Raw genomic sequence first — 72089 nt, forward strand, 5'->3', positions numbered from 1 at the left:
TTCCTCCTCTTCTTCTTCTTGTCCTTGTTATTCTTCTTCCTCTTCTTTTGCTTCTTCTTCTTCTCCTTCTTATTCTCCTTCCTCCTCTTCTTCTTCTTCTTGTCCCTCTTATTCTTCTTCCTCTTCTTTTGTTCTTCTCCTTCTCCTTCTCCTTCTTATTCTCCTTCCTCTTCTTCTGCTTCGTCTCCTTTTCCTTCTTATTATCCTTGCTCTTCTTTTGCTTCTTCTCCTTCTCCTTCTCCTTCTCCTTCTTATTCTCCTTCCTCTTCTTCTGCTTCTTCTCCTTTTCCTTCTTATTATCCTTGCTCTTCTTTTGCTTCTTCTCCTTCTTATTCTCCTTCCTCTTTTTTGGCTTCTTCTCCCTCTCTCTTCTCATATCCCCCTCCTCTCCTCCTTCTCCTTCTCCTCATTCTTTTGCTCCTTTTCCTTCTTCTTCTTCTTCTTCTTCTCGTCCTCATTATTTTTTTCCTTCTTCTCCTTGTCCTTCTTCATCTTCTCCTCCTACTACTCATCCATAATTGCATTCTCCTCCTCCCATTCCTTTCTCTTCTTCCTCCTTTATCCTCTCCTTCTCCTTGCCTTTCTCCTTTTTCATATTATAATTTTCCTTATTCTCCTTCTCCTTCCTCTTGTCCTCTGCCTCTTCCTCCTTTTTTATTCCTCTTCTTATGCTTCTCTATATTCTCCTTATTCCCCTTTTTCTTCTCCTCCTCCATCTTCTCATTCTGGTTGTTCTTCCTCTCCTCCTCCTCCTTATCCTCTTTCTTCTCCTCCTCCTTTTCTCCTCCCCCTCCATATTTTCCTCCTCCCCATTCCCCTACTTCTTCTCCGCTGCCTTCTCACTCTCCTTCTCCTTCTTCTTCTTCTTCTCCTCATCCCTCTTCTTCTCCTTATTATCCTCCTCGTTCTTTCTAATCTTCTTCTTCATCTTCTTTTTCTCCTTGTCCTTCTCATCCTTCCCTTTCTAATGAGAAATAAACTTTGAATTTTTTAGTTCATATTTGATTGTTTTAATTTATATCAGTAAACGGACAGCTATAATTTTTTTCCTCCAGTCAGAATTATTTTTATCCTTCACTATTATTTTAGAATTTGACTTATTTTGTTGACCATGTCAGCAAGATAAAGCCTTTGTACATATGTGATGTGATATTCTTCATTGTAGGTCTCCAAAAGTATGCCAAGAATGTGGTAAATTTTTTTCAAGAGGGAAGAATTTTCTCATGAGTGAAATGTTTGAATGAAGAAGATCAGTTGAATATGGTCCTTGCATGCATGGAAATGCAATATATGATGCTGCAATATGCAAGACATCTTTATGGACAAATGAATCCATCGCTACAATGAAATTAATGAACCCCTTCCATAAAGATTTAATGCTTGATAAGAGGTTTAAAGTGGTAACAAATCATCTTTATCTGATCTTTCTTGCCCCGAGACTCATCAGTGCATGTTATGCACCATTCTATCGAGACTAGAAATTCCCAAACAAGCGAGTTGGACTGTTGGATGTGGATCAATATGAAAAAAGCCCCTTGTCTCCTGAGTTTTGCGATGTCATCTATGGATGAGTTCAATGCATACATTGGCATAAGTTGTGGGTAAGGAAAGAGTTTTTATGTCCCTCTCTTGGCCAACCAACACATGGGAAAAATGATTCCCCTTACTTCTAGCACCTACAAGAGAAACATTTATCTATTTTGTGATAAGTGCTTTGGCGGAACAATTGTCCTCAGCAAGGTGCGATATTGTCATGTATGAGGGAGAATGTCTATCACCAATAAGCATTGAAACACACATCATGATGAAATGCTAGCTTTATGTGGGCAATATGCAGTGGCACAATAATGTTGAAGTGGACTCAGGTGGTGAGGTTGGCGAAGATGTGGCCGTACTTAATTGCATAGGTGATGACCAGGGACCATGTCAGTGCAAACATGTAATGTACTCATCTAGGATTCATTCAGAAAACTGCATTGGCAATGGAGTGGTAGAAGTAGGCACTTGGAATGTGGAACAACCAATATTTTTGCTGAAGAAGGTACACCAAATTTCATGATTTTGATGAATATTTATACTTTAGTTTTCACCTCTTTATCATTTGCATGTAATACTAGTATATGACCTTATCTTAATATGAAGCGTGATTATAAGATCATGTTTTGGGCTATATATATAATCAATAAGAATAAAATAAACAAATGACACAGACAAACCCATTATAAGAAAATAAAAATTTTCACACACTTTATAGTTTGACAAATTATATAATTTTATTAATAGAAAATTCAGCTTACATTCATCGGCAAAATGGTGGCAATGCCAAGGTGAGTCAACTACAGTCCGAGTCAACAGGGGACTTGGCAGTCCAACATTGACTTAGTTCATAGTTATTCAACTGTTTTTATACATGTTTAATACTTAATCAACTGTTTGTATATGACAAATCTTTTATACATTTTTTTTTCTTTTTTTCTTCTATAGGATGACATCGCCTTCTAAAACACCCCAACATCCGAAAAGCTGAATCCGATATCAGGAGATCAATATCTAGTGGGGTATTGGATTCAGATATTTGGTACCAGCATCCGCGATGTCCTGACCGTTACGGTATCCAACCTGATATCCAACATCAGGCGAGTATTCAATACCCGTCATTTAAAATCGTCTCTATTCCTGTGGATATCCAACATCAAACATCAGTCAAACACACACAAACACACACACACACACTCTCTCTCTCTCTCTCTCTCTCTCTCTCATTTCTAGTCTCCCTCAAGTGGTTATGAAAGGTGGGTGGTGACAAAGGATGACGGAACGGAACGGACGACGGAAAAAATTCGTCATCCGTCCTTTAGCCTTGGGTATAAATACGCTTGAAGAGGGCAAGACTCATTGTAATTAAATTTCCAAACAGGAGAGAGGAAGAGAAGAGAAGAGAAGAGGAGAAGAGAAGAGAGCGAGAGAGAAGCCATGAATTCCGACGAAGAACGCGACAGAGGAACGAGAGAAGGAGAAGAGGACGAAGAAGAGGAAGAAGAAAGCCGTGGAAATTCCTCTGGCGGGTCTTCCTCGCCGGCATCTTCTTCCTCGGGCAGCAGTAGTAGCAGCAGCAGCGGAGGGAGCAGTGCAAACGGGAGCAGCAGAAGCAGTGGCGGGGACGGAGAGGACGATCAGGAGGAGGAGGACTCCGCTGTGGCGGCCGCCGCGGCTGCCGCGAGGGCGAGAGATGGCCTTGAGAGCAGTGATGAGGACGAAGAAGAGAGTGATCTCTTCGGCCGGGACAATGAGGCGTACTCCAAGACCCCGTCTTCCAGCAATTTCCAGATTCCTGGTATGGGCGAGATGGTTAAGTTAGAAAGATTTTTTCTTTTTAGATTCTGGTCCTTCGGCACAATTCATACGGTTGCCTTCAGAAAGTAAGTTTTTTTCAGACAGTAGAGAGTCAAAATTTAGAATGGGTAGAGAGGTTATCCACCCTGTTCTTTCTGCGCTTCTACCTTTTATATGTTTTTTTTTTAATTCATCGGCTTGTCTTGGGGATAGAGTGGAAAGTTTGTTTTTTTTTCCGCCAGTTCAGAAGCAATATCTGGTAATGGGAAGAGAGGTTTTAGACCCTGCTCTTTATACCCTTTAATCTGTTGAATACTTCAGAATTGCTCCGATTCTCATAAGGATAATACAGAAAGGCAGTTTCTTTCGAGAGAGTAGAGAATTAAATCTGGAATGGGAAAAGAGTTTGTTGATTTAGACACTTTTCTTCTGGATCTTTATCGTGTTCAATACTTCCTAATTAGTCCGCTTGCCTAATTAGGGAGGTTGTTTCTTTCTAGAGTAGAGATTGAAATCTGGAATGAGAAGAGAGGTTGTCGGCCCTGCTCTTTCTGCACTTTTACCTGTTCAATACTTCATAATTAGTCTGCTTGTCTAAAGATAAAATGAAAGGTAATTTATTTTCAGAAAGTGTATAATTGAAGTCGGGAACGGGAAAGAGGTTATCAACCCTGCTCTTTCGGCGCTTTTAACCTTTTCAATGCTTCACAATTCATCGTCTGGCCTTCCCGCTTAGCATTCGTTCAAGGTATTCAAAAGATAGAAGAAAAAATGGACCGTAAAATGGGGTTGAGATCTCTGCACTTAAAATAGTGCTGATTCTCATTGAAGATTTTCTTCGGGTATTGACATTTTCAATGATTTTTACATCATCTGTTTCCAGCTCTGACTATCTCTTGCAAATGTGTAAATACTTGAATAAAAGATTTTTCTTTTTTGCCCTTCGGTGCAGAGGCTTTAAACTGAACGCAGAATCCCAGCTGACATCTGTAGTTTGATGATAGATCACTCTTCGATGGAAAATCTGCAGAATATCTCTCCATACATTGATCTCAGTTCCACGCGTGTACGTAGCTTTGATTACCATACTTTTGGACCCATCTTCTAACGAAGTTTAGCTTCTTTAGAAAGTTGTATTATCTTTGACCTTACCCTGAGAAGTGGAGAACTTTCTTCTCCACCCAACTGCCACGACATTCCTCAAAAAGAACAATCCGTAGCTCAAACATTCTTCTGGTTTTGAAAAAAAAATGTACCATTCTTCACAGAGTTCCAATTCCTAGCTCACACTGAGCTGTTCCTTCTAATTTCTGGCTTCTGCTGCTGCATTGGTTGGCTTTCGTATGCATCTCGACTGAAATGGGAGATCCCTGACCTTTTCGCTTCCGAAACACTGATATTTCTTTGACGCTTTCTATTGTGGAAGTCATGGGCGTTTATTGTATTTGATGCCTATTTTCTAAACTATTTAAAGTAAATAGCTCTTGTCATAGGTTTAGCTTAAATGAAGGATTATATAAAGTATATCACTGTCTGTGGACGTTGTTATATGAGAATGGATCAGTATCCTTAAGAGTCCATCACTTTCCAGGAATGTGACCTGGTTTCTTCTTTGTTTGATTCCCTTTTCTGATGTGCACCCAAATTTCTTTGGTATCACCCACATTTTCTGATGTGATATCCTTGACAGTGCTACCACAGGTTCGGAGTTCTAGCAATCATACAAGGGGAGGTTATGGGCGGGGTAGATGGCAGCAGTCTGGCTATTCAAATGATAGGGGCCCACCTCTTCTTCCGCGTCCTGGATCCTATCATCAAAGACAAGGATTCGGGTACGGATCAAAGTTCTCAAATGGACGCAATGATGAACGATTTGTCTCAGAGATGAAGCTCAACAAGAGTGAAGAGACTCTGTCAAGGAAATCTATTCAAATTCAAGAGGTTTTGTTTTGTGAAACTTTAGTTCAGTCTATTCACTTTTGACTTTTATCATTGATTTGGGCAATGTCATCGGTTGATAATTTCTTCCTTTTTCCTTGGGGTTTGATTTGAAGCCATGCGAGATTGGCTGCTACAGTCGTCTTGAGGGTGGAGATGTTTATTTTGATGATCGAAGCTTGGTAAGAATCTCTATTCAATGTGGGCATAAATTTCTGTGCTAATGAACGTTTAATACCATGGGAATTATGTTTTGCCTTCACATTTTTTGTATTCATATCTGTTCATTCATTGATATTGCATGCAGGATTAGTAGATGTTCTTATTAAATCTTTGTTTAATGACTCTGTGCTGCCAGAGGCTTTTCAAGCGCACCGTTTGTGATGATATTGGGGCAGACCTGAATATAGGTTTTGAGACTTTCATTGAAAAGAGAGGTATGAAATTTACCTTTTATTTTCCTTGAGAATAATGTGCTCACAATTTTTCTTAACATTTGCCTAAGAAACTACCTGAGTGGAGGTACAGCTCTATCCGATTATTGATTGGATGCATTAACATTTTTCAATCATTTGGTTAGTGAGTTCTCCCTCATTATTTTATTGATAAAAGAAGAGTTCTTAAGCCTTGAACACTGTCATTGGTGCATTGGCTAGGTTTTCATTCTTCCAGCTTTATTGAATGGTAACTCTTATGCTCCCGGTAGCGGGTGGATCCAAAGGACAGGATTCCGGCAGATCGAAGAATAAACTCCAAGATCGATCGTCCAATATTCAAGAATTCCAGAATTCAAGAGGAATAGAGAGATAGAGACATTCGCGGAAGAACAATGAGAAACAGAACTAGAAAAGAATAGGGAGATCTGTGACGATTCTCCCTCCCTCTGGATCCGGGAACTCTCCCGCTCTCCAGCCCGATCTTTAGCAACTCAAATCTTCAAGATCCCCGTTTCCCCCTTTGACGCTATATTCATAACCCCTTTATGTTGACCATCCCTACTTAGTTGACTGGCGGCGCTTTGACTACGTACGTGGCAGAGTCGTATCAGTAACATGTTTTAGAGGGTAGCTGGGTTTTAGTGTGAGAATAAGTACAATGATTTCAAGGCACCTTGGAATCCAACTGTCGTATGTGTCAGACAGATAGTACAAAGGCTGAAGGGAGTTTTACTGGATCTGCATTCTGCATGCCTCTAAATCGCCATTCCCTTTAAGTGATGGATCTGCTTCAAACCGTGATTTTTTTGCGGAGGAGCAAAAGATTTAGGCTACTCTAGGGTTCCAAAGGAAAAAGTGGGAAATGGATGCAAAGACAATCTCCCATTCACTGTGAGAAAATAATCCCTATAAGAAAGCGTCAAGATCCCTGAAGAGAATCTCTTTGACTCCCAATCATCTCTGCTTTAGTTTGGGCCTCCAATTCACAGACCCCTCAGTGGATATCCTGCAGCTTAACTCCAAATTTGTCTTCCCACTTTCATTTTCATAATTGCCTTTTATATCATTCCTTATGAAGACTGAGGTCTTGTAATCATGCCTGAGTGGTTGGGCTCCTCCAGCCCATTTCTCTTTTCAAAGTTTCCTTTTTAGTTGCCAAGCCTTTTTGACCCGAAGCTTTTAAAAGCTTGCCTCTTCCAGAGTGGGTTGGGTGTCCCAAGGCCAGAGACAGGTCATCACGATTCCTTTCACTCTTAAAGAAAATTTAGACGCTCACTGGAAGACTCTTGTGATGACATTATCAAAGATAAAAGACGAATACACACTCCTTATGTCACGTACTCAAGTTGCAACACATGTCAAGTGTCTTCAAATAAAAAGAAACGGGAGATCCATGACAATCTTCTATCGAAGACTCTTTTCTTGAGTGTTGCTGCAGTGACAGGACTGGAACAGGGGGATCATTGCAAGCCAGAGTATTGTCTACCTTCTATCTTCCTTGCCAACTATTATTCTCCTCTCTCTCTCTCGATTCCTCTTCTGAATGATTAATTGTGTGATCGTTCCTTAAAGGTTCAATCAACTTGTGATCAGCTCATCGATACAATGACCAGTGTGTATCATGCTTCTTACTGATTCACATTGATTCTGCATATCTCAGGCTACTCGGGCCAGAGCATTAAATCTTCTGATTAATCTGGGTATTTTTTTGTTATAGTAGAAATGAGATTCAATGTAAGGAATTTCTCGATAGATCTAATTGAGTGGGCTGAATATTGGTCAGTTGTCCTAATGTCACCTCTTTCATTTATCAGTGAGAAAGCATCTGAGAACACCTTTTGAGGATTTGTGCTTATACCTGCAATCCAGCACTTTAGAAATGTCTTTATTGAACCCTTAAATATTACTGAAGTTAATATTGATAACTTCTTTTTACGTATATCCACTGAGGGCAACTACAGATTTGTTCTCTCGCTTGACCTTGCCTGTGAGTGTATGGTCTTCTTTCTAAAAATATGTTAAATGCACCTTCCTCAGTAAAAGAATCAATGCAAATCTTTGTCTTGAGTCCACAGAGCATTGAGTTGGGATCCACAACCTCAATCAGGGTATTTCAGTCTTTAATCCTTAGTCATTTTTTTGAAAGAAGTCTTTAATCCTTAGACTACTTCCCTTTAAATACATGTAGCCCTTCCCTAAGGAGAGAAGACAAGAAGCCAGTTCGGGAATTTTCCGGGAGATCCTCCCAAGGGGGCAAAGGTGCTGATCTGGGCCTGTTGTCATTTGGTATCTTCTATCTTCTTCCCTATCTCTCTCTACCTTTCATTCCAAGAACCCATCTACTTCATTGCTTTCCCGGAAGGAATATGGTTTGAGTCCGCTGAAGCATTATGCCAATTTTGAATCGATAAGGGCACATGCTCACTCCAAAAGCTCAAAGACACAACCTTGAGTCTGTAAAAAAGAGGCTTGTCTATCGTTTGATAAGCCACTTTAATAATGAAACAAAACTCAATGCAAGGCTCTTAAACAAGGAACTATTAGAACATGTCTTTTAGGTACACTAGATGCTGCTTTATTAGCCAGGAAAGAAAGAAGACATTGAAATGTACATGTTAGAAAATGGCGAGAAGTCTCCTCGTTTTGGAAGCTAGCAAGTTTAAAACTAACTCTGGGTTGATGTTTCAGGAGTCTGGCATCTGTCATTCTCATTGAAATAAGAAGGGGGTCCAAATTCTGGGTGGACTAAGGCGACACTTCTTTTTTCATTCTGAAGACAAGAAGAAAGAACAATTCTTGATTATCAAACAAAGAGATTACAAGGGGTTTTATAGGGAGCCCTAATGGGCTAATAATAGAAAGGGCCCTTAATGGGCTAATAATAGAAAGGAGCTAATAATAGAAAGAAGAAAAGAAAAAGGAAAGGAGACAATAATGTCAACACTCCCCCTCAAGCTGGAGCGTGGATGTTTTCCACACCCAGCTTGGAACAGAGCTCCTCAAACCGAGGGGCATGAAGCCCTTTGGTGAAGATGTCTGCAAGCTGTTCAGCTGACGGAACATATGGCGTGCAGAAATTTCCCGACTCAAGCTTCTCTTTAATGAAATGTCGATCGATCTCAATGTGTTTTGTACGATCATGCTGGACGGGATCATGAGCAATGCTGATAGCCGATTTGTTGTCACAGAACAGCTGAACAGGGGAAGAAACCGGACACCTTAGTTCACGAAGTAGTTGGGTAATCCAAAGTGCTTCACAAAGACCATGCGCAGAACGGAACTCCGCTTCAGCACTTGATCGAGAGACCACTTTCTGTTTCTTACTCCTCCAAGTAATAAGATTGCCTCCCAAGAAGGTGCAGTACCCAGAGGTCGACCGACGATCAACCACAGATCCTACATAATCGGCATCAGTGTAGACTTCTAGACGCAGACCACTGTGACGCATTTAAACATTAATCCACGGCCAATGGTGCCCTTCAAGAAAGCGGAGGGGGCGATGGGCCGCATGAAGATGACTCATACGAGGATTCTGCATAAACTGACTTAGAACACCCACTGTATTTGCAATGTCGGGACGGGTGTGGGTGAGATAGAGCAGTTTGCCCACAAGTCTTCGATATTGTCCGGGCTCAGCCGGATCTTCATTCTCATCCGCATCAAGTCGATGACTCACATCAATCGGTGTCGAAATAGGCTTGGAGTCTTCCTTTCCCAGCTCGCAAAGAAGATCCACTGTATATTTCCGCTGACAGATGAAAATCCCACTCGAAGAATAAGCCACCTCAATACCAAGAAAATATCATAATGGGCCAAGATGACGTATGGCAAAGTCCGACGACAGATACATAGCCAGTTGAGGAATGGACTCCAGATCATCACCCGTGATGATAATGTCATCCACGCACGAGAAGAATAGCCACTCCCGGACGTGGAATGACGGTAGAAAAGCGTGTGATCTCCATTACACTGACGGTATCCCGGTTCTTCATGGCCATGGTGAAACGGCCAAACCAAGCACGAGAGATTGCTTCAAACCGTACAGCGCTTTCTTCAGGCGACAAACAACTGAACTCGGAGTAGACGGCACTAAGGAGGCATATCCAGGAGGTAAGGCCATATAGATCTCCTCAGTCAAATCACCATGAAGAAAAGCATTCTTGACATCATATTGCTGCAATATCCAGCCCTGATCGACGGCAAGAGCCAAGAGAATCCGGACAGTGTTCATCTTGGCCACAGGGGCAAACGTTTCCTGATAATCAATGCCATACTGTTGGGTGAACCCTTGCGCCACAACACGTGCCTTGTGCCTTTCAATAGAGCCGTCGGAATTGTGCTTTACAACATAAACCCAACGACTGCCAACCAAGTGCTTGCCCGGCGGTAGTGGAACCAGATCCCATGTGTCATTTAGGGCAAGTGCTTGTAGCTCCTCCTCCATTGCCCGACGCCAATGAGGAAGAGAGAGGGCTACGTCCACCGTCTTTGGAAGGGAGATAGTGTCAAGGGAGGTGAGAAGAGCGTGGTAGGATGGGGAAAGACGATGAGATGAGATGGATGCGGCTAATGGATACAATGGAGAAGGATGAGGGCAAGACACAAGTGCTAATGAAGGATTTTCAAGAGGAGTGGATGAGGAGGATGAGGGAACTTCAGGGGTAGGAGGAACACGAGGCTTGCGACGAGCAAGAGTGATACCATAGCGTTTTTCTGGCGGGCAACGGCGTATAGGTAAAGGGGCACAACATAGTGGGATAGAGGATCCGATGGGGACTCTGCAGGAGGGTTCGATGAAGCAGAGGATGGATCTTTAGTAAGGACAGGTGGATTTGGGATTGGTGCAGGCAGAGGATCAGAGGACAAGGTGTTCATGGGAATATCAGATGGAGGCTCTTCGAGAGGAACAGGCAAGGAAGGACTTGGGACTGGTGACGAGGAGATGAGTTAGGAAGAATAAGAAATTCAAGGATCTGATTGAGGTGGTAAAGAAGGAGAAGGTGGAGAAGAAGAGGGTAATACGGAGTGAATTCGTCAAAGGTAGCATCCTTGGTGACAATAAATCGGCGAGAGGGTGGATGATAACATCGATAACCCTTTTGAGTAGAAGAATAGCCGAAGACACATTGGATGGCCCGAGGCCCAAGCTTGTCACAACCAAGATGGTGGTTAGGAGCAAAGCAAACGCACCCAAAGACACGAGGGGTAAGATTGGTTCGGAGAGAAATGTTGGGGAAGGAATGCTGGAGACAATCAATGGGAGTAGAGTAGTTAAGTACGCGAGACGGAAGACGGTTGAGAAGATGAATGGCAGTTAGGACAGCTTCAGCCCAAAAATACTTTGGCACATGCATGTGAAATAAGAGGCTCCGAGCCATTTCAAAAACGTGACGAAATTTTCGTTCTGCAACTCAATTTTGCTGGGGGGTGTAAGGACATGTGGTTTCATGGATGATGCCTTTTTCTTGGAAGAAAGTACTTAACGTGGAATTGACATAGTCTCGGGCATTGTCGGAGCGGAAGCGACGAATAGAGGTGCAGAATTGAGTTTGAATGAGAGAGTAGAACTGAGGAATAACAAGGGAGATCTCTGATTTAATTTTCAAGAGATAGGCCCACGTGAAACGAGTAGCGTCATCAATGAATATACATAACCACCAAGCACCGGACGTGCTATGAACAGGGGAGGGTCCCCACACGTCGGTGTGAACGAGAGCAAAAGGAGTCGTCAAATGGGAAGAAGAAATAGGATACGTAGTACGATGATGTTTAGCAATTCGACAAGCATCGCAAACAAAGCGGTCCACAGAGTGGCCTTGGAAAAGTTTTGGAAATAAACGATAAAGAGTAGCAAAGGATGGATGGCCGAGGCGTCGATGGAGAAGCCACAAACGCTCATGAGACGCCGAAAGGGGAACTGCAGCGGCAGCAACAGCGAGGAGACAAGGAGATCGAACAAGATAGAGACCCTCATGCTCCTCAGCAATGGAAATCGTCCTCCCGACACCTTATCACGATAAAAACAGGTATTAGGAGTGAATGTAAGATCTTGGTTCAGATCACGAACAAGGCGGGATAAAGAAAGAAGATGATGAGCAAGCCGTGGAACATGAAGGACTTTAGTGAGGTTCATCGAAGGAGAGAGAGACACACGACCAATCCCAGCCACAGTGAGAAGATCACCGGAAGCTGTTTTAACTTTGGAGGAGCCGGAAACGGGTTCATAGGTCACAAAAGCTCTAGGATTGCGTGTCATGTGGGCAGTGGCACCAGAGTCAAGAAGCCAAGTGGATGATGATGACGACGGAGATGGTGAAGGAGGAGGAGAAGGAATGGTGGACATACCCGCGTTAGCTAGAGAGCCCGCGTTAGCTAGAGAGCACGAGCCCACGACTGGAGGGTCAAGCAATCGCCGAAGACGTTCCACTTCTTCAGGTGTAAAGCCGGGAAGAGAAGCACTCGCCGAAGACGCTCCACTTGGAAGAAGACCATAGGACAGAGGCACTTGACCAGGCATCGGTACTTGGTTGACAGAAGGTGCAACCGTAGCGAGATTGCTCTGTTGTGTTTGCTTCCGTTGAAGCTTAAAGCACGTCTCCTTGGAGTGACCCCGCTTTTTGCAGTAATTGCAGAAAAGGGAAGGATCACCTTTGGAGGATTCCTCAGTCCGAGTAGATGGACCACGAGACGAAGCTCCTGCTCCAGTCGATGTGGTCGTCACCGAGGAGCGCGTGGAGGAAGACGAATGTGCTACAAGTGCAGAAACCGGGGTCTGGGACTGCTGAAAGCGAGATTCTTCAATTCTCGCTTGCGAAGCGCATCCTTGAAGGAAAGCTCTTTCTCCCGGTGTATAAGCTGAGCCCGTACCGCTTCATATTCCGGGTTAAGTCCTATAAGGAACTGAAAAACCCAAAGTTGAAGAGTGTACTTGCGATCCACCGAGTGAGGGTCCGGAGGTATGTAGTGATCAATCTCATTCCACAGAGAAATGAGTTCTGTGCTGTACTCCATGATCGTCCTGTCTCCTTGATGCAGATTGGCGGCCCAATGCACTATCTCATACAGTGTGGCAATATTATTTTTCTTGGAGTGGCTGTCAAGGGCCGCTTCCCACACGGCCCGGGCAGACTCAAGAGACAGAAATTCACCCTTGATACTCGGTGAAATACTATCCAAAAGCCATCGATGGACCACCCCTTCAACGTCTAGCCAGTCATAGTACTTGGAGTCTGTCTTGGAAGGCCCTTCTTCAAGTAAATGACGCATCAGTCGTCCCTTGAGAGTAATCTGGACATATTGCTGCCACTGAAGAAGGTTAAAGCCGGTGAACATCCCATCTGGAGGCATCCGAGGCAGAGAAAACGGTCCAGGTGAAGCCGACCAATTCCCCGACTCAAGAGGTGCCTCCGAAGCATTTGACGTTTGACCCACACTGGGTGGCGTCGATGCTGGCGTCGATGCTGGCGTCGATGCTGGCGTCGATGCTGGCGTCGATGCTGGCGTCACACCGGAAACCGATACAGGCTCCGTCATCTTGATCGCAGAATGAAGTGTCGCACGAGGAGCACACGGCTGCAGGAACGCCCGCGGCTATTGGCTGCGTGTGCGGCTGAAGAGTCGAGGAGGGAGCGCGGCCGCGACCGAGAGGAGAGCGCGCGGTCGAGAGGGAAGCGTACGCTGCCGAGAGAGAAGCACAGCCGAGGAGGGAGCGCGGTGCGGGAAGCCGGAAATGTGGCCGGAAAGAAGCTGCGCCGCCAGGAGCAGGTAGCCAACCGGAAGGAGAAGGAGCTCAAGATCGTGGCGAATGTAGAAATGCCAGAGATCGGAGCTACGGTCGAGCCCAGGAACCCGGATTAGGGTTAGAGTTAGGGCTCTGATACCATGAAGACAAGAAGAAAGAACAATTCTTGATTATCAAACAAAGAGATTACAAGGGGTTTTATAGGGAGCCCTAATGGGCTAATAATAGAAAGGAGCTAATAATAGAAAGAAGAAAAGAAAATGGAAAGGAGACAATAATGTCAACACATTCGACCTTTCTTATGCAATTCTTTTGGTAGATTGGCGTGTCCTTTGAATAGTTTTCCATCACACACCTTTCTTTTTCACAGAGTGCAATATCGTATTGTATTATCTTCATTAAAAAATTCATATCTTCATTAAAAAAGGGCTTTATGTTTTGTCATCCATAGATTCAAGCTCAGAAGGTTTTGGTGATCTTCTTGGTTGCATCAGGAACACCAAAATTCCTCTAAATAATATTCATTTTGTGGTAATCCTCAACTTTCCTTTAATAATTTTTTTTGTTTACGCTTCTGTTGCCTTTTATCTTACGTTTGATATTTTTATTTTTCAGACTTTCAGGAATAATCTTAATAAGGTGATCGGCTACTTTGAAATACTTCTTTTTTTTATTATTTAGGCACCTGTTTAGACTTGATTTGAAAGTCGCCCATTGTTGCATACTGTCATCTTATTCTGTTCATTTCCCAGATACTGGCGACAGCTTACATAAGACACGAGCCATGGAAAATGGGGGTGCACAAGCGCAAGGGGGTTGTCTATCTTGATGTCCACAAGATCCCCGAGAGACCAAAGAGCGAGCTGGATCGTCAAAGGTGATTATTTCTGGATGTATTTATCACAGAAAATTTTTTCCTTCAAATCTTCGTATTTCTTGAGATAGAACTTCTTCATGATATTTTGAAGTAAAAAAGTTGACGGTCCATAAAATTGGAAGATATATGCATTTTAAAATGAAGTGCTGAGGTATGTTTGAAGATACAGAGAGTAGAGGTTTTATCCTCGTGAATTGGTTAAAATGTCTCCTGATCTATAAGGTTAATGTGAAAAATCACTCTTAATATCCTCGATGGCTTTCTTATTAGAAATATGGTCGAGTCCCATTAAGGGTATATCAAGGAAAGCCCATAAAGATATCTGAGAGTCCCATTTAGTTCTCAGAGTGGGAAACAGTTATTTTCCTTTCTTGATTTCATATGGATATTAATACCCATAGATTTACCTTGACTATGTTTCAGCTCCCCTCTATGCCTAGGGAAATGCATCATCACCTCTTGTTGATGTTAATGATGACAATGACGTTTTCCATGTTTTATGTTGCCAGTTGCTGCCGGGCTCCTCCAGTTCCAACCTAAGAGCACAATTAGGGCAAGAATACACTTTTGCACTCATCAATACGAGGGAAATCCCCACTTATGCAAGAGATAGTTGGGCCTTGGGATAGTGGGCTCGTCTAGGTAAGATAGAATGGTACTTTCCTGTAAGGTCCTTTACACGGCCTTATAGATTACATGTGTGAGCTTTAACTGAGGGTTCAGGCTGACAACGTTAATAGTTTTCTAGGTGTTTGACAATGACGATGACATTGGCTGAGTACACTGAACTGCTCATGGTTGACGACATTGTCAACTTCATGTCAATTTCAATTGGATGACTCAAATAGATAATAACCACCATCGTCATGTTGATGTGACATGGACGAGTTTCTAAATGGCTGATGATGACAAGGACCCCCTGGATAGTTTACGGCAACATTGATGTTGACAAGTCTTTGGGGATCTGTCAACAAGTTGTAAACGGCTGATGATGACACGTCAATGTCATTGGAATGTGCTGAACCCTTGCCTCAATTGACCATTCATGAAAATACAAAGTTATTATTGGATCCATGAGCCATAATCTGGCTTGATAGGAAGGTCAGACTTCCATCATTCAGCAAGCCTTTATCGTCCTCGTCCTCATTTTCCGCTTTTTCCTCTCTGTCCTAGACCATTCTGGATCTTACATCTCCTTTGATGATCCTATCAAGATCCGGGAAGAGAAAATTATTCTAGTTTTTCTAAAGGACTTTATAAGGGTGACTAGGAGGGGTGAGTGGGGAATCTATACTTGGGAACCTAAAAGTAAATGTATGAAAGGAAGGGTAAACTGTGCTTTATGTCAGTCAGCAGTATTTCCCGTTCTTTTTTCTCCTTATTTCCTGTCCTTGTAATTTTGTCTTTCATTTTTTGCCCTCTCTATTTCGTTGTAATCTAATTGGCCCAATAATATTCGGGCCTTTGTGAACCCAGAATTATGGGAAGAACTAAGAAGAAACTAAGTTTTTCATTCTTCTTTGAAACTCTCTCTGGCCCAAAACCCTTCTGCTGCGCTCACTGCCAGCTGGAGAAGAGGCAGATCTATTGCCCCTTTATAATGAAATTTTGCCAAATTTTATGCTTATACGGTTAATTTATCCGTAACATAATTAATTTTTGCAGATGTTATTGGGGATACTCCTTTGAAAATCTTGCCACCGAGGATTCCAGAGACGTCAGTGTAAGTGGACATGGTATTGATGCAAATGTCGAGTTTTGTTCAGTTCTAAAGACCAAGCTTGGGGCACATCGCATTATTATGGGCGCTGAGATGGACTGCTGTGATTCAACTGATGATGGAAGGAGATTCTACGTGGAGCTGAAGACATCCCGCGAGGCAAGTGCTCATCTAATCTCCTATGAAGTTCTTTTTTATAGTTCCACTGTCGGGGAAATTAAGGTAGCAGGTCTTCTGTTTCAGCTGGATTATCATACAGAAGAGAGATTCGAGAGGGAGAAGCTGCTGAAGTTTTGGGTTAGTATTTTTCATTAAAAAAATATGCTCTAGACAGCCATCTAAGAGAAGAATGAAAGTTGGCAGAAAATCTGGACCCTACGATAGTTCAAGTGCAGATAAACGTAGGAATCCTCAAGACTAGCAGTTCCATGTATCCCGTTTTCTTTTTTCTGCGAGTAAATTTGTTGATAAATAGTTGAATAGAGGCGGTGTACAAAATTTGTGTTCTTTTTGAATGAAATCATCGTTTTTATTCTATCCATTCATTCCAAAAGTGCACATTCAACTGTTTCTCTGTTTAATGTATTTCCAAAAATTGCAGATTCAATCATTTCTGGCTGGTGTGCCTTATATTGTCATCGGCTTCAGGTGAGTGCCTCAAAAAACTGTCAGGAAGTAAAATTATTCTCATTTTTATCCTTAATCGTTGCTCAAATAGAGAAACAAATATTGTGATCCCCATTTGTATTTGCACTGTGGAATGTGTAAATTTCTGTTATTTATTCCCTCTTATTGTTGTTATGTGAAGGGATGATTCTGGTCGACTCGTTCGCACAGAGAGATTAACTACCAGAGATATTACTCACAGGGTAAAGTTGAAGAATTATTGGCAGGTGAGACTTTTTCTTCCTGAAATCGATTCAATCATATTTGAAACGATTGGAATAACCATCCTGGAGGAATCTAATATTTCTTTGACAGGGTGGTGTGTGCCTCGCCTTTGCGGACGAGGTCCTATGCTGGCTCTATGGCACTGTGAAAGAGAGTTGAGTTTTGTTACATCTCTCTCTATGCATCCATCTATCTAGCTATATATTCATATATTTATCAGTATGTCTCTTTCAAGGGACAGATGCTAATTGTTATAATCATGTCGATCAACTTAAGAATAAAGAACACTGAAGTCCTCAGCTTTCTGTTGCAGATGAAGACTACATTCTGCAGTTTATTCCTCCATCCCAGAGATTGGAGCTTCTGCAAGCCGAGACGTGCCCTGATCCCATTACCAATCACGTGGAAAAGTTGTAAGCAGGTAGTGCTCACCCCAAGCAAGCAAAACAAATGGCTTCAAATCAATTTTTTTCACTTTTCCCATGAAGGGTTATCTATTTTTGAAAAAAAGGTTAAAAAGGGTTATTTATTTTTTAGAACAGTTGTTAGCCTTCAGATGTCAGTGTTATGATATGATCTTCATATGTATGTGAGATTCAGCTTATAGACCCTTTGAAGTATACACTTTAGAGTTCCCACTTGAATTACTGATTTACAAGTGTCTAAAAAGGGGTGTAAGTTGACACCAAAAGCTCTCTCTCCATAGATATTATGTCAGCATAAGACCTAAGTTTATTTGCTAACAGGCTGTAGCCATTTAAAACAGAATTTGAATAAAAACTAGGTTAATTATCACCCAGAAGGGAATGTCTAAGTTGATACTGAAATGAGATGTTTCAAATAAATATCATACTTACACCCAAATGTATATCTGAAGTTGAATTATTCCATGTGTAGCACCTGACTTAATGCAATAATCGATAATGACAGAAAATCCATTTTATGAATTCTAGAGAAAATCCAGTATGATCTCAGTAGAAATATGCAGGGATAAAGTAAAAAGAGATACACCATCTATACATTTCATTATGATCTCAGAGCTTATTTATTCATTTCATCTAGATGTGTCATTGTTTATTTTGTAAATCATCAACTACTTTCTATGTTTCTCTTGAATACCCTGAAAGTGAATATTAAACAGAAAAGCACAATAACATGTTTTCTTAAACATCCTCTGTTGCTGGGTATTTGACAAACTATAGGCCCTGAAATATTTTTGAGCAGGTATGTATGTATATTAATTTAGGTAAGGAGAATACTGGGATTGGCATGTGATACTTACATAATGGGTCAAGATTATCTATATGTCAAGTGTTAAAAGAGGTTTGTGTCCTCTACCACTTATTCACCTTGATATTACTCATATTTCAAATATACAGAAATATTTCATCCCATGGGGTCTTCGATAATGACTAGATTGCACGAGGAGAATAACAAATCTTCCATTGTTGCCTAAGTTTCTTATGTCATGCAAGCAGAAATTTACAAAACGTCTGCACTTTGTACTTCGCTGATGACAACTATATATTCATGCCATTACCTTCAGTTCCTAGGAAACATTTAATACATATTCAATACCAAGCTAGTAATTAAATCTCCATTATTTTCACCTTCAAACAAAAGTTTTTGGCATATTAAATAAAGAGCATTTTTAAGTCTAGAATCCACTTTTATGTGGAGAAGCTGAAAAATAAAAAATCTCTTTCCTAAAGACGTGATGAATGGATGGTCCAAAACATGCCCTCATACCAGTTATGACATTGAAAATTTACTCAAGACAATTAACTATAACTGTCTTCTTTAATATAACAAGGCTTTATTATTTATTAGTAAATATTTACAGGCAAATATTCAGATTCTTTTAACTTTACGTCTTTGTAATCATTTTTTGTCGTGTTTTTCAGTGGTTTAACATAGAAAGTCCGGTGAGCACACTGACCTAATTCTAGATCCCTTCTAACGTTGTTTACTCCATAACAAAAGCGAATTATCAGATATGTTTTTTTCTTTCTGAACTCCATTTAAAAATGAAATTAAACACAAGTCCATTCCACTCTTTATCTCTATCAACATGGTTGAAGTCTTGGGGGGGGGGGGAGATAATCATTATTTGATTGAAATTTTGTTTGTATATATCTTTATTTGGGTAATATTTTGAATAACTAATACTTCTAGGGAAGAAATTTTATATTTGACTATTTCATGTCTATATAACATGGTTGAGGACCGGGGAAAAAATCATTGTTTGGCTGTCTTTTGGATTATATTAATTTTTTTTGGGTTTTGTATAGAATTACGTATAATTCCTAACAAAAAATATTACATTTTATTATTTCAATGCGTCTAATTTAGGCACATTGATGAAATATTAGGATTAATTCCGAACCGAATTGCACTCTTAAGTAGCACTTCAAATGCCTTTGAATTATTGATGTGTCATTCGTTGTAGAGTAAAGAACATTCGAAATGATGATATTTTGGGAGTATATTTGACGATGCCTTAAAATATTTCAGAGAATTTTCAAATATGTTTTAGACACCTGAATATATAACAGATGTTAATATTTGGTTTTATAGAGAAATAAAAATAAGAAACCTTGGTTCTTCTAGGTAAATGTGTAAATCATTTTAAAAAATAGGAATGAAGTAAAATTTTTATCTAATACATATTCAATGCTACATTTGATCACACCGGAAAATATTTTCATGATGCGAGGAATATTCTGAAGGAATATTACATCTTTTTCTAGATTCATATATTGCGGTTAGCCTGAATTTTCCTTCATGTATTTTGACCTTGTTATGTGAGTAATTTTTTGAATTTCTCTTCTATGTTAAGACGTTCCATCTGATTTTTATTTTCCAATTATAATATAAATTTTGATTATGTATTAATGAGGTTCATTTAATCTTTGCATCACTTTTATTTTTTGCATCTCGTCTGCTCTTTAATTTTTCTTTAGTTTTTTTACATTCTTTCAAGAAAATTTAACTTGTATTTATGTTCTTCATTTAATATTCCAAATGATTTTTTTCCATTTATACATATAAAAACATTCCACCATTATGCACACAGATGTGTCAATCAACATTTGATTACACATACTTCTTAAGAGATACTATGTTATCATACGAGAATTTCTGTTCTTTGTCGTTCTAATAACATGCTTGTTAACACTTTTAATGGGTCATATATGAAGAGATACTATGTTATCATGCCCCAAAACATGTCATCATTGCTTGTTCAAACAGAATCCATAACACTTTGGGCTTCTTGTTTGCCAATGGGTTGACAAGATCAATAGTAAACCTGCAGATACCACAAGATGTGCGGCTTACTATTGATAGCTGAACATCTGAAAATTAAGTTTCCCTTTTGGGCCATGTAAACAATGTTTAAAATTACTACGTGATTCAGAGGAAAAATCTAAATTTTTTTGTAGAGCACACTATTTTGAATGCATTGCATACATATTGACTTTGTTTGGAGAACTTGGCCTTCTAATTTTATGTTTTACCTTTAACCTAATTATGTTATCTTATACCTATCTAGTGTATTAGGTTTGAAGGAGATTGGCACATAGATTTTCTTCCCAGGGATATCTGGTAAGAGTTATTAACATCCTAACGCAAGTTTAATGCATACCAAACAAGAAACACTTGGTAAAAAGGATATCAAATAAAGGAAAAGGTTGGTGAAGAAAAAGCCAAGTCTTGGGTTCCCTTAGCCTGGTTGGATATGGATGCATTGCTTTTCTGCCTCATCTTCATTTGACCTTACAGGTTGTTTTACCTTGGCTCACTTAGCGTAGTCAAGAAAGCCTGCTCTACTTTCTAAACTATCTCAATAATTAAAATGAATGATCTAAAGAAATATGGATAGGAAAATAAAAAAAAACTTATGTTGTATTTCAACAAAATCATAACTCTTTCTCATCTTAAAGTCAACTCTATGGCATTACTTGATTGTCAAATGTTTTAGTGGCTCAACCCACTTTTAACCTCACTTAAACTAAAATCCACTGACCATTACTTTTCAATTTGTTTAATGAGGATAACTTAATAAGATTCTTACTTGGGTCTGGATCTAAACCGAATAAGATAGAAATGCGAGCCCTCTAAACTACATCTCATGTAAGCCCAATAGAATCTAAATGAAAGACGACTAAAGTGTATCTTGAATTAAGCCCAACATAGCTTCTCAAATCAGCCCAACAGATGTATTAAAATTGCCAGGTAAGATCTCTTTAGGTGGATAGAATAGACTACTAAGATATAATAGTAGACCTTAATCAGCCCCAATAATTTTCTAAGATCAGCCCAAAAAGTTATCCACTAACATGTGTCGACTAATCACTCTAAGAATCAAATCCTCTTGAATATCTCTGTCTTTATCCTTTTAATTGATCATTTTCTCTTTCCTTCAATCTTTTTTAATTTCTTGTTAAGCTTTGTTTTTACTTAAACTCATTACTTTTTCCACACATCTCGAGTCGAACACCTCACTCCATCCTATATAATTTCCTATTTCCTCCCTCCTCTTACTTCAGTCCACATAGCTTCGAATATCAGTATCTTCTTCCTCTTCCTTTACTTTGATCCTATGAAATTTAAAAGAAAATATACAGGGACAATGATATGTGCACATTTTGATAGATGATGATTTAGTGAATGGCTCTCCACCTTTCTCTCCTTGCTCGTCTCTCTCTCCTTCCTCGCCAAGTTCCTCTCCAAGAGTTGACCTATACTTAAAATGGAAACAACACACCAAAGAACAACATGTTTGTTTACCGCAGCAAGTAGTCTATAAGAGATCTGATAGAGGTTTTCAAGACTTCCAAATTCTCTTCATAAAAATCCTCTTGAACGCACACTTAAATTCCATTTGAATACTGTTGGAAGATGATAATTGTTGGCCTTTCTTCTCTTCTTAGTTTCTCAAGTCTTGCACAAAGAGAGTTGCCCTAGGACGTCCACCAAAGGTTCCTTAAATATAGTATTTAAGATAGACTTATTATGATACTCAAAATCACATCATTAAGGGATCGTTTCATTATGTTAAAACCTTATTTAAAGATATGTTTCCTCATTCTTTCCTTCATCAGAATTTCACAATTATCATTATTAAATCATCTAAAATTCTTGACATACTTTTCAGAAAAAAAGGCGGATGGATTTTTTTGAGAGATGGGGCAGCAGCTATAAACTGCAAGTGTTTTTTGTATTAAAATTTCTTCCGTGCCTTAAGTGCATTCTCTTTCTTTCTTTCTCTCTCTCTCTCTCTTACCAGGTCATGAATTCAAGGGGGATTTAAAAAAACATAGTAAGAATTTCTGATGTGTGTCAGGTGATATCATGGACCCCATTCCACCATTTCTACACCTCAAAATACATGTAACATTATGAAAGAAACTTTTTCTGAAAATTTAAATTAAAATAAAACTTTTATTTGAAGAGATTACATATTTCATGTATATTGCTCTAAAAATATTTAAATTACCCAGACTTGACCCAAAGAATGGGACTAAATTTTAGTCAACGCACTTGACGGGTAAAACAGGTTGAACAGGAACACGATCAATGGGATTTGATCAAACACTTGGTCTAGTGTTGACCATCCAATTTTGGAGTCAAATACAAAGGTTTGGCCTCTTGACAGTACCGTTAAAGTAAGATGGGTCAAATATATGTATTAACTCAAAAGACAAATGATAATTCAATGTATTTAAAATTATATGCATTCTAATCTATGTGAATACATGTAAGTGGCATGTAAATATCTTAGACTCATGTCGACCATGGAGTTGACGATGCGTTTACCAAAATTTGACTTCACATCAAACTTTGGTATTTCCCCTATAAAGGTCATAAAAGGACTTCCACTTGGAAATTCATCAAAATTGCATATCAACTTCACAGGCAATTGTCCTCAATCTTCAGACTATAGCTATCTATTACAGATTAAAGTTCCTTGGTATTACAACATCAATGATTAGTGAGGATCGCTTTGAAAAATTAAATGGATTTAGGTTAAAACCAAGGGCGAACAATTACGTGCCAACAACTAGACTCAATAAAGCCTGCATTGGTTGGAATGATCACAAAGCTCACTAAATATGAGGGCTTGTTGAAGTCAAGTTTTTGTTTATGTGATGGTCACAGCATTTTATCAAAACATGAGGTTCAATAAAAATTTCTAGCATCTGCATGAAGCCATCCATCAAGAGCTACTCAAGTACATTACCGATAATAAGGAATATAGGTCGATAATAAGGAATATTGGCGGCGATGAATGAAACAGCAAATACTAATGGCATCTTGGGAAAAAAATGACACTGTGCTCTAGAAAGTTATTCTAAATTGACTAACCACCTCTCTACGTACCACCGTTCCAGGATGCATGAGCAATGAGGAAAGCAACCTAAGAAAACAAATGAAGATGAAAATATGACTGCCTCAGTGAGGAATGCACCAAAGCTGATTAACAGAACTGATGGAAACATATCAAACCTTATGTTTTCTAAATTTCGCAGGAGTCGCAACGTATTACATCTGAAGTTGAGCTACCAACTCTTCATTAGAGTGCGTCTTTATTGTGGGAAGGCTGATCATTGCGTCCAAGAGATCTCCACGAAGGTCGATTGTTATAATTTGTTGATTATTGGCCGAAACGGAACATAACTGATATCAAGAGGAAGACACCAATACAAGTGAAGATAAAAATGAGGAACTTATTGAAGAGTTGAAAACTCTTGACTTACCTTTCCATGCTTTGGTGACGTTGTGTCTCCTATATGGTCAAGGATTAGTCTTAAGTTTTTTATTTAACTACCGATAGGAGATTATTCTCGTTTATATTGTAGTATGGTTGGATACTTACTAAAACTTGTCTTCAATGTGTCTATTGCTTCATTGGAGACCAAGCATGAATAAATTTTTAATCTGAAATAGCAAAAAAATCGTCTTTTTCGCATTTGCCCTCTTCAAAAAGCCAAGATGTGATCTATCCGGATTGAGACCGGACCAAACAAACTTTATATAAGGTTTATGTCTTTGCTGAAAACAAGGATCAGACCGAGACTGTCCAACCCTATGTACAATCCTAGAAGAAATATTGTACATACGATGTAATACATTTAAAGAATTAATTAAAAGCTTATGTAAAATGTAAATCACCTACTGGGTCAAAGTTGCTGATGCCACACTTTCCCAGAAAAAAATGAAATTCAAATACATTAATGATTCATCGATCATGAGCCCCTCGTTGGCAGTCCTGATTTCCAATTGGATAAACAACATATCAGAGTAAGACTCCAATCTCTTGAGCCTTAGTGGTGATACTGAAATAGGATATTCTGAAATAACATATTTATTTCTCGGGTTGAATAAAGATGCGAACGCATAGATCATACCACTAGATGAAAAAAGTTAATGATACGTTATTTTCCTCAGATTATACAAAAGTGACAGGCCAACGAGCATCATATTCTGGAAGCCAATGAGCATCATATTCTGGAATCCAACTGATCAAATGAGTGCTCTATTTTCTAGATTAAATAAAATTACATTTCTGGCGGAGAAACTGTCATGTTATGAACACCCGGGCCAATCCATCTGAGTCTCTTGACCATGAATACGGCCATGTAAGTAGACTGTTGGTTTCATGTGCTGCAAAACAAAAATAGAGTAGAGAAATTATCTCGTTGATCTATGCATTTTTAATACAGAAATCAGTCTTATTTCTGAGTCAGATGATAATTGCAACCGGTTTATTGCCAAAGTGAAAATTCAAGAACAGGAGGAATGTTTCAATGTGTTTTTAATGGCACTTTAATTTTTTCCACTTGATTTTAGCAATCAAAGATATTGATCGAGATAAAATTTCAATACACAAGTTGACATAAGAACCAATCTATATTGCTTTCGAAAGAAAATACAACTAGCTTTAGAGAGTGCTTTGGATTTTTTTATTCTGAAGAAAAACGAGTGCTAAGGAATAAATTCCGCTGGATAAGATTCAATAATCCCATATTCAGAAAAAAGGCGTAATTAGACGATGAAATCCAATTCAGCTTCATAGTTTGTAAGGAAGTATTTAAATGTTGAAAGCATACCAACTGAATCGGGGGGAAGCCAACCCTATAATTCACCCCTGCAAATCCACGTTCTACAAACAAGCATGCATATCCTTCTACTGTAGGGTGTTCGCTGTACAAAAATCAATTGAATAAAAGTTAAACACACTTAAAGGGAAAAAATTCAGAAAAATAATTTTCTTATTCGTTTTGTTTAATTATCCATTATGCATTATGAAGAAAACATAATGAATTACTCATCAATCTCTAATCCCACTCGTCCAGCCTACATAATTTTAATGTTTTAGGCTTTTCCCAAAAATTCTAACCGCTAGGAACTGATGGAACCAGGACAGATCTGTAGAACACATCATCCCCGTAGTATCAGTTGATGAACTGATAATAGTTAGATAACAGTTGGCATTTATCTTTTATTTCCCAAATCATATAGGATACTGACGAACTAAAATAATTTTAACTATAAGATTCAACGACCAAAAGATACAGAATACTATTCCAATCCCGTTAAGCTTATGAAGTGTTTCTTCTCGACTTTAACTCCCAAGATATACACATGGACACAGAAAAATTGCTGAAGTCAAAAAGTATAACAGATATGCACACAGAAAAGCTAACAATTTGTTTTGATGTAGCACGCATCACTCAAACGTGTTATCACCCATTATACCTGGCCTCTCTCTCTTCAATAGGTCTTGTGTGTCCATCCCCAAAGGGATAATCAAATTTGTATTTTGTGAAACTTTCTTGTTTGGAATACAAGTTTCTTCAGTTACTTTCGTCCCAAACTAGCCATTGCAACAGCTGTTGTATCTCCTGTGTCTACATAGGTTCAACATGAAAGGAAATACAACTTCTTGATCTGTGTATCAGCTCCCATCTTCTGCCTGTGGCCTAAGAGCGGTGTGTCTCTGATATGTTCTACTCAAAGAAATACAGAAGAAGGAATAGACCAAGAGCCGGTCAACTTCCCGTTGACCGCACACGCTGACCAATCGGGGGGGATAAACCCCTATAAATAAGGGAAGAAGAGATTGGGAAAGCATCGGGTCTTTTCCTGAAAACAGAGGAACGACGGTTATGCCAGTCAGAAAGGCTAGCGCAGCAGGAATTGGCCTCCTGATCTGGAGGAGAGAGCTTCACCAAGGAAGGGGGAGCCACCTCTACGTTTCATCGTTCTTACTTCCCATCTATTTCTTCCTAGCTATCGAATCCAGACTATATTTCGTCATTTCTGGTGTTTTATTGAATTCAAAGCTGCGAACTATTCATTGATACTACCAAGGTGTATCAGTCTCTTCCTCTCCTTCTGTGTGATATCATCTGCTTGGATCCTCAATATTGGCACAATAGATGGAGTAATTCAATGGAGGGAAGCCCAAAAAATTAAGAGGTACAGTCGTCATGTGATCAGATACCCATTTTCTTTCAAAAACTAGTGGGAAAAAGATAACGCCCTAAGTCCCATTGTTACCCAAATCTATTTACATCCATATAGGTGAGGTTTGAGCTTTAAGGTTTATTAATAAGGAAATAATTAGCTTCATATAGATAACAAGTCACACGTAATCAAACTTAGTTTCGATAACTGAAAGAAAAATAAATACTCACTTGAGAAGATACGTGAAATTTCTGTGCTGGTATTCGAACAAAGGAATTCCTTCTTCTTTTGAATACCTATCAAGATCGTCTTAATCATGAGAAATATCTTTATGTTTAAAAAATGAATTTTACTCAGAAAGATTATTATTATATAAGACGTGAAAGAAAACATACCTCCACGGCAAAGCATTTTCACAGAATCTAGAAATTCCATTGATTGCAGAGAAGGTGTCAATGTGAACCCAGTATTCTGCCTTAGCACTTGAATCTGGTCCTGATCAAAGAGAATCAATCAATGCCGTGGAAACTGTTCCTCAGAAACTTAGTTTCGCCATGCCACATTTTTAATAGAATCCAAGGATTGTTAGGTAGAGTTGCACAGAAACGATGTTATCCACATTATATTCCAAGGGTTTAGGCATCTAACTTTAATGAGCAGCCAGATGGGATGTCTTTCGGTCCCTGCCTGTTTCCGTCAATTTGGTGGCACTTCCTTTAAGAGGACAGCTAAAAATTAATCAAGTTTTAGCTACTTCTTTCCATACGTGAATTATATTCCACCTCTTATTCCATCTCTTCTCTCTCTCTAGATAAACTACAGGCCTGCTCTTCCCTTGATGCTACTCTCCAGTGCTGACTAAAGATCCCTTGGCGGATAGGGTCTTTTTTAACATACCAAAAGACATTATTACTTTCTGCCTGAGATAGTTAAAATATGATTCACAATTTGTGTTTCAAGCACGAAATGGAAATTCTGGAAGAATTCTTGAATTGCAATTCCCAAAAGTGGTGTAGTTCAACACTGGAATCCAGAAGGACAATGAACTATGCCAAGGTTCTCTTAAACAGAAGAAGAAAAGATAGATTGGGGAAGAGATCTCTCTACAGGTCAATACTCTCTCCCTCCGGCCTCATGCCTGCTGTTCCGGCTTCTGGTCTCTCAGACCATCCAGATCTAGAAAAACAGAAGTCTGTCCCATTTCCTATTCAGTTCCCCCTTTTGAGGCTTCCATGTGTGGACATGCCTCTTGCTGACCTTCGCTGTCTTTTGAGCCATCTCCGATACGTTCGTTTAGAGAACATATCAGAATACTACCCAATAAGTTACCACGTAGGAATAAGTCATTTAAAAACATGTCAGGTGGGTCAGTTATCACATGGCCCACTCACAAGATCTTAAAAATAAAATAAGCGTCAATGGGCCAGTAATGCGTGGACCATTTACAACACCTAACAGACATAAGGAAATGAACTTCTTCTGATCAACAGGATCCCAACCAATCCTATCAGATGTTCCACTAATACAAAACTCTGGGATCGATAAGTTAAATTTAACTTATCAACCCAACATTTTCTAAGCTGAAAATTCATCATTATGTATCATACCTACTTAGAGTCGCATTGGTGGAAGACAAAAACAAGGAACATAAAAATTAAGAAGTCAGACATACCCATACGATGCAAAGCTCGTAAAGCATTGGCACTGGGATAATTGTTGAACGATGCCATATATATTATGATGCTGAACCCTAGACTGCAGTGGAAAAAGGAAAGAACAACGTGAAGCCAATCAGCTCTCCAAAAGGGTTTATCCGCCAGTGGTCAAACCTGGCTAGAATAGACCCAAGCATTATGATGTAAAGCCATCTCCATCCATTCTTTTTTCGGTTATTGTATCTGCAAATCAGAAATGTGGTTTTAATATAACTCTCCAATGTAAACCGACAAATTCAGCTGAGAAAAGATTACTCTGCTCTTGGGATAAGTTGATCAGTTTCTTTCGCAACATCTTTTCATTGCTATCATGTTAAAAAAGTAAACATGTTGGTTTATTTCCCAAAGGTTATGGATCCATCATTAAAATCTCATTAATGCAATGAGACCTTTTCCTTTATTTTTTTCTAATTTATAATTTTTTTCTTTTCAAATTTTCTTTCTTTTGTTGCTATGAGATTATCCCTTCATCTATGAACGGGAACACCCAACATGCAGTGCGTTGATGCTATTTAGAAAAATAAAAGCTGAAGCTTTCTGGGACTAACAGTCTGCTAGCCGCAATTGCCGCGCACAAGTTAAAAACAGGAATAGCTCCAAAAATGAAACGAAGCTCCTGAAGAAGATAAGTCCCCCATTTATCTCAAACTATATTCTAGAAAATCAAAGAAAATAGAAACACTAAAGAAATCAAACCTTGTGAGCAAGTTTAGAATAGAGGACAACAAATGAGAATACTGGAAAGAAGAATTCCCAAATTCTTCTATCAAAGAGGATCCCAAGCTGTAAATCTCAGAAATAAAGTTATTTAGTGGATTAAACAAAGGCTTTGGAAGAAAATACAAATAAACCAAGTTTACTTCATACATCCTACAAGAAAATAGATTAAATTTTTCCATCAAGGGCAAGAAATGAAGAAAGGCGAATAACATGGAGCAAAATTTCTGACTGGCATGCATGAGGTAACTGTATAGACCTGATCAAAGTATAGGATACGTTACACAGGATAAGAGATCACATAATTAATAATCACTTGGTCAGAAAGGACTATAATTGAAGGAAACACAATAAAGAAAGGACTTGATTGATTTGTCAGACTACTGCAGTGCAGCAGGGCTCGGAAGTTCTGGGCCCGGGGAACTTATCAACTGAAAATAATCTCCCTTCGCTTCCATGAGGGAGATGATATTGATCAGCATTCAATTCATTTCTCTCTTTGTTTACATTGATATCAGCTCAATGAGTGAAGGAAGAAATTTTTTTTTTGAAGAAAATATGGAAGGCCACCCGGAACCGGGGGCCAACCCGCTATCATTAAATTGTAAATGTTTTGTACAAACCCGAAAAAAAAGGACTATCCTCCCCTTCCAACCCAAAAATACACGAGTGCCTCTACGGCATGAATAACGTCCACTACCGAAGCTGCCTTTCCTTTAAACACCACTTCATTCCGATGTAGCCGTATCGCCCAGAGCACTGCGAGTAGCCGCCCCCATTCCACTCTGCTTCTGTGTCTTCCTTCTATGACTGAAGTCCAAAAGGCCTCATCCGAGGAGACATTCACCTCCGGTACCTGTTGCGATGCCCAGACTCTCTGGCCGAAGTGACACGTGAAGAATAGGTGTGAGCAGTCCTCTCCCCTAGCACACATAGGACAGTCAACGGGATCCATGGGGGCCCATCTCCGCCGATAGACCCATGTGATCAGTCTCTGCCTCCGCAATAACCAGCTGAAAAGTCGCACTTTCAGTGGAACTTTGAGCTTCATCAACCTATGGCATGTCCTATTGATGGTCACGTCGTCCCTCGCTTCTCCTCTAATCTTCAAATATGCTTCTTTCACTGAGAAAGACGAACCCCGCCACGTCCAACCTTCTCCACTTTCAGTTGAGGGGCTGAGTGGTAGAAGTGGCTCTGATAAAGCTCTTGTCAATATAGGGACCCAAGCCTCGTCCCAACACTCACTGACTTTGGCCTTTGGGTGTCTCGCTAGTGCAAATAGTCTGGGGAACTTTAACTTCATGGTGCCTTGGTTAGACCAATTATCAGTCCAAAAATGGAACCTTGCCCCATCCCCCAATTTGGGCTCAAAGAACTCCCGCACGTGAGGTATCGCTTGGCGTAGACCGCTCCAAAAGGGGGATTCTCCCCTGACACGAGCCCAACGCCTCTCCCAACCTATCTCAGAGCCATATCTATCTCTCAGGACATTGAAAACTAGGCCCTCTGTTGACTTCATAATCCGTTCCACCCATTTGGCCAACAATGCCAGATTCATTGATTCCAAATGAAGGATCGCCAGCCCTCCCTGCTTCGTAGGTCTACACAATACCTCCCACGCCACAAGAGGCACTCCCCTGCCCCCTTCCTCTCTAGTGCCTCCCCAAAAGAACCCTCTCATAGGCCCCTCCAATCTGATTACCACTACTTCTGGCATTTTGAATATTGACAAGTAGAATAACGGGATTGCTGACAGGACCGACCATAGTAGCACCAAACGACCCCCTTTTGACAGTGTCTTGTTCTGCCAACCTTCGAGCCTCCTTTCCACTCTTTCGACTACCGGATGCCACTCTGCTGCTAGGATGCGTCTCCCTGTCAACGGAAGACCCAACTAGCCCATCGGGAGCGAGCCTTGAGGTGTGCCTAAAGCTCTTGCACACTGTGCCTTTTCCTCTGAAGAAAGTCCGAAACCCACAAAGGCCGGCTTGGCTCGATAAAGTTGTAGCCCCGAGAAGTCCGCAAATAGCTCAAGCAATGCGGATAAAATACAAGCTTCTCTCATCGAGCCCTCAATGAAGAAAGTGGTGTCATCCGCATATTGCAGGAGCGGGATTCCCTCTGAATAGCTCGCCGTCTGAAAACCCCGTAGTAGGCCCTGCTCGCAAGCTTTAAGTGTGCAGGTGGCCAAGGTGTCCACTGCAAGAACAAAAAGCAACGGTGCTAACGGACATCCCTGCCTGACTCCTCTTTGTGGGTGGAAGGAAGAAATGTTCCACCAAAACATCATAGAAATGAGGATGTGAGGAAGGTGATCCATATTGCATAAGTTGGCTTCAAAAAACTCCATAAACCTCCTTTCCTTCAGCCTCAAAAGACATCAGTATTCTCTCCAGAAGGCATTTCTCATGGGATCGTTAAGATGCCACATACTGATGCTCATTTGTCATAAGATGTAAACATTTGAGCGGAATGAAGCTCTCCAGACAGCTAACTCAACACCAGAGGTGTATTAGTTTTTCATGCGCACAGAAAATAAAAGGTCCGGCAAGAAATAATGAAGTCCCCCACATTTGACCATAGCTCTGAACGTCTTTGAGTTTAATACAGCTTAGTCATATGGTTTTTGCACAATTAGTGATGCTGAAATTTATATGAAAACATATATTTTTTTTAGACATTTTTGAAGGCAGACGTTTTTTATGACTTCTGAGGAAGGATTAGGACCATGTTCATATGTTGTCCTTACCAGGGAAAGAGGGTAAGCTACAAGCAGTGCACGTGGGAGAGCTGAAGTGAAGTACCAATGAAACGAATGTGTCTATAAGATGTCAAAGGAGCAAGCAAAAAATAAGAGAAAAAATCGGACCACACTGAGGACCATAAATTCATAATTAAAAACTCATTCCAATTAGAGTACATTAACGTTAATAAAAATTATGGTGAAATTCCAACCTCATGGTATACACCAAATGCAACTCTGAAATCCCAAGCTAAATTGAACTTAAAAATACCCTCAGAAAGATCAGGAAATCCTTGTAGTTCCTTTTGTCCAAAGAACAGAACAAGAAAAGAATGTAACTGAAACAGTTTTTTTGCTAAAAACTTCAACTAATTCCCAATTTCTAGTTGGATCCAATACTTTCAACTGATATGTTGTCAAATTCAAGATGAAAAGATGAAAGTGAGAAGAATTAAAGGAGATAGTAAATCAGGGCAATTGGACGGACGGAAGAGAGAAATGCCAAACTCAAATAAACTAGAGACGGTCGCTATCCCTATTAACTACAAACCCTACTAAAGGAAAAGTATAATAATCCCCCTTCTACCACGGACAGTAAGAAAATATTTCTTTTAAAGATACAGTAAGGAAATCATACAGGAATAGTTCTACCATTCTTGGTTTCAGAATAAGAAAATCATTCTTTTAAATAGATAATTACATAAGGATACACCCCATTCAGAACTTCGATTCAAAATGGTATTGAACCAGAAGACTTCCAACTCTGGCCACAGTATTCTCCGCCACATAATTGAGTCAACAATAAATGTTAAGCCTACAGCATACGGAAAAGGACAATCAGCATAAAGATTATAAGTAGATTTTATGGGAGTCAAAGAAGAACTAGCAAACCTATGCACAAGATGGCCGCACTGACGCAGCATTTCACTGATTCGGTAAATGAAATCGATCTCCTCTGACAACAATAGGCAGAAGAAAAAAATATTTCAAAAACTGTAAATTGGGAATTAATGAAAAGGAATGAGTTCCCAGAATATTCGTAGAACAATATAAATGAGCAAAAGCTAACTGTGGTGGGTCATTAGACATTCTTATGTCCAGCTCAAATGGAATTTTCTAAGGCTCTGGATTACTTAGTAACACGAGTGAGTGCATACGTGAGTTTCCATTGGACATATTAGACATACAGAATATATTCATTATATCCGCTCTATAACCTCAAAAATGTATTTTTTTCAACAAGTTCTGCTCTGTGACCATCGCCAGCTAAGAGAAATCATAATCATGTTGGCATAACTCAAATGATTTGGATATTCATTGCTTCAAATCCAGTCGCTTCACTTGACCATAAAGAAAAAAAAAGTATTCCACCTTGATGTGTACCAAAATGTCTAAGAACATAGGTTGTCCACAAAAGCATTTAGTATTATACAAACTAAATGAACATCTCGTTTATAAAAATATAAATAAGCATATAATATATTTGTCACTAGCACAGAAAAATCAATTGAAATGAAAAAATTGTACGAGCACTGTGATCAATTCATCATAGACCAAACCCATCACTCCTTTAATTTCACTCATACAATTTTTTCTGTGGTTATTCATTGACATGGCTTATCTGCGGTTATTAATTGGAAAATGTAGAACAGATGGAAATGAGTTTTGACGAACATAGATTTTATGTGCTGCTAAAAGAAGTGAATAAAGACCAAGATTGGTGTTCCATGACAGAACGATTCTTTGAATAATTCTTAGCTGTTCTTATGTTTAGAGGGAGTCACCAATTATATAACTCATAGGATACATTTTTTTGAAGAAAATAGGGCAGACCACCCGAAACCGGTGGCCCACCTTGTACTACTAAAATTCAGAATTTATGTACGCATCATATACAGATATGACCGGTCTACTTTTCATCCTTCTACAACCCAAAAAGATATGAGCGCCTCAACGTCGTGCCTGACGTTCTCTACTGAAGCCGTCCTTCCCTTGGACACCACCTTGTTTCGGTGCAGCCATAACGCCCAGAGCACTGCGAGTATTCTCTCCCATTCGAGCCTGCTCTTGTGTCTACCCCTCGTGACTGAGACCCAAAAAGCCTTGTCAGAGGAAATATTCAACCCTGGAGTCTGCTGCGATGCCCACAGGATAGATTTAATAATCACTAGAGCTATGAAAAAAGTTAAACCATTTCCAGGCTGGATACTGGAGGAACCAAACCTGCAGCCCAGCGTTAGGGTTTGTAGATGAATAAAGGACAACCTTTTGGGACGGACCGAACAGAATACCGTTCAGTCATCCATCGCAGGGCCTGTGATTTCGTCCATTTTTCATCTATGGATCTAGATTGGGATTCATGAGAGAACAGATGGAGGACAACTGTAAAATGAATTAAAGGAACAAAAACCAATGACAGAATGGACGGCTGGAAGAGGTTTCATACTGTTTTCTGCCCAGAGTTCATAACATCTGTCCACAAACCCAACTTCCTTTTGTTGGATTGGATTCCTGCATAGCCATTTACTAGTAGGATAGGAGCTATATAGCATTTACAAATCACCATTGAAATCTGGAAGTAGAGGAGGAAAATGTGGTGATAGATCAAGGAGAAATTTTCATTTTACTGTTTCAACCAACTTGATTGTCAAACCTTCAAGACAAAAAATGATATATTGAATCCAAAGTAACACTTCTCAATAAAGAATAATACAACCGTTCAGGATGCGTACCAATAGAAGTCCAAGGCCAATGGGACCAAGAAGGAGCAAAATATCACATCGAAACACCACAGTGGCAAAAGTCTGTAGGAGTCCAAACAGACCACACCATGAAGGATTGTTGAAGAATTTAAAAAAAAAATGTCCGAAACAAAGATTTATATGACGCTAAATGAGAATTAAACAAGATTTGAGAAAAAAATTTAACCAATGATTCATTTTGGTAAACTTTAACCAATGGAATCCAATAAACAAAGAGAACGAGGATTCAAGAACAAGTAGCACAGGCAACAAGTTAAAGTACCAGACATCTCAAGGCGGCCAAGAAGCTTCCTTTCAGCCAAAATGCATATGCTAAGATAACTGTCCGAAAAGAAGAACACAAATTAGAGCTACAATGAATCATTTATTGATGGTTTATACATCACAACAAACAAGTCACTATCAATTGGCCCGAGATATCAGTCGTAGCTAAAGAATAATGTGCGTGGATATCATGCATAAAAATAAGTGTTAATGGTTGCTTAGTCATTATACGATGCTTAAAAAAAAGAGAAAACGTTGAAGTAGAATTTTCCTTGAAAACCTCCTTACCATACTACACAATTGAAGCATATTCAAGTTCAATTTTATGATATTTTTTACTATTCTACCTTTATTTGTTTTCTACTTCCATCTTAAGAAGTAGTTCTTTTAAATTTTTTTACAAAGGATACTGTAACAGTGATAAAATCCCAGATGGTCCTGACCAAGATCAACGCTTGGACTTCACAAAATAATCTCCAATTGCAATAAACCAATTCTATATTTTAAATGTCTTTCACTGAGAGAACAGAAAGAGCGACGAGGAAGAGAGAAATGAGAAGATAGAAGTTCCCGTGGGTCAAGGATGGAAGAAACGGGAAGGGAAAGGAGGGAGACGAAGGAACGTCGAAGAAGGTTGTGGCCGCAGGAGGACGATGTCGTTCTGCTGGCAATAAGGAGACAGAATCACAACTCGGAAGAGAGGGGTGATGAAGATAACGAGAGAGAGAGAAAGAGAGGCTCACAATTAGCACTTAATTCCTGCTTTTCCCCAATCATAGCCTGGCTTAAATAGGATTCGTAGTGGGCTGGGCCTGGTTGGGCTTCATGGCCTGCTGTCGGGGCCTCCAAGTGTAAACTCGCTGGCGGATCATATCAAACAGTTATTAGCAGTTAGCCTCCAGATGCCCCTAATGCCCGTCCGGGTCAGTAGATAGGCTCCATGACGATTAATTTCGCATGTGATGTAGTCTTGTAAGTCAGACACTCTGTCTTTCCTTTATCCCTCCTCTCTGTTCTATCTTCTTTCCCTCTGTTGAATGACATTGCTTTATATCCTCTTTCCTCCTTACGTACTTTTATGTCCTTTTTTCTTTTCCTTCCTTGTATCTCCCCTATATATGTATCTTCACGCAAGAGACTAAATAAGGAGTCTGTAGAGGCCATATTATAGATGCGATGAAATCAATAAACTTTGATAGCAGCCAAGAAATAAAGAGAACAGGCGTGATGGATTGGGCTCTGTTGACATCAAGTAATTGATTCAAGAATCTCACTCAAAGCGAAATAATCTGGTGGTTATCTATGAACTTGTGACTCGCTCCACTAATTTGGTCCAGGGGCAACGATCTGTTCGAACTTACCACCTGGAATTGCCATCTCTCTGGGCTGAGTTGGACCACTACATGCCACCCGACCCTCACTCAGTTGATTGTGGGTATGTTCTCCAACTCCGAGTGTTTAAATTCCTCATGCGATTGAATCCAGAGTACGAGTCTTTGCATGGGCAACTTCTTCACTGCGAGAAGGTCCCTACCTCGAAAGAAGCCCTTGTGGCCGTTCAGATGGGGGAAACTCGTCTTGGAATATTCCACTTTGAGCCTGTTTCTGTGATGGCGGTTCAGCAGCTGGGAAACCCACGACCTACATCTGCTCGGGGTGTGTTACCTCATATGCCCTCTCTTACTATGAAGCCACCTCACATGCACCCCACGGCATCAAAAGTGGCAACCACAGGACACGGTGCACATATTGATTCTTCTCTTGTCTGCAACTATTGCAAGAAAGGAGGTCATACCAAGGAGACTTGCTACAAGTTACAGAGGAAAAATGCTCATCAAAGCCACTTGATGACTCATATTCCGTCTCCCGGCGGGCCATCCATGACTACTCCTGTGTCTCTTCCTGAGCCACCTCAACCAATTGCAGAAGCCACATCTTCATTAGGAGACCAGCTTCGACGTGATGAAATTGACCAACTCCGACAGCTTCTACAGTCAAAATTGATGGACTCTACCTCCCTCGTTCATCAAGGTACACCTTTCTACTCTTCCACTATGCAATGGATAGTTGACTCAGGTGCCACAGCCCATATGACTCATATATCCCAATGTTTCCTTACCTACGCCCCCTCTCCTAGCTCTCATACAATTAGCACTGCCTCCGGAGACTTCCTTCCCGTGGCCGGTGTGGGATCTGTCCAAATCTCCCCCCATCTCACTCTCACCCATGTTCTTCATGTTCCACGTCTCACCCTGAGTCTCCTCTCCCTCCATCACCTCGTTTAAAACCTTGGTCAAGACGTATTTTTTACCCCCAATTCTTGCTTCTATCGTGATAAGGTGTCGGGGCAGATGACTACACTTGCTGAGGAACGAGGGGGCCTTTACATCCTTCACCGTTCTCCATCCATCTCACCTTTGGCCCCTGCTCTCGGCATGGCTCTCTCCACTGCGGCACCGGACCCTCTTTGGCTTCTTCACCGTCGCTTGGGACATCCTTCCTTCTCTACTTTGAAATTCATGTTCCCTCGTTTGTTTCATGGACGTCCTGTGGAAGGGTTTGTTTGTGAACCATGTCGGTTAGCTAAACATACTCGGACAACATATCCTCTTTCTGATCCCTCTTCTCGTTCCACCTCCCCTTTCTCTCGCATTCATAGTGATATATGGGGACCTGCTCCAGTTCATAGTGCGTCGGGCGCCCGATGGTTAGTGATCTTTGTCGATGATTTTACCCGCGTTACATGGGCCTATCTCCTAAAGTACAAATCAGACCTCTCCCAAACTATAATTTCATTCTATTCCCTTATCCAAAATCAGTTTGCTACCTCCCTCAAACGCTTCTGCTCCGATAATGCCCGTGATTAGGTCAACTCCGCCATCTCTACCTTCTTCACATCTCACGACATTGTTCATGAAACATCCTGTCCATACACACCCCAACAAAATGGCCTGGCAGAACGCAAGTTTTGTCACATCTTTGACACCACACGCTCTCTTCTTCTTCACATGAACATGCCCAAATATTTCTGGGGGGAAGCCTCTCTCACCGCAATCCATCTCATCAACCGCCTTCCCTCCTGAGTTCTCTCCCATCTTTCCCCTCTTGACGCTCTCCATCAGGCTTATCCCATGGTTTCCTTGAAAACTAATCTCACTCCCCGTGTCTTCGGTTGCATCTGCTACGTAACTAACCATCATCCTTCTCGAGACAAACTTGATGCTAAAGCACTCCGATGTGTCTTTGTGGGTTACTCTTCTCACGAAAAGGGTTAAAAATGCTACCACCCCTCTACTCACCGCTTCATTGTCAGTAAAGATGTCACATTTGACGAGTCCACTCCATTTTATCCCTTTGAATCATCGTCCACTCCTTCCTCTTCTACTTCACTTGATGAGTCCCTCAATTTCCTGGCTCCACTTACGTCTCCATTGCTGTCTCCGTCCCCTGCTTGTCCTTCATCCGTTCCGCCCTCCTTGGCTCCCCCACAAAAATTCGATGGGACCACATATCATCGCCGTCCACACCCTACTATAACTGTCTCCACACCACAACCTACACCACCCCACCCGCCTCCATCTAATGACGACCTCCCTATTGCCCTCCGGAAGGCCCCTCGCTCCTGCACTTCCACCCCCTTATACCCTTTGGCAAATTACCTTTCCTCCCATCGCCTCTCCCCGTCTTACCGTGCCCTTCTCACCTGACTTGATTCTATTGTCATACCAAAGACTGTGGCTGAAGCATTGGTTTCCTCTGAATGGCGACGTGCTATGGAAGAGGAGTTGGCTGCCTTGGATAAAAATCAGACATGGGATCTTGTTCCGTTACCTTCGGGGAAACACTTAGTTGGCTGTCGGTGGGTCTATACTGTCAAACACCAGTCTGATGGCTCCCTTGAACGGTATAAAGCCCGTCTTGTAGCTAAAGGCTATACTCAACAATTTGGTGCCGACTATCTGGAGACGTTTGCTCCGGTTGCAAAAATGAATACTGTGCGACTTCTTATCGCTCTTGCGGCTCATCATGCCTGGCCTCTTCAACAGTTTGACGTCAAAAATGCCTTTCTTCATGGTGATCTCCATGAAGAGGTTTATATTGCCTTGCCTCCCGGTTATGCGGCTCCTTCTTCTTCGCTTCCCTTGGTATGTTGCCTCAAGAAATCTCTTTATGGCTTAAAGCAGTCTCCTCACGCTTGGTTTGGTCGCTTCACACACTCGATGAAATTATTTGGCTACTCCCAGTGCAATGGTGACCATACCCTTTTCTACCGTCATTCCACGTCCGGGGGAGTCACCCTACTTCTTGTGTACGTGGATGACATTATTATTACAGGGAATGATTCGCAGGCAGCGGCAAAATTGGCATCTCATCTTGTCGGGGAATTTGATATTAAACATCTTGGCTTATTTCGCTACTTCCTTGGAATTGAAGTGGCATATTCTGCAGCTGGCATTTTCCTTTGCCAGCGGAAATATGTTGTTGATCTTCTTCAAGAACTTTGTAAGGAAGACTCACAACCTCTATCTACTCCTGTTGAAGCAAACCATCGATTATCCCTGGCAGAGCATGAGGAGGCTGTTGATCAAGGAAGGTACCAAAGATTAGTGGGTAAACTGATATATCTCACTCACACTCGCCCTGATATTGCTTATACCGTGGGCGTATTGAGTCAATTTATGCACTCTCCGAAGGTGTGTCATATGCATGCTGTCAACCGTGTACTTCGCTATCTAAAAGGTACTGTTGGCCTTGGCCTTCAGTTCAAGCGTAAAGGCGGTCTTCAACTGGATGTCTACACAGACACTGATTATGCTGGTTCTCACGTTGATCGTCGCTCAACAACGGGCTACTGTACTTTTCTTGGTGGCAATCTTATTACATGGCACAGTAAGAAGCAATCTGTCGTCTCTCGATCCAGTGCTGAAGCTGAATTTCGTGCCCTGGCACAAGGTCTCTGCGAGGCATTATGGATCACTAATCTTCTTACAGAGCTGAAACTATCGTGTCCTCAACCAACTCAAATGTTTTGTGATAATAAGTCGGCTATCAGCATCGCCCATGATCCAGTGCAACACGATCACACTAAACATGTTGAAGTTGATCGACACTTTATAAAGGAAAAGCTGGAGACAGGACGCTTTTGCCTTTCATATGTTCCATCCGCCCATCAACGAGCTGATATTCTCACCAAAGGACTATCTGCCCCACGTTTTCGAGAATTATGCGGCAAAAGTGGGAATGGATAACATCCACTCACCAGTTTGAGGGGGACTGTTGAATGACATTGCTTTATATGCTCTTTCCTCCTTACTTTTATGTCCTTTTTTCTTTTCCTTCCTTGTATCTCCCCTATATATGTATCTTCATGCAAGAGACTAAATAAGGAGAATTATTTATCACTTTTGTCTTCTCTCTCCTCAAAGTTCCATTTCCCTTTAGAGCTTCTTCACCCTCAATCATGTGTTAGTGGTTCACGTACTAAAAGTGGCTCAGGCGTTATCTTATATTTGTGTAGCAGGACCACATCTATTAGTGTCCCATGTTCTTTCTTTTTCTAGAGGCTCAAGCGATTTATTCCCACATGAGAAATAAAATCACTTGAGTAGGTTTTCACATCACCCAACAGAACATATTTCCCATGAGGAAAATAATTCACATAGTCATTGGGCTTAAGCCTGTTCTAAAGGCACTGGTATAAAAACCAACCCTGACCTTTAGGAAACATATACTTTGTCGTATCCAAACCCTAGCTGACAAAGGACAAAATATCTGCAGGACTCCTTGAATATAGCAGGAGAGGGAAAAGTCTCCTTCGAATCTGATAAGTTCCACTGAGGACATATAAATGGAGGGCCAAAAAGGCATTTGAGAGACCCATTTAGCTCTCGGAGTAGAAAAAAGCTATATTTCTGTATCCTGACTTGAAAAGCGAATAGATACCCATAGATGTACCTCGACTGACCACTGATGAACATATGAAAGTGTTCTTGGAATCTAGGAGACATACCTGCTTGACAGGGAGATGGCGATTACAGTAATTAGCAATTATTGATCTAGCTTCTTCTCTTGTCTCTGTCCCACCTTCTTTCCCTATCTTCTTGATCTCAGATGGATTCCCTCTTCGGGTTTTATCAACATGTTCCCAGATTTTGATGAGATTATCTTATACTAACCATGGACCCAAAGCCAAGAACGGGAAGTAATGTCCCGTCGGCTGTCTGGATATGTTTTCCGGAGGCAATGGGTTCATATGACGAAAACAGAGTTCTCTGATTGGTCATATGATCCGTTGCACCGGAATCTAATATCCAGACAGGATCTATGCAGGTATTAGAAGAAAAAAATGAGAGAGGATCGTTTTTACCACACATGGCCTCCGGTGCATCAGATGACGGAAATTCTCAACAAGGGGGAGCATCTGCCTCCACTCTGCAGACGATGAAGGATTCCCAACTCGCCATGCAGCTGGAGATCCAGAACCTGAAGGCCCTCCTCAGCAACTCCAGCACCGTCATCGGATCGACATCTATGGCCAATGGTGGTAAAAACGATCCTCTCTCATTTTTTTCTTCTAATACATAATCTCATCAGATTTAGAAGAAGAAGATTTGATCAATTAAGTTCAACTGTAACTGGATTCAAACGAGGGCATTTAATATATTTATTTTTATAGAATCAGCGTCATCAGACTAGCTAAAGATTTGAGCTTCGAATTGCTGTTAATATAGCAAATTAAATACTTGAATCTACTTCTTGAAGTCCTGGAGATTTTAGTTTTTCCTGGTGTAGGCTTTATGACCCAACTTTTGACTGTGGAGTAATGCACCCAAGCATCATTACTCTAACAATTGACCACAATGATCAAGGATAGAGTCATGCTTACAGTAGCAATATCAACATGCAAGTTTGAAAATGGCAATGAACCCCTGTGAATAAGAATAATGGTGAGGAGCTGATACAATCCCAATACCCCCTTGAAGGTTATCTTAGTCTCAAACCACTATCATAGTTCCCATTTAAATACAGAAAGGACATCTGATGGTTATTGCCAAGCTGATGACATAAGGTTGGCTAGTAATTTCTTAAGGCCCAGTAAAAACTGGTGGCCCAACAAGGAGATCCAAGTATCCATATTGCCCAGAGCACTGTCATCGCTCGGCCCCCTTCTTCCCTCTTCCTTGGGCCACCTCACCATATGAACTCCCAGAAGACCTCCGATGTCGCATTCACTGCCAGCTGTGCTTGGGTGGCCCAAATCAATCTTCTTCTTCTTGATCCAACATCTAATCAGTGGTGTACATCAAGAGAAGAGGTGTAAGACAGACAACCTTCTATAGTCCTCATTTTGTTAGAAGTGGGGTTATTTCACTCTCATAGGGTTCCTATCCATATCAATGTCTAAGGAGCCGGTGAATAAATTGAAATTGGTAGTTCACTTCTTTCCATCTGCCCGACCCCCAGGCGGTGGGGTTCCCTGTGGCACACTGCCCTCTCATCTCTGTTATCTCGTTTCTCTACCTTGCTTCCACAATTTCCATCTCTCCCTGAGGAGTTGAACATATTTAAAAATAGGATGTCAACTGTCACTTTGGTGCAATCAAGGAATTGAGGCAAAATTTTCAAAGTGAATTTTCCTGAAGGATGAAGCATGTATGTATAGGTGGAGAAAGAAAATATGTCTATTTCCTATTTATATAGAAGCAAATGGGAGTGTACAAAGTGATATAGAAGAACTGGGCTGAGAAATAGCCTATTGGATCTCTTTTGGGCATTATTGGAAAACAGAAACCTGCTAAATTTACAAGAAACACCTTTGCTATAAGCTATATAAATTGGCATAGAACAGGGCACTTGAATATTAACAAGGCATGGGGCCAAGTTTACCTGTTTGAATCCCAGAAAAAACAGGTGGTGGGTTTGGGCCATGTGTAGGCTAGTGCCAGGTGTTGTGGGGGAGTGTTAGAGAATAGTGTACTGCCTAAGTAAGAAATAGCACATTTGCCATAAGCTATAGCTTTAGCACAGTAGTAGACACTTGAAACTGAACAGACACTAGAAATCAAGTTCAAATAATTTCTTTAAATCTCTCCATCTAGAATGGATAGTCATATAAAGTTCTTCTTGTCATTGGAAATTTCTAGAGAAACAGATTTGAACTGAGAAAGGCCGCTAGGCTAAGAGGAAGCAATCTCCATCTCTCTATATCATAAAAGTCAACGAAAGTGATATCAACGAGATTAAAGAACCAACAGTATTTGAGGCCAAACAAGGAAGAAAGACATCTAGAGCCTCAACCAAAATAGACACAATTAAATCGTTCTGATGAACAAATCAATCAACCCATTCCAAATGAGAAACCTTGTTCAGCATGGTGATTAAAATAAAATTCATAAATGGCATTCTCTGATGAGATCATTACCTAAACTAAGAGCCAGCACATTTGGAAGAGGTCGGGTACAATAGAAGAGGAAATGAAATTGAACTGAAGTCAGTAAAACAAAGAATCCTTCCACCACATTGCCGAATTTCTGTCTGACCTGGTCCACCCAAAATTAGAGAGAAAATTAAAAGCAGAGTTCGTTTTCCAACAAATTTTGAAATGAAAAAGGAAAATATGATGGATGAACACACGTGATTTCATACCTGAAGGCGGAAGAATCTAAGTGTAGATAAAAGAATACCACCCAACACCAGACGTGCTACAAAGACAAAGGTAAAGATGTCATAATCTATTGGGTTGGGAAGAAACAAGCGATCAGATTGATAGGATGACTAAAATGATAAGGATATTCCACATGAGAGAAGTATAAACTGGAATGCAACTCTAACTTTTTAATGTTAAGAACACCAAAAGGGAAACTGCAGTTTCATTTGATAACAAGAGTCTAATTCGATAGCTTCTCCGCGACTAATGAATTAGAACCTTATTTTTTTCTAAAACTTTCATAACGGTTAAGATTGGAATGAAATAGGTACCAGAACTTTGACCCAAAGTTAAAGTCTGAAACTACCCACAAAAATGAGTCTCTATTTACGTGCCAACTTTTCTAGAATAGTTAGAACCATTAGTGTCTATCATCCAAAAAAGAAAACAGTTTTTTCCCTCTGATATTCGTTACACATTGAAAATTGAACCTCAAGTGACAGTTGCCATGCATAGAAATCTAAAGCAACAGGTTCCCTTTCAGGATTAGCTAGATGCAACAAGATCCTGCCCAAATAACTCCACTTGAAAAGCCATATGTTATTGACTAGGACGTAATATTAAGAAAATAAAACAATAACTGGTAAACATTTTCAGCTATGTGCTTAGGCATTCGTCAGGTTCTATTTTATTTCTGTCATGATTTGTTCCCTCCAGTAAACTCACTAAGAGCATTTACGTCTTTGTGTCTTCTGTTTCCCTTTAAAATATGTAGCCCTCCTCATCGGAGGGCAGGAGATGAAGTTACAATCTTGTATTCCCCTTTGGTAGCTACTATCTCACTCGATGATGTCCGCTCCGTCGGGTCTCTTCCCCTCCGGCGATGTCCACTCCGCCACTACTCCGCCGCTCTTGTCCCCCTTGGTGTTGTCCATCTAGCAAGGGTCTCCTCCTCCCTCGTCATTCTCAATACATTACCCGGCTTGGATCGTATCAATTTCCTTTCCACAGAAGGCCACAACCATCTTAGTAGGGTTTCTCCCTATTGGATCTGGATGGATACTATAGTTATATCCCTTTATTTTGTATTTTCTGCAACTGGTATTGGCAAATAACAATTATATATTGGAGACATTCAGCTTTAAGAAAATACATCTAAATCTTTTTAGTTTTCCCCAATCTTCTCAAGAGAGATAGGAAAAGGCGATTGAACAAATACTTGTCGCCGAAGTTTAAAAAATCAAGAAATCACAACAAATCATGGGGGCTAAACTTGGAAAAAAGTACTTAGAAAGAAAATTTGTAGAGTTTACCAGAAATAAGAGCATACAGCTTCGAGAGATGCAAGAGCTTCAGAAGGAATGATACAGGTAGTGTCAAGAATGATACTACAAGAGCACCTGTATAAAACTGTAATGTATTACACTATAATAAATGCATAAATCACAAAAAAGTAATAGATATATTTTTTTTTCAAAGCAACCATCAATTGTATCATCACATATTGGTTTTTTTGGAAGAAAATAGGGAAGACCACCCGGAATGGTGGTCAATCTGATACCATTTAAATATAAAGACAGGTAAATCCACATACAAAATGACCAAAATGGTCTGATACGATCCCCATAAGAATGTATGAAAGAAGAAAGAAACGAGGAGAGAAAGATAGTGGGCCAGCTGCTGAGCTGGCAAAATAACTACCGGCTTCTTGATTGTTAGCTTAGGAAGGCAATAAAGAATAATATAAATAAAGGAGATGGAAACAGGAAGGGCCACGGAGGATTCGAGGTTTTCTTGGAGCGAGTTATTCCGGAGGAGCTGCAGCTGCATTCGGCCAGGGCTTCATCCGGGGTTCGTGGCTGCAGGAAGCACGAAGACAAAGTCGAGAGTTCTATTCTGAGTAGGAGCTAGGCACGGGAATCAACTGTAAGTCCCATTTACCGATTTCTTTACCATTTGATACTGTACTGTATCATGGTCTTCCTTTCACCTCCCTCCAAACCAAAAAAAATTAGTCCCTTAACGTATTGAATGGCATTATCCAAAGAAGCCGTCCTCCCCTTGAATACCAACTTGTTACGATGCAGCCATATTGCCCAGAGCACTGCGAGGAGTATCCCTCCAATCCAGTTTGCTCCTGCATCTACAATTCCTAACTGAGGCCCAAAATGCCTCGTCAGAGAACACATTCACCCCTAGCATCTGCTGCAATGCCCACACTCCCCAGGCAAAATGACATGCGAAGAAGAGGTGGGAGCAGTCTTCATCATCTCTGGGCCACATGGGACACTCTGCGGAGGCCATTATGAACCATCTTTTGCACAAGACTCGTGTAACCAGTCGTCGTCGCCTCCACAACCAGCTGAAGAGCCTCACCATGAGAGGGGTTTTTAGTTTCATCAACATGGAGCATGTGTTGCAGACTGTCGAATCCTCCATTCCTTTCCCTCTGATCTTCATATAGCCATCCTTCACCAAAAAAGAAGGCCCCCGCCACACCCAACCATCAAGTGACTCACTCGGCAGGCTGAGATGTAAGAAGGCCAGTTGCATCCAATCCCCATCCTCAAATCATGGTTCCAATAAGGCTACTGCCAAGGTCACCGACATTGTGCGATCTCCCCTATCCTTATTTCAAAAAAAAGAAAAAAGGCTACTGCCAAGGTTGGGACCTGCTCTGATACCATGTAGAACTGTGGAAATTCGGAGGAGAGAGAAAGTAGAGAGAGAGAGAGTGCACAAGATTGGGGCCAAAAGGATCATCTTTGCTTCACCAGAGTTCCCCTTTTTATACATATATTTTTTTATCAAAAAAGTCCTTCAGAAAGTAAAGTTAGGGGGCTTACTTGTAAAACAAGTAAGCTTACTTGTTTTACAAGTAGGCTTCCAACGGTCCTCTTTTTAAAAGGGACCGTTGGAGGGCCTGTCCAACTGTTATAAAAATAACCGTTGGATGCTGGGCCTGTCTGGAACAGGCCCAGACAATATCAGGCCCACTAATGGGCCTGATATCTCCGCCCCTAAAGGGCCTGCACTAAGGAACCAGTCTAGGTTTCTTAGTGGGCCAGTAATGGTCCTTAAGGGACCATTACTGGGCTGCTAAAGGGCCTGCAGAGGGTCCATTTGCAGTCTACTATAGGAGTTAGTAATTTTATTATTCCCCTAGGTTAATCTATTACACATTACATGGCTTTGGGTCCATGGTTAGTATAAGATAATCTCATCACAATATATTGGTGACGGCCAAGTTGTAGGTGTCGAGCTGCATTCAGGTCACCGATGGAAATGGAAATTCACACCTGCCTTAAGGGAACAGCAGAGAATGGGAGCCAATAGAGAAATAAACAGAAGCACATTCCAATACTTTGGAAGTAACCTACATATATATACACGAGAGTACAACAGCTAGTTTGATCTGTCATAAATAGCACATGAGTGAAACGCCTACTTCATAACAGTAATGATATGTCAAATTTTTGAGAATGCCATATTATAAATAGCAAAAATCAGAGAATTCATTTGATGCAAATAAAAAAATAGAATAACATAAGAAAACCCCAGATTGATGTAGCAGTTGAAGAGCTTGGCCCCATCCACAACAGTGGCTCATGGCCCAGCCACAACAGATCTTTATTGGCCGTTAATTGCAGAAACAGACCCCTTATTCCGTGACATAGGTGAAGAGCTCCTCCAACACAAATGACTAGCAGCCAATAATATAATACAGAACTCTCCTCCAAGTAGCAATGGCAGATAAAAGGGAATATTTTCCACCATTTGGCAGTCAAAAAGTTCAGGTATTTTCGCATGCATCATCACAGATGTTTGGACTGACAAGTGTGGTTTAGAACAGAGGCAAAGACAAGCACATGATAATTATTACCACCGGCTGACCAAGTTATTGGGTTACGGTCTCTATGTATGTTTCTGTGGACGAAAGAAACATAGTGGCAGACGCTCCCACATTATTCCCAGTCACTGGGGGTAATCATCTGATACCTCCCTCATTAAGAATAATGAACCAAACACGCAGTATACTTGGATTTTGCAGTAAGAGCTTCCTGATATAGCAGTCAAGAATCTGAACAACAATACAACATTGGAAATGGATGAGCTAGAAGATATGGAGGAAGAAGGTAGTAGAGAGGATGAAATCAAGACTCAGAGGAAGTTGGATCGACATCTCTGCCCTCTGGATTGGGATGCTCCCACTCTCCAGCCAATACTTGATAACCAAAATCAAGAATACCATCTCAGTCCCGACCCTCTTTATTTATAGCCTATGTATTTAGACTTTCCTTGCAGTTCACGTTGACCGAGTGTGTCTGACCCTCTTGTACACACAGGGTAGAGATGTATCATCATCATAGTCTCATGCTTCGACAGGTTTCTCAGTCCAGATGAGACATCAAAATATACCAAATTTCAATTGATTAGGACAGGGCTACAAGTTAATTCATATTCCTATTTCAACTTTCACTCCACAAGACACTCAACTAAAAAAGAATCTATTCATCCTCTCGCCCAACTCTCCAGTGTTGCCTTAACTGCCTCAGGAGTATCGTAATAGTCCTTTGAAGGGGGGGGGGGGTTGGTTGTTGGGACTTCATGAAGACATGTATTTGAATTTTTTAGCAAATACTTCGTCATCAAATCTTCTTTTACAGATTAATCATTGCTTTTCTTTAACTACACTTATTTTTTTGTTTTTTAGCAGTTGAAACTTATAGATCTGGATCCGACTCATTATGAGAGGGGATCCAGAATCAATACTTGGCGATGGCTCCCTATTTCGCTTTCGGCAAGACCCATAGTCCTTGGATGGCCCTTTGAGGGAGACATTCCCTCGGCTCTATGTGCTGGCCAGTTGCCCCGATGACACAGTGGCAGAATGATGGGTGGAACAACATATGGAATCCGAGCGCAGATGGTGCTCTGTCAGACCAAAGGGTGGCGGACTTCTTAGGTATACAACAAGTTTTAATTCAGTGCCGGCCAAGACATGGCAAACAAGATGGATGGATTTGGACAGGCCCTCCCTTTTTGGTTCGGAAAGCCTACATGAAGGTATGCCAGGGAACTGAGGATCAACCAACTATCCAGGCATGTCAGGCCATTTGGCACCCGAAGGTTCCACTAAAGCTTAAGATCTTTGGATGGCTCTTACTGCACAAGAGGCCGGTGACACACATCTTCCACCGGAGGAAGTATCCTGATACCTCCGCGACATGCACTTTATGCAAAAATGGTGACGAAGATTGCAACCATTTATTCTTCGCATGCCCCTTTGCCCATTATCTGGTCCACACAAGCGCAACTGGCGGAAAATGTGATGTCAGAGGGGGTCTTTTGGGAGTTGATAAGGCAAGGGGGCCCTAGGAGGAGGGAGGAGGGGGGTCGAGCGATGACAGTGCTCTGGGCAATATGGCTACACCGCAATGAGGCAATATTTAGGGGGAGTAAGGCCTCCAAGGACAGGCTCGCCCGCGAGGTCGAGGGTCTCATGGCATCATGATTCGTTAGAGGGGTAATCAGATAAGGGAGGGTTGGCCAGGTTGTGAGGAGAGTTTTATCTATCTTCACATGTAACTCTGGGTGGTTACTGCTTTGTAGGGTGACCGCCTTAAATAATTTTTCAAAAAAAAATACTGAAAAATAAGGTCTTACACCCATGAATGAGAACTTATGGATCCAGAAACTAACATTGAACAAGAACCAGGATCAATGTTGCAGATTTTTCTCTCAGTCTTCCTCATGAAGCCCTAAACAGCTAGAACAACAATCATCCTCAGCAGTGTCCTCTAAGACCCCCTAGCATTTCATGCGGTCTGCAACATAGATCCTGGTCTTCTATCCTTCATGTTTTCCATCAGAATTACTCAGGTACTATATTGGATCTGCCGCAAGCTTATAGGCTTGATCTGCCATGTGGCTCACTCTTACACCTATGGTCTTCCACGTTTCTCAACTTTGAAAAATCTTTGGCCTAATATACAAACCATCGCACCTACTAGACTTATAGAAGAGTTCAAGATGGTGAGATATTGAGACGCCATTCAGAACCCTATGACACCACCTTCAACACCTTAAGGCTATTAGCTACTGATTCACTGGTAGAATTATATGCAGTTTGAAGTCACTAAGAAATCAGAAGCAACTAAACATTCTCAGTCTCCAGATTTCAACCTTGAGGAGGAGGCAAATTTCCAGAAATATTGTTACACAACTGACTATCACCTACCAGAGGAAGGGGGAATGGTACATTCATTCAGAAGAATAAATGAGACTTATAATTATGCCTAGTGGGGAAGAAAGGGAGGTCTTTTCTTGTTGGAAGGTACCCAATTGGGAAACGGGAGGGAAGTACTCGCAAATCAACTTCCAGAATACGCATATTGCATCTTCTTGATCAGTTTCAGGTCATTCTCTCAACAGTTCCTGGCAGACTCCAAAGTGCAATTGTAAAAGAATGTATCCAAGTTATTGAAACTAAGGAGCAAGTTGCCGATTGTATGAAGCAATCCTCTGTATAAGTCACATAATAACATACTTCTTCTTAATCCTGCTGTTGTGAGAGTTTGTTCAACTTTGGGCTTTAACAGCAATTTGATACCGCTGAAGCCATTGTTTGGATGTGTAGACATTGTTTTCTTGTACACACAATCATCCTTCTGGAACCTCTCAATCTGATTTACAATGACATTCAAACCCAAATTCTGCCAACCGTTTTGCAACAACCAAATAAAGAGATACATTTTTACTCACAAACGTATTCCTGACAAACCCTAGAGAGTTTGGAGGAGAAGAAGGGTCGATGGAGGTTGAGAAATGAGAGAATAGATTGACATAAGGAAGTAAGTGGCTTACATTAGGGTATTTATACCCTATGAGTGAGAGGAAATAAGAGCTCCTAAAGGGCTTATAGAATAGGGCCCAAGAGGAGGATAAGCACTTAACTAACACCCCAGCGAAGTATGGATGTCGTCCATATTGAGCTTGGATACAGCACGTTGAAGCAGCGGCCGGGACAGTCCCTTGGTGAGGACATCCGCTGCCTGGTCAGCAGAGGAGACGTATTCGAGGTCGAAGAGCCCCTCGTCCATACGTTCCTTGAAGAAATAGCGGTTGCGCTCCATGTGCTTGATGCGCCCTTGCTGTCCGGGGTTCTTGGCTAAGGCGATAGTGGATTTGTTGTCACAGAAGAAGTGGATTGGTCCCACATACTTCACGTGAAGATCGGCGAGGATGTTGTGGATCCACTGTCCCTCGGCTGCCCCATCAGCAAGAGCACGAAATTCGGCCTCGGCACTGGAGCGGGACACCTTGTCCTGCTTGCTACTTTTCCAGCTGACGAGGCTGCCAAGAACGAACGTGCAGTACCCCGTGGTAGACCGACAATCCACAACGGAGCCAGCAAAATCGGCATCGGTGTACACCTTCACCGTCTTGTCCGAGCTATGAGGGAAGAGGAGTCCCTTGCCCGGGCAGCCCTTGAGATACGAAAGTACCCGGTGGGCGGCTTGACTGTGGATCTCCCTCGGTGAGTGCATGAACTGACTGAGCAGGTTGACCGCAAATGCAATGTCGGGCCGAGTGTGAGTCAGGTAGAGGAGTTTGCCCACCAACTGCTGATAGCGGTGAGCATTCGTCAAAGGAGAGTCCTCGCCCTTGCCCAACTTGACGTTGGGGTCGATAGGAGTGCTCACGGGCGCACACCCGGTCATCCCTGTCAAAGTCAGCAAGTCGACGGCGTACTTCTGCTGTGAAACAAAGAGGCCCGTGAGGAGTATGCCACCTCAAGGCCGAGGAAATATCGGAGAAGGCCAAGGGCCTTGATCTCAAATTCCTTGGCCAGGGCGGTGCTAAGACGAACGGCTTCAGCAGCATCTGATCCCGTGATGAGGATGTCGTCGACATACACAGCAAGGATGGAGATCCCGGTCGGACGGTGGCGGAAGAACAAAGTGGCATCTCCGTTGCTCTGAGTGTACCCTTCGGCTTTCAGAACAGCGGAGAACCGGCCGAACCACATGCGCGGAGACTGCTTTAGTCCATAAAGGGACTTCCGCAGTCGGCAGACGCGTGGCCAGGGGCCGAGAGAGTAACTCGGGGGCTGCTGCATGTACACCTCCTCCGTCAAGTCGCCATGCAAGAAGGCGTTCTTGACGTCGAACTGTCGGATAGCCCACCGGAAGTGAGCCGCGAGGGCCAGGAGGAGGCGAACGGTCTCCATCTTCGCCACAGGGGAGAACGTCTCGAAGTAGTCCACTCCGTAAGATTGGGTGAACCCGCGAGCCACAAGTCGAGACTTGTAGCGCCAAGGGTGCCATCCGCATGATGCTTCTTGGTGTGGACCCACTTGCAATCCACCGCCCGCTTGCCAAGAGGGAGGGGGACGATGTTCCAAGTGCGGTTTCGGAGTAGGGACTGCATCTCCTCGTCCATCGCCGCTTTCCAATGAGGAGAAGCGATAGCATCGGCTAAGCGGCGAGGGATGGGATCCGACTCGATGCGAGCAAGAAACAGCCGGTAGGGAGTACTCAGCCGGTCGAAGGAAAGAAAATGCGAAAGAGGATAACGGGGCGTCTGAGTGCACTGACGAACCCCTTTCCGGAGGGCAATGGGCCATCCCAACTGGTCGTCATCGTCGAGAGAGGTTGAGGATGGCTCGGCCAATGGAAGATGAGCGGAAGCAGTGGGGGAGGGGGAGTCCTCGGGAGGAGGACGAGAAACCTCCACGGGAGAATCAGATAACGGAGCAGGGGAAGAAGACGCGTCATGGGAGGGAAGGAAAGGGTCATCAAGGGGAGGAGGCGCAACGGGAAGCGAGGAGGATGACTCGAGAGGGGACTGATCGGAGGAAGGAGGAAGAGGAGGAGCATGCCGGATGGCGGGAAGCAAAGATGGGGAGGACAGCACGTCCAAAGGCCCCTCGGGGGTCACCGACGGAGAAGAATCAAAGGGAGAGGGATCATGGAATGAGGAAGAAGATGCGGGAGCGGTGGGCTCCAAGAAAGGAACGGGCCCCAAGTGGGGAGCGAGGGGCCGCATCCAACGGGAGGCGGGATGAGGAAGAGTGGTCCCCAAAATAGGGTTCATGCTCGCAAAGGTGACATTTGCCGAGATGAAGTATCGCCGAGACGGCGGATGGTAGCACCGATACCCCTTCGGAAGAGAGGAGCACCCAACGCAGACGCACCGAACAGCACGAGCGTCAAGCTTTGTCCGGCCCGGAGCCGTGTCGTGGACATATGCCGTGCAGCCGAATATCCGTGGCAAGAGACCCGTCCGCAGGCACGTGTCGGGGAAGGCCGCGCTCATCCGGTCCAGGGGGGTAGAGAACGCCAACAGCTGGGTGGGAATGCGATTGACGAGATGGGTGCTCGTCAGGACGGCATCACCCCAATACGGCCATGGGGCCTTAGCGTCGATAAGGAGCGTCCGGGCCGTCGAGGTGACATAGCCGATGCGACGTTCGGCTAGTCCGTTCTGCTCCGGGGTGGCAGGGCATGAAGATTCGTGGAGGATCCCCCGGGCGGCGAAGAAGGCGTCGAGGTCGTTGTTGAAGAAGTCGCGGGCATTATCCGAGCGAAACCGCTGGATACCCCGACCAAACTGCGTCGCCACCATCGCACAAAAATGACGGACATTCTGCGCAACTTCCGACTTCGCGGTGAGGAGGTAGACCCACGTATAGCGAGTTGCCTCGTCCACAAGTAGAAGGAAGTACCGATGACCTTTCAAGCTAGGTTTCGGGGCAGGTCCCCACACGTCGCTATGCACCCGGAACAGCGGGACAGATGTGTGAGCCGAGGACGGAGTGAAGGAAGAACGGCGATGCTTCGCCAACTGACAAGCGTCACACACCAAGGTCTTAAGGTCCAAGCCAGAACATAATTCAGGGGAAAGACGGTGAAGAGTCGCAAAAGGCGGGTGGCCCAGCCGCTGGTGCGTCATCAGGAGTCGGCCCCACCGCTGCTCGGCCCCCGTCCGAAGTGGCCGGTGCACCGCGAAGCACTGCGACCGTCCCCCATCATCCAGCAACAGCAGCCCGTTCTCCCGCCTAATCCGTGTAGTCCGGCCGACCTTGTCAGACAGAAACATGCCGTCAGGTTGGAGATGAAATGAGCACTGGACGGCATCAACAAGGCGTTGTGGTGACAGAAGTACAGCCCGCAGGTCGGGAACGTGGAGGACGTTGCGGACCACACCAAGGCCGTCCACATAGACTGCCCCGATTCCAGCCACGCGTAGTCGTCCACCCCCGACCGTGAGAACAGTACGTGCACCACTATGCCGGACGTAGGAGACGAACCGAGTGTTGAGGGGGGTCATGTGCTCAGTGGCCCCCGAGTCAAGCACCCAAGTCGTGTCCGTCGACCGGCGAGTGAGATGCCGTATGGCGCAATACCAAGTGTCGGTAGGGGAGAGCGCGCAAATGTGCCGAAGTAGGCGGTCGAAGAAGGCTGCATGGCGGCCACCTGATCACGGAGCCGGGCAAGCTCGGCTTGGATGCTGTCCAGAGCCGTGGTAGACGTGCTCGGGGCCGGGGAAGATTCAGATTGGGCCAACATGGCCTTGCTGTCCGCCTCTTTCTTCTTTCGCCAGTCGTTGAGACGCGTTTAGTGCACTTGTTTTTCCAGTGGCCCGGCTTCCCGCAATAGGTGCAGACGGGTGTTTTTGCAGGGCGGGCAGCGGCTGCGGAGTCGATAAGAGGGCCGAGGACTGCCCAGCAGCGGCAGCAGGTGCTGCCAGAAGCGCAGAGGACTCAGCCGGGTCGGAGGTGGGAGTCCCATGGAGAAGGAGATGACTCTCTTCCTCCTGGAGCTCCTGAACCAACGTCTCGAGATCCGGAGGGCCATCTTTGTTGTGCAGGGCCCGGCGACAGATGGCCTCATATTCCCGGTTTAGGCCGTTGAGAAACCCCATGATGCGCAGGATAAGCATGTTCTGATAGGTCTTGCACTTGGGGTCGTCCGTTTGGCAGGTAGTGGTCCACTTCATCCCACGCCTTCTTGTGTGCGAGCATAATCGGAGATCGACAGAGAGCCCTGTTTCAGGTTGGAAGCTTGAGCAGCGAGGCGTAGATGCGCCACCAATCATTCTCCCGCCCGCAAAATTTCGTGGCTTGGTCCCAAAACCCTTTGACCGTTTTCTGATGGGGAAGCGGTCGCGAAATCGGGGCCAATGTGAACGTGGACAGCCACCCAGGATGAACTGCTCCTCGGCGTCCCAAGCCGCATAGTGAGGTGATCGGCGGTCAAGGGATGCTCGTGCAGTGCTTGTACAGTTGACGGGATTTGAGGGTGGTCTCGATGAAGCGAGACCACTGCAGAAGATTCGGGCCGCGGAGAAGAGTTGATTCGGGACCAGAGGCAACGGATGAGTGATCTTGTAGAGAGCGGCTTCTCCGCAAAGTCGGTCTGTGTAAGGCATGGTCTCTATGTCGGTCTCTGCGCGGCTGACTGCGCGCTGGCTGCGCGACTGGCTGTGCGGCTGGCTGCGCGGCTGGCTGTGCGGCTGGCTGCGCGGCTGGCGGTGCAGCTGGCTGCGCGACTGGCTGTGCGGCTGGCTGTGCGGCTGGCTGTGCGGCTGGCTACACGGCTGGCTGTGCGGCTGGCTGCGCGCTGACTGGCGCTGCGGGCTGCGCGGCTGGCTGTGCGGCGGCTGGCTGCTGCGCTGCTGGCTGGTCGCGGCGGCTGGCTGCCGCGCCGGCTGTGCTGGCTGCGGAGCGGGCTGCGCGGCAGCTTGCTGCTGCGACTGGCTGGCTGGTCGCGCGGCTTGCTGCCTGCGCCGCTTGCTGCTGTCTTGGCTGGCGGGTCGCGCGGCTGGCTGCTGCGCTGCTGGCTGGTCGCGGCGGCTGGCTGTCTGCGCGCGGCTGGTCGCGCGGCTGGCTGGTCGCGCGGCTGGCTGGTCGCGCTGCTGGCTGGTCGCGCGGCTGGCTGGTCGCGGCTGGCTGGTCGCGCGGCTGGCGGCTGCGCTGCTGGCTGGTCGCGCGGCGGCTGGCTGTCGGCGGCTGGTCGCGCGGCTGGCTGGTCGCGGCTGGCTGCTGCGCTGCTGGCTGGTCGCGCGGCGGCTGGCTGTCTTGCGACGGCTGGTCGCGCGGCTGGCTGGTCGCGCGGCTGGCTGCTGCGCTGCTGGCTGGTCGCGCGGCGGCTGGCTGTGCGCGGCGGCTGGTCGCGCGGCTTGCTGCTGCGCGGCTGTGCTGGCTGCTGCGCGGGCGGCGCGGCGGCTTGCTGCTGTGCGACGGGCTGGTCGCGCGGCAGCTTGCTGCTGTGCGGCTGGCTGTGAGGAGGGAGGGAGGGTGAGATCAAGGGATCTCAAACCCTAAAGGGTGATGTCAAACCCTAGAGAGGAGAGGGAAGATCAGGAGCCCTAGAGCTCTGATACCATGACAAACCCTAGAGAGTTTGGAGGAGAAGAAGGGTCGATGGAGGTTGAGAAATGAGAGAATAGATTGACATAAGGAAGTAAGTGGCTTACATTAGGGTATTTATACCCTATGAGTGAGAGGAAATAAGAGCTCCTAAAGGGCTTATAGAATAGGGCCCAAGAGGAGGATAAGCACTTAACTAACAATTCCAAAAGAAAATTTTTTCAAGTTTTCAGAGTTAAGGCTTTGACAGACTTTGTGTTTTAGCGAAACTACAGGTTGGAGCTCGTTCACAGGAAAATTAATTTTTTGTTGAAAAGTTTGGTTCAGTTTCTGTTTCCATAAGTTTCAATGTATTCAATCTCAAAAATATTTCAAATCAAGTACCGCCAAATGACGTTCAGAAATATTTATAAGCTCTAAGAAACATCTACTATATCATATAGCATCAGTCAAAAAACTAACAAAGATATGATACATGACATAACTTTAAAGGTGAACAGAAATATACCTACAAATGTACGAGGAACTACGCCAGGAAATTCAAAATGATCATACTGCAATATACGAAGCTCATCAGCTCTCAGTTAACGGTTCTAAAAATTAAATCAGGCATAAGTAATAGATGTAAACAAACCTCAGTGAGATGATGACGATGATAAATAATGTCATGAATAGCCTACATTTTGAACAAACATTATGAGGATAACTATCTGGTTATTGAAAAACTGACGAGATTAATGTCACAGTCAATCCACAAATGTTAGAATTAAAGTTGGTAGAAAGATTATAAATAGTAAAATTTTAAAATAATTCATAAAAAATTAAATGAACAGGATCCGTATCCACAGCCGTAAATGATACTCTTAAATAAAAGAAAGCGGAAGAGAGGTAGACCTGAACATTGAAGCTTTCCTCCACCTTCGTGTACGGCACGGTAAACACATAAAAAGCAGCGATTGAGCCAAGCAATAAGTCCCAACCTGCAAGTAGGATACCAGAACGACTTCTGTCAAAGTCAGATGATAGCAGAAGAAAATCGTACTCGGTCGAAATACTGGCGAATTGATCGATGGAGATGAAACGCAAGAAGAATGAGAGATGTCCGCACCGAATTGTTGAAGAAATTTTGGTGAACTTGCGATCGATGTCGAGGCATCAACCTTAATCTTCCTCATGCTAAATCCTCGGCAAAAATCTCAGATTCAAATCGCAGTTTTTCGCACGAATTCGGTGAGAGAGATTCTCGAATTTGCAGCAGAGCTTTCACGCAGATTTTGTTAGGGACGGATGACGGATTAGGCGGACGGACGGAACGCATGAGACGGATATTCGTTCAATCATTCCTAACAGAAATCTGCAGTTTCGTTCTGTTTCTGTCTGAGGGGTGAACGGAACGGATGACGTATGATGTAGAATGGTTAAGATCCATCACAATTGCCGGATCTCGATACTAGGGTTTGCCCGTCCCGACACCAGTATTGGATTACGATATTGGGACGGATGCTGTACTGGGTACCGAAAATCAAATTTTCGGTACCCGTTTTTTCCGATATCTGGATATCAGATATTGATATCGGATATCGGTTGCTACAGTACCGATATCTGATAACGGTATCCGTCTCGATGTCGCCATCTGCCTCCGTCTCTCGGGGAGGACGACGATATCTGATATCGGGCGTGGATATCGGATTTCGATATCCAAGTTAGAGAGGATATTTAAAAATATAATTAGCCCATAATTGTTCAGCGGTTAGAATGGATCAACATGGCCAAGAGGGTAATAGGAGAGCTTTCTGATTGATTAAGTGGCTCGTTTAATATATACAGTTAAATCTTTTCAATTTCTTTCATATGGGATAACAAGATTCAGAGTTTAGCATCAAACTCCGAATCCTTTTATCCCACATGGAAGAAAATATAAATTTTCAGCTCTATTTATTGGACGATGTGTTAATATATTAAAGGGTTAATAGCATGAAATATCCCAAACTTGTTCAAAAATCTGAGACTTATCCTAAACTTTTTTTTTGGCACAGTATATCCCAAACTCGCTAAGTCGACGACTACATATCCCGGTGATGACGTGGAATCCGTTGTGGCTGCCAGGTGGATTTCCAGCCAGATTTTGACTTGGCGGAATCCACCTGGCAGCCACAATGGATTCCACGTCATAACGGGGATTCCACCTGCAAGGTGTTTCCCGATAAGAGAGAGAGAGAGAGGCATTCTAGAGAGAGAAGGAGAGAGAGAGGCATTCTAGAGAGAGAAAGAGAGGCATTCTAGAGAGAGAAATAGAGGCGTTCTAGAAAGAGAAAGAGTGGCCTTGTTCCTTGTCTACGACGTCGACGACCCCGACCATGCTTTCATGTCCGATTCTGTGAGTTTTCTCTCATTTCCCTGCTCGTTCCCTTCTTCTCTTCTCTCTCTCTAGAACGCCTCTCGCTCCCTTTAGGAATAATAACATTTAGGAATTCTTACAGAATCATTCATCAAAATCAAAAGCCAAAAAGCTATTTTTTCTTATGTGTCTCCTCAATAATTGCTTATCATATGAGTTGGACTACCATAATCATCATATGAATTCGACTAGAAAGTGTTACTATTTCCAAATATTTTTATGTCCATTTTGAGTATTCTTCAATTAGAAATATTTAGAATATTTCTCTAAAGACAAATTATCGTTATCCACTAGTATCATCACAATTCACTTTCTAATTCCATGTATTCATGAACTTGATTTATAAATGAATGTTGATTTGAATTATAACTATATATTATGAATGAATGTTCAATAATACATGCAATTTGAAACTGGCTTGCAGACCACATATATTTCTGAAGAAGGATTATGTTTTAGGCCCTTGACTCATGATTTACATTTTATTTTTACTCTTGAGTTGGATATGGAGCTGGTTGTTGACTTCATTGATTTTAATTTGAATTCAGAAATTTTAACTTTCCCATTTATAAATCACCCTGAAACACATCCATGAAATTATTGATTTAATCATAAAGAAATTAAGAAATCAAGTAATTGTATGTGATTTTTTGCCATTATTTTCCCTAAAAATTTATTTGAATTACTTATTGAGTTGTGATTATTTCATCATCAAGGGTATTATTCAGTTTATCATAGTCTTGATGTGGATTAGGATTGAGCCACTTATGATATGTCAAAATTAAATCTATTTTTAAAAATATGAGATCAAATTTCTTTTGACGAAGTGTTAACCATAGAGTAAAAAGCTCCAACTTTTGTAGACGTGAAAGTAATAACCAAATATTACTCATTTCTTTGAAATTTTAATTTTTACTCATAAAAATTTATCAGATTATTAAGATTCTGATATTGGGTAATTTTCACTAATGTTGCACTTAGCATATCCCACACGTGAAATAATAAATTCATTTCTTTAGTGTAATAATTTCAGTGAAGTAAGACAAAATATTATTAACATCAAATTTTGAAAATGATATTTTTATTTTGAAAAATATTATTAACATAAATTACATAATCATATTCAATGAATAAATATTTATTTAAATAGATTAAAGAAATACATAGCTGAATTGTTATGTAAATAATCAAAAGCGATTACTATATTTAAATTATGCATAACTTTATTAACCATGTGATCATCAAATACCACAAGAATGATCAATAATTTAAAATCAAAAGGTCATAGGCTAAAACTTTGAATAAAACTATTTTATAAATAAAAATGAGGTGATAGAAGTTGGAAAACTAGAACCATTAGGTTTTAGTTTTCCAACTTCTATCAGATGACGTTCTTAATATATGGGCAAGTAATTACTTGACCTTAAGTACATGAAGATAGGATGAATAATATGTTTTAATTGAATTAATCATATTTTGTAGTTTCCAATTTCCTCATTAGAATTTTAAAAGAGTACGTTACACTCTTAAATTTTTTTCTATATCATTTATGAATATTCCCCTTTTTTTTTTAACACCCCTCCTTGGGGTTGGTATGCCTCCTTGACAACCTGTACCATCAACATGGTATACTCTGAGGTAACTTATCAGCATTGAGCTCGGCAGATGAATAAATCACCATAGCACTTTGTGGTAGCGTGTGATTTGATCACATGTCATGCAGAAAAGTGGGTAGTTATAGATGTAAGGTGATGCGGGCCTGTCAGTCCACCAAGAAGAATTTATGGTCCAATGGGGTAATGCTGTATGGTGAACCTTAAAAATTGAGAGTAACGGTACCATATGTTCCTTTATGACTTTACTAATTTTTATTCTGAAAAGATGATGAAATATTCATTTATTTTATTACTTAAATGGTTTTTTGTTTAGAATCATTATATCTCACAGAATCATTACCCAAATCATGAAAAGGGATTGGCTTAATTCAGAACCATTGAGGATAAATACAGGGAGTGTCTTTGTGGTCCCACAAATTTTCAGATAAAGTTCTTGATCCATAAAACGTCTACCTTTGCTCATATTGGTTGTGATGGACATATCCGCTGTCTAGTATGATTGGGGCTGCTGGTCCACAACCTAAATCTATTTTTACTTGTGACAAAATTACTATTTAAGGTACAATTTTGTTACAATTAATTATTTTAAAGTGCTCTTAAAATCCCACGATCCCACAATAATGACTCTATGTAAAACACAAAAATATTTTTTAAAATATGACAGTCATATTACAACTACAATAAATAAAGAGGAAATGTTAATATCATGTGACTACATAGAGAACTTATGTTTTAGATTTAAGCATTAATTAGTATATATAGATGAAATTCCTAATTTACTCAATTAATGTTAATTACATGTGATTACATTGAGTCATTATTATTTAAAGTGATAGTGCATTGTATTGTGCTGCATGAATAACATGTTATCCATTGACTTCTCTTTATTCTTATTAGAAGCATAGGTTTGGATTGTGGACCATGTGGAAGTTCTTTCCACGACATGCTTTTTTATTTTTCATTGAATACATATCTGGAAACTCCATTAAGATGTATTTAAATTATTTTCAATATCATATAAAATATTGACTAAGTTTATTAAATGACAAGGTCACATGTGACTTTACCCAAAAAGAAGTATAAAATAGCTTAATCAAACAACCATCAAAGCAATGGAAAAGTGCAACTGTTTTCACAAAGCATCAGATAAACTATTGTTTCTTTATTTTTCCATAAACACCAATGAATATCGTGCAACACAAATCCAAAAATCGAGCATAAATGATAAAAAACAAGGGACGAAAGGAAACTTGGAATTTTTAACTGGCACTTGACTAAGGAAACTAAGTCATGCATGTTGAGCTGCCTAGTAAGTGATAACACACTAACTAATAAATTAATATAATTACTTTTTTGTTTTATTTTCACTGAAATGATTATATATGTGATAACTTGCAAATTAACGTGTTTACTTGATGAATTTTACATCATATTTATGTGTTTTAATGACCATATTTGCATGTTATCATATACAAATAGAGATAAATGATATACATTTTGATTTTATTGTTATTTCTAAATTTATAGTATTTTTACATGGTATTTAACATCATTTTGATTGAAGAAATAATTTTTACAGGGCATTAAATTCTTGGCCAGAGGTTGGTAACGATTTTCCTATTTTTCTAAAATTGTTCCCATATTTTTATATAATTTTCCAACCATTCTATAGCCAAGAAATTATTTTTTTATATTTAAATAATACATATTCTATTTATTTGGCATTTTATAATATATTTATATATATATCAAGTGGCATCCACGTCATTCCCCGGAAATTCGGGCGAATAAGTGGATGCATATTATCAAAATAAGATTAAGAGAGAGAGAAAGAGAATTATTGGCTCATTATGGCATCGCAAATCACGATGCCATAATGAGCAAATGATTGTCTTAAAAGGCATCAATGTGGCACGGGTAGCGAGAGAGAGGTACAATTCGTTTTTTCACTTTTACTTTTTCATGCAATAAATGCACGCAGGGAATCAATCTCCGCGTGCATTTATTCCTTGTACGCTCAATCAATTAGCCATGTGCATTTAATGCTCACGTTAACCGACACACATGCATTAATAAAAGACGTTGTATTAATATGCGCCCGCAGTCGATTCACCGTGTGCATTAAATGCACGCAGAAATCGACTGCGTATTATTAATTATAATGAAAAGTAAAAGCGTTCTTTTGTCTTTTTATGTTTTTTTAAATAAAACAGGGTGACGTGGCTCATTTCAAACCATTCATAGAGAGCATCGATTCAGCAATGAGTATGGGCTGTGGACGCGGACAACGACGTGTCAGAACACGATCCGAGAAGGCAGAAAACGAGAAAAAATGTGGCAACCAATAAAAAAACCATTTCCTAGCTTCTTGGAGGAGAGATAAATTAATCCAACGGTTAGGATTAATCCTCAGTAAAACGACGATATCTTGAGATCTAGCCATCTGATTGGGCTGAAATTTTGAGGGCATATTTTTCTTTTCCCCCTCTACAATCCCTATGGTTGGATTTTTAAATAGAGGTCTAGAAAAAGGCAAAATTTACTTTTTAAAGCTCTCCCCAAGGATTTGGCCAGGAAGGACACAAGAGTTGCTTTGGAAGTTGACATATCTTGGTTCTGCATTCAAAGTTGTAAGTTTCTGATTTGTATTTTGAACTTCTTCTTGAGAGATTCTAAAATGCCTTGGCATGGGCGAAATGTACATGCCCTAGAAGTTGTTTTGAATGAAATTAGTATTGTATTTTGAGTCTGATTCGAGATCTGATTTTTAATATCTAGTTTTAAATTGATTTAGAAAAATTCTGCAATTTTATATTTTTAAATTAGGGTCGGATTTCATCTTTTCCCCAAATTCTTTACTTTATCTCTCTAGGTTAATTCGGCTATTTTCTCTCTCTAGATTTCAAAATTGATTGTTTGGACATTTACCTCAATATATTAAAAACCTAAATATAGAATTTCATCCAAAAAATTTTCCATCTTGAAGTCCAATTTTAAAACCCCCTTTTTGATTATTAATTCCCAATTTTAATTAATAAAAATTGTCGTAAAATTTTATAATAATTGGGAAATTAATAATTCGAATTAATCTGATCTTATAATTAAAATTATCTTATTTTTAGTGTTTTGACCGAACATATTTTATATCAAAGTTAAGTTTTTACTTAATTTTGATTCATTAAAAACATCATTAAGCATAATTAAGGTCTATTAATTGCAAAATTTATTCATTCTTGAATTAATTTATTAAAATAAAATTCTTGCTTGCTGCCTCCTTGTGGTTCGACCCCTTGCTTGCTCTATACTCTATATTTAGTGATCAAGGTTATTTATAAATTTAATTGTATGTCTAAACGCTCAATCAATGACGTATTTACACACCATTTTTAGGCTTATTAATATGCATGTTACCAAGCTTAAAAGGATTACATCTCTTTTTAAAATTATATTGTGATTTTTGTGCATGTGTGTTTTTATAAATTTATGAGGTTAAAGTCAAAGACATATCATTACCGTTAATTATATTTTGTCAATGAGTGTATCACACAAATGCTTTAAATATATAAAACAATTTTGATTAATTGGATCCTTGGGAGAAATGTGTTAAGCTGCTCTAGTGTGCAGTCTCTAAACATACCCATGTGTTCCCTGACACATTGAATCTCCTCCTTTACTTTGATGAACCCCGTTGATACTCCATCATTTTCCTTACGCCATCCCAATTACATCGTGAATGGAGAAGAGCAAAAGGGAGAAGTGAGAAGAAGGAGAACTGCCCCTAATAATTATTTCCTGAGTGAATTTTTTCAGGACATTCCCCTATTTATACCAAGTGGAAAGGTTTTTATAAAACACCCCAAATATTAAGTATATCTTTCGACATTCAAAATACCATTTTTGTATGATCCTCTAGGCCCATGTATCATTCTAGTTAACAACTCAAATGACCCATTAAATTTTATTGGCCTTCCAAATTAATTCACTACGTCATTCTATATATTAGTTAATGGGTGGATGTATTTAACTCAATTCATAGGCGAGTCTCCAGCCTGTGGGGTGCCAAGATACACCTTGTGCTCTAGAAGGTGCAAAGTAGTGCATATTGGCTTGCTTATGGAACCTGTCTGTCAATGGTTAGAGTGTACTTTCAATACCTTATCTACTTGACATTACCTGAATGTACCTTATACCACTTTGTACTCTACCTTACTGTTTTTTCTGCATCAAATCACCTGCAACATAAGAGGGTTTATTGATGGATTCATATTGTCCATTAATCTCTTTTTTAAGTTATAAATTCTAGAAAAATCTCTAAACCTATTTCTGTACTCAAATTCAAATGTATGTAATTTTTTACTTAAAATGAAGTTTATAGGGTCCCTTTTTTATGAATAAAAAGGACTCGGAGAGTCTTTGCATGGTCAAAAAGTTACCTAGACATACTCAACAAAGGGATATGCCCTTCCTTTTTATAATCTTAGGGAGGGGGGGAAATCTAAACTAATAGATATTATCTTGACTTAAGAAGAATAATGTAAAACTTCAGACGGTGATGGAGTCCAAGAATCAAATAAAAAAATATTTAACTATTGCAATTGGTTCATATGTTCTATTCTAGATCCTTTATCTCCATGTATTCAAATACAATGTTTAGGCATGGGAAACTAGATCTGGAAGCTAGTAAAAAAAAACTGAGCTATGTAATCAAATATATTGACCAGGAAATAGCAAACCTAGTTGTCTTTTCCATAATTTTTTTTTACCTCAAACTTGCCATGTGAATTTGTTTTTTCTTTAGTGGGTTCGTACCAACACATCGTCGACAGAGGCAAGTTGGAAAACCTAAGGAAGTAATTAAAAACGAATGCCCTTTGGCATCGTCGGACGGTCAAGAGCTCTTGGATCTCAAACCCACTAAGATAGGACTACATACCTAACCCTATTGACCATTTGAGATTTGGACGTTGAGACTCAAAAAAAATACGGCTCAACTTATTTATTCAAACCTCTTCTTACCCACTCCAAAAGAACGCAAGACCCATTAGGCGTTGGCTCCCATGAGGAGGATCATTTAAATGAAGTAATTCAGACCAGAAAATATGATTCCTGAAGATTATAGTATTATCTTTGATCTTTTTAAACCCTGATTAGCTTTTGCGTCTTATCTCTTTCAGACGTTCACTATCGTGTCTTTTGTCTGAAATCTCCAAACAATTGTTAATATGAAATACGTGAATAGAAAAAGGTTTTTTTGTGATTCATTTTGACGTAGAACTGAATAATCCATAGCCACTTCTAGCAAGGGATTTCAGAGACCCGATCACAAAATCAATCAAAGGTAAGAACTAGACATCATATACAACAAGAAGACTGTTATAGGCTTAATCTGTATAATTGAGAGAATTTCTGAAGGAAAAGAAACCCAAAAATCTACCAGCTAACAGCTACCTATAAACAGGCCCACGTTGCCTCCATACATCTCTACAAAACTGCCACAAAAAGAAGACTGTTACACGCTTGATCTGTAGAAGTGAGAGAACTTATTAAGGACAAGAAACCCAAAAATCTACCAGCTAAATGCTACATATAAACAGACCCACGTCGCCTCCATAAAAACATCTCAACAAAAACTTAAAACATAACTACAAAAAATACATCAAGAAGAAGACTGTTACATGCTTGATTTGTACAATTGAGAGAATTTCCCAAGGAGAAGAAACCCAAAAAATCAACCAGCTAACATCTACCTAAAAACAGACCCACGTCGCCTCCATAAAACATCTCTACAAAAACTAAAAACATATCAACAAAAAATACATCAAGAAGAAGACTGTTACATGCTTGATTTGTACACTTGAGAGAATTTCTCAAGGGGAAGAAACCCAAAACCCTACCAGCTAACATCTACCTAAAAACAGACCCACGTCGCCTCCATAAAATATCTCTACAAAAACAAAAATCATCTCTACAAAAACAAGACTGTTACGTGCTTGATTTGTACACTTGAGAGAATTTCTCAAGGGGAAGGAACCCAAAACCCTACCAGCTAACATCTACCTAAAAACAGACCCACGTCGCCTCCATACATCTCTACAAGAAGAAGATCAACTACGCAACCGCAGGCTCAGCCGCGTGAGAATGAACGCCATGGCTGGGCCTCCTACTCCAGCACCCACCCGCTCTCTCCTCCGTCGCCTCGTCCAAAGCTATCTGCTCCTGACGACACTCCTCGCTGCAGAACGCCGAGTCGCCGCGGTACATGAATATATCACGGAATCGCCCCAGCGGCCTTCGGCAGAGGCCGCACACGTCCAAAAAATGAACGTTTTTCCCACTGTTGGACGGCCGGCACGGCGAAGAAAGAAAGCTCGACCCGCGGAAAACTACGCTCTTTCTCCTCACCAAAGTCGACGTGCAGAAGGCCGTCTCCACGCCGCTCTCCGCTGCCGAGCTATTACCCATATCTCACTGAATGTGCGTTGTGTGGGGGGGGTATCCTTTGTGAGAATTTATATTTCTTTGCCTGGAAGAGGAGATAATAATGGAGAGCGGTGGGTGGGAGAGAAACAATGGGTCAATTCTGGGTTCGATTTTGATCCGATGGGCGTTTTCTTTGTGCGTGTCGCTGCCGGTTAGCCGTGTGGGAGGAGGGGCCGGTTGCGCTTCTTTCGTTCGAACTGAAAATACGACGTCTTGTCGTTGCATGAGGGTGGCTGGCCCCATGCGGGCCAGACGGAGGGTAGAATAGGGTTGCAGACCCTTGTTTTATCGTTCCGTTTGATGGGTTTTCAAGGAAATAAAAGTTGAGAAAATTTCGCTCCAATATATTTTGTTTTTTTAAAGAAACAAGCCTTGGAGCTGCCGATTTTGCTTCCTTTCTTTGCGTATTTCATCACTCTTCTTCATGAAAAATCAATAAATTCATGAGTTAGTCCCAGATGTGAGTTCAAGTTGATGTTGAGATGACTAACATGATGTTAGTTTCTACTTTCTAGGACCGAGGGATGAACCTGAGGGGTTTGGATTAGGTTCTTCGAAAGTGATTTCTTTTGACCTAAGTTGTCTCCAAAACTGAAAGCATATTTATATAGTAATTAAGTTCTATTCCCATGACATCTTGTCATTGCATGGAGATTTTTTTTTTGGCGGAAGCGTGTCCAATGACGGACTGTTCTGTTAGTTTCTAGCCTTATTTTATTTTATATTTCTGTTTGATGGGTTTTCAGTAAACTAGTAAATTATCATTTTTTCCCTTTAAAACTCATCTGTACCATCAGATTTTTACATTTTTGTTTTGGAAATAAAACATAAGACCTGCTTCTTCTGGCGCAGGATTTTTCAGATCTTACATTTTCTGTGGGCATGTTTCATCTTTCATATTAAACTTTGATGACTCGTTGTCCACATCTTATTGAAGAATCTGTATTTTTCATGAGTTGGCCAGGATACGAGTTCGAGTTGATGAATTAGATCATGTTGAATTGATTATGATCTGCTTTACTTGTTGTTTGTTTCTTGGCCCATGGGTTGAATTTGAAAGGTGTGAATTAGGTCATTCAAAATCGAATAATTTCAACCTGAAGTGTCCCCAAAATTTAAAGTATCTTTAAATCGTGCTAAATTTGTATTTCCTTGAATGCAAACATGACATAATATCATTACATGAAGCGTTATTTGCTGGAAGCTTACTACTGCCATGAAAGGCCAGACAGACAAGGAAGTAGTGTTGCAGACCTTCTTTATTTCATTATTCTTTTTGCCTGGATTTTAAAGGAAATATAAATTAAGATTTTTTCACTTTAAAGCTCATCTGCCTTAAATAACTTTTTTAAAAAAATCATGTTTTTCCTTTTTTATTTTAGAATAAATCATGAGACATGCTTTTCTGTATGGAGAAGTATTGCAGACCTTCCATTCCATTTGTTATAATTTCATCTCTGATATTCCAACTTCCTGATTCATTTTATGCATATTAGTGGAGGATCTATAATATCATCATTTAGTTAAGATGTGAATTCAAGTTGATGCATTGACTAATATTGAGTGCGATTATGATTTCATTCATTTTGGGAACAAGTTTTCAGTTTTTAAGCCTAAGGACTCCATTTAGCCTAAGTTTTCCCCAACCGTTAAACCTCCTTTATGAAGTATTGAATTCAGTCTGTTCTTTATGGAAATTGGATTTTAATTTATGTCTTAGTGGTTGTTCTTTCTAATTTTCATCATAGTTCCACCTAGATCTTCTCAAAAGATTGGGATAGGCGAGGTTGAGGAACTCAGTGATGACATGAACTTCAAAATATAAATAACTTAAACACGTTTGCCTTTAATATTTAATACATAAAATTCATATTTGATTTTTCTTGGATATATTATTTTTCCTAATAGGGTAACCTTCAGAGTGAAGAGAATTTGAAGCACATAAAAATCAGAACACAAATCACGAAGAATATTATTTTGGCATTTTTCATCTGAATTTGATAAATACGATGATATTATTACACTAGTTTGTATGTTATTTATGAATTCTAGTAATAGAAAAATCACTCTGTGCTTTTAAAAATAATAATTATGAAATCAAATTTCCACTTCAATGAAAGGGTTATAATATCTTTGTTATTTAGAATTAGAGAAAATTGATAAACTTTTAATGCGTCAAATCCATGAGAGTTTGAGTTGAGTTAGGTTGTTGATGGGTTTGACATATTAATTAAAGGGATATCATAAAGGGTGATGTTAAATGAAGTATTTTCTTTTGGAATAGAGGTACCTCAAAATGTGAATGTAGTGACTGATAATGACTCACATCACATAAATATTAAGTTTAGGAAATAAGTAAAGATATGTAATAAACTTGAATGAATACACAAATAAAGATTGAAGTTAAATTTAATTATTTTAATACTTAATGATAAATAATAGTTTGGAGAATAAATAAGCTACAAAATTATTATTTACTACACTTCTTTAGTATTTACTATTTTAATAATTTGGAGACAAGTTGGGCGACTAGCAGTCGATTTCTTTGATAAGTTGAGATTTTAGTTTGATGAAGAGCATATGAAAGTTTTTTTTAATGAAATAGATACTAAATATAATATTATATGAAATAATGATTAATATGTTAGTGTAGTCAATACTAATTATGCGATTGAATAAGAATTGGTTCCATTTTTGGGATCCCATAGCTTGAAAGTCGAGAGATACTTAAAATCAATAAAACAGAGTGAGCGTGTAGATTTATTTGAAAATTGTGAAAATAAATTAAATAGTTTGGGAATATATTTGTAATAAAAAAATATTGAAAGAAGTCTAAAAATTAAATTGAGCTTGGAAATTGAAAGTGAGATATACATAGAAAAGATCATTATATGGATTGCTTTCATGAGTGGAACATATTTGGATTCTCAAATCTTCAGATAAGTATATCTGAAATTTGAACGTAGCTTGGTTTTAGGGAGTATCTAATCCATAATTTCTTGAATAATTTGATAAAGCTGTCCATGTGAGTCCTCGGGAACACGAGAAAGAAGTAATGAAGTCAAGCTTCATAAGATTGAAGTGATATTTCATTAAATAAATAATTAAATATTTTTCATAGTGGATAGAAATATAAATTAGGCAAATAAATATGTTCACAGAACAAAAAATACATGGGGACAGAATCAGAGAGTATTGAAAACCAGTGAATAACCGCAGGTCATACAATTTATCCTGGCACAGTCTATATAACATAATATTATGTTTTTCCTATGTTATCAAACTTATTATTCAATAGTATGGATAATGGAAGAATGGAGTGGAAGAAGAGGGAGGAATGGAGAAATATAGAGAATTGATTCGTGTTGAGAGAATGGTGGATTTGAGAGATTTTGTAATGAAAAAAAAATCTAATGAAATCAAAACAAAGGGAATAGGGTTTACACTATCCATGGAGAGGATTACAAGGAAAAAACCAATCCAAATCCTCACACTATCCCCATTTTTTCCGCCAGTCCTAGGCCGGGTGATGCTGGATCTGCGGAGAGGTTGAATCTTTGTTTGATCTTGCTTCCAAAAGAAGCTTCAACACCAAACTATGCAAAGTTTGGGACTTGACCTCTCCCATTCCTTCTAGTAGCCTGATGCTAAGAGAGGGACAAAAAATAGCCGAAAATGAAGAAGAACAATCTTTATAACTTATTTGGGTCTCTAGATCAAGGGTTGAGGCTTAATTTCTTTGGTGCCTCTAAATGATTGGAGGATATTAAATCTGCAGGCCACGACCATAACTACCTCCTTAAGAAGCGGAAGAGTCCTTCATCTAGATGTGGTCTCCATGACCACCCCCCATTGAGTAGGGGTGAGCAATCTCCAAGAGGAGGCGACCTCACCCTTTCCTAAAAAGGCAGGTTTCTTTCTAGAATAGGAAGAAATAAGTTTATACAAATTGAAAGGGAAGAATGTCGACCTCCTTGAACCTTCAATAATGCTTTCGACCACCTTTGACTTTTCTATCATTACTATGAGTACCTTTCACTTCTAATAAAACGAGACTGACTAGTGTCCTAAAAAGGTGGAATGAGTTGACTTCCCTGAGGAGGTATTTGAGTAACCTTTTCAAAGAGAGCCCCTTTTATTCCTCTTTGTCTTGATACTTTTCATCCTGGCTCTCATAAAATATCTCAGTCCTCGCATACACATAAATTCAAGAAAGTGTAATAAGCTCACCATTTGACTTTAGGAAAGTCAAATAATATAAGCACAAAATAAGCACAAAATGTCTTAAATGATCCATGATAGGGTTAGTCTCATAATATAAGCACAAAATGTCTTAAATGATCCAAGATAGGGTTAAGATTCTTAATTCATGTAAGTTCCATATTTCATTTTGAGATAAGTATTTTTGCATGTTTTCAGGATGAATTATTACTCAAATGTGGTATTTTGATGCAAACACGAATTCATGCTTATCACGGGCCATGGTAAACGTACTTTTAATTGGGTAGAAATAAATAAATCATACTAAATTAAATATTATTGAGTGAAAGCTTAGTATCATAACCATTACGAAGATCATTGATATTTGACCAAACACTTAATGAGGGAAACCCTTGATTGGTTAAATTTTTAGACAAGGAAGAATTAATTTGACTCGTGAAATGATAAGGTCAATGATCAGCTGTATGATTTATTGATTAAAGGGTAAATAAAAATTGTCTTGTAGAATAATATGAAATAAATTATATTTTATTTGTGGATGATGAGGGCAATTATGAATGGTTTATTTATGGGTTTGGGGGATTTTAATATATTTAATTAGTTAAAATTAAAATTTTTAGTAATTTGTAATTTCTGAAATCTCAATTTTGAATTGAATATAAAATATATATGAAAATATCATAATTTCCTGTTTAATAGGGATGTTTTTTATTGAGATTAGGGTTAACTTTTTTTAATTAAACTTAGGAAATCAGACCAAGCCAATGCTGATGATTTATGATTCATTGGCTTAACAAATGTTTTTTACAAATTCGGTATGATCACGTGGAAAAATATAATGAATCTTTAGCAACTGTTGTGTTAGGAACTCATGAGGTTGCCATAACTCATAAGACTGTTTTGATAGCTGAAAGAATAATTGTTTTTGAAAATGTAAATATGAAATATAAATAAAGATTGGCATGCATGTCTTGAATTCTATGTTTAAATTTTGTACTCACACTTGTTGATTGTTGATGACTGTCATTGGCTACCTTAGAGCTGCCACCACCTGTGAAGGAAAACTTAATATATTTTAGGGCTACTTTACTACAGTAATGTTTTCTCATGAAGCTTTGATATAGACATACCATGCCATAATTTTATTGAATCTTTTATGGAAATGGTATTTTAACAACTAAATTATATTATTCTAATGATATTTTTGACAATTATTTTCCAAATTTGAATTTGATAATTTTATGACTTAAAATTACTTGTAGACCGCGCCGCAGACATTGGCATCCTGCACACATGGCCTACCCTGATATGTCGTGTAGGCGCGTTGACGGGCATGAGTTCCATGTGGGCATTGGTCTTAAAGATCATGAACGGGCATCACTAGTCATGTTATGTGCTGTGGTAGCATGAACAACTTGGCTTCCTATCCCGAGTCTAAGTATACGGGGTTTCCCCTCGGGAAAATCTGCCCACGTATTCCGTACACTTATTGTGCAGGAATGCCACATACTCTAGGGCCTTACACCAAGACATAGATTAATTAATCACAGATTTATTTAACTCAATAAACGGATAAATTTACTAAAATGTGAGGTGGGAAGGTAGACCACATATTACATGAGATACATATAATAGTTTTCAACTCTTTCATGGAACATATTTTTCATCCGTTACTGTCTACGTATAATACTTCATCTGTGTGATACTTTTGATTGCCTTTAGGCATGGTCAAATAT

At 40.7% G+C, this 72089-nt stretch overlaps 2 protein-coding genes across 3 annotated transcripts; one reads left to right on the forward strand and one right to left on the reverse strand.

Moving 5' to 3' along the window:
• The first annotated feature begins 2903 nt into the window (after positions 1-2903).
• On the forward strand, positions 2904-17561 carry LOC144708500 (glycine-rich protein). The gene is made up of 13 exons (XM_078581872.1): positions 2904-3334; positions 5024-5274; positions 5388-5453; positions 5630-5708; positions 13901-13980; positions 14065-14088; positions 14202-14326; positions 15992-16205; positions 16290-16343; positions 16648-16694; positions 16855-16939; positions 17028-17091; positions 17251-17561. The coding sequence occupies exons 1-13, from the start codon at positions 2974-2976 to the stop codon at positions 17352-17354; spliced, it is 1554 nt and encodes a 517-aa protein (XP_078437998.1). The 5' UTR covers positions 2904-2973; the 3' UTR covers positions 17355-17561.
• Positions 17562-24352: 6791 nt separating this feature from the next.
• Positions 24353-56875, reverse strand: ALG12 (homolog of asparagine-linked glycosylation 12). 2 transcript variants are annotated; one of them, XM_078581736.1, is made up of 20 exons: positions 56747-56875; positions 56533-56618; positions 56273-56314; positions 56147-56192; positions 44576-44662; positions 43262-43317; positions 43038-43155; positions 34614-34672; positions 34322-34393; positions 32481-32544; positions 32300-32403; positions 31596-31667; positions 28823-28909; positions 28675-28742; positions 28241-28309; positions 28084-28166; positions 26807-26900; positions 26642-26707; positions 25052-25145; positions 24353-24605 (listed from the first exon to the last, which is right to left on the reverse strand). In XM_078581736.1, exons 1-20 carry the CDS (start codon positions 56811-56813, stop codon positions 24528-24530), a joined length of 1512 nt encoding a protein of 503 aa, XP_078437862.1. In that variant the 5' UTR covers positions 56814-56875; the 3' UTR covers positions 24353-24527. The 2 variants fall into 2 exon arrangements, with proteins under 2 accessions (XP_078437862.1, XP_078437861.1); XM_078581735.1 differs by having other exon boundaries at positions 26807-26906.
• Positions 56876-72089: the final 15214 nt, after the last annotated feature.

Source organism: Wolffia australiana, chromosome 10, assembly GCF_029677425.1.
Source record: "Wolffia australiana isolate 7733 chromosome 10, ASM2967742v1".
NCBI classification, from domain to species: Eukaryota; Viridiplantae; Streptophyta; class Magnoliopsida; order Alismatales; family Araceae; genus Wolffia; species Wolffia australiana.

Excerpts from the sequence above, each read along its gene's own strand:
- ALG12 (XM_078581735.1), bottom strand. The coding sequence starts at position 56,813 with ATGAGGAAGATTAAGGTTGATGCCTCGACATCGATCGCAAGTTCACCA. Across the intron at positions 43,156-43,261 it reads TTAGATTCTTCCGCCTTCAG|GTCAGACAGAAATTCGGCAA; the intron begins GTATGAAATCAC and ends TGGGTGGACCAG. Across the intron at positions 24,606-25,051 it reads GCTTCCCCCCGATTCAGTTG|CACATGAAACCAACAGTCTA; the intron begins GTATGCTTTCAA and ends TTTGTTTTGCAG.
- LOC144708500 (XM_078581872.1), top strand. The coding sequence starts at position 2,974 with ATGAATTCCGACGAAGAACGCGACAGAGGAACGAGAGAAGGAGAAGAG. Across the intron at positions 16,695-16,854 it reads TATATTGTCATCGGCTTCAG|GGATGATTCTGGTCGACTCG; the intron begins GTGAGTGCCTCA and ends TGTTATGTGAAG. Across the intron at positions 16,940-17,027 it reads AGTTGAAGAATTATTGGCAG|GGTGGTGTGTGCCTCGCCTT; the intron begins GTGAGACTTTTT and ends TTTCTTTGACAG.